The sequence below is a fragment of the Centroberyx affinis genome, unplaced genomic scaffold (assembly GCF_046629955.1).
Source record: "Centroberyx affinis isolate AG114_WGS23_722 - 3 ecotype Tasmania unplaced genomic scaffold, CSIRO-AGI_Caff_v1 ptg000773l_1, whole genome shotgun sequence".
Classification (NCBI taxonomy): domain Eukaryota; kingdom Metazoa; phylum Chordata; class Actinopteri; order Beryciformes; family Berycidae; genus Centroberyx; species Centroberyx affinis.
Window position 1 is genome coordinate 260,453 of NW_027279381.1, and position 72,089 is coordinate 332,541.

A 72,089-nucleotide genomic window follows, 5' to 3' on the forward strand; every position below is an offset into this window, starting at 1 on the left:
TGAGTGTCTGAGAAACTATCTCATATTGCTCATTTACATCCCAAAATTGGAAAAAAAAATGTAGCATCGCATTAGTTTGGGCAGAACACTGAAGTCGTGCACGCCATCAGCTGATTGGCTATCACCTGAGAATGACAGCAACCAGATGGGCAGATGTGTGTTGTTGCTGCTTTTTCCTGCATCACTTCCTCATAGATAAGAATGGCGTGATGTTTCAAACAGGCCACGCCCACAAAGTGCAGTACAAGTGATCTGCCCCGCTCTATCCCTGATAATTTATGTGAAATGTATATGGTGTAAATAATTTGTCGTTACCTTTTCAGTTATCAAAGACCTGCATTATTATTAAAAAAAAATTCTGGAAGTCACAAAATGCTAACGTATGGAGCCCCTCTGGGGTCACATGGTAGAAAAAAAAACGGTGTAAAACCATGCGAATGGATTTGTACTGTGAATCCGAGGGCACGGTTTTGAAATCCGTTCGCAGTTTACAAATCTGTTTGCACAGATTTACACTGTTTTTTTTTCTACCATGTGACCCCAGAGGGGCTCCGTACTAACGAGCTACATCACATCAATTATTAGAAAAAACAACCACAGAAAATGTCTATTTATGCTTTTGCTCATAGAAACTGAATAGGGTTTCGCACTTGTACTGCACTTTGCAGGCGTGGCCTTTTTGCCGCGTCATCGCCATTCTTATCTGTGTTACGAAATCAAAAAATCAAAATCTTTTTATATCGTGAACAAACACACAACTTGTGAAGCCAGGACTGAACATGTGGTTTTTTTTATTTGCGATAAAAAATAGGTAGAAGATCTCCCTTTACAAATATACAAGGGAAATAATCCCTGTAATCCCCAGTCTGTACGGAGAGCAAGTGACTGCAGAGGAGTTACAAACATGGAGGACAGATACACAGAGAGAAAGAGAAGAGGGTGAAACGTTCATTAAATAAAACATTAAAAAGGCCTCCGAGTTACATTGATATACAGATAAATCACCCAAGTTGAGATTTCACCATACACATACACTTAAGGGCATAGCAGAGAGAAAGAAAACCCGAAAAACTAAATTAAAAAAAAACACAATCAACCCTAAACCTAAGTCTCTATCTTTCCCAGAGATATGCTACAATAGGACAGACAGATCCAGATCAAATTCATCTGGGAGGATGCATTTTTAAAATATATATGTATATTCCTAAACGCAACTACAAATTTGTCTTGAGATACCGTGACACATTTGAAATTTAAATCTCCCCTCAAATCAAGTGGAGCATGTAGTTGCAGTTGATTTCAGACTTTTGTTGCAGTTGATTTTACACTTTAGTTGCAGTTGATTTTAGACTATAGTGTGTTAGTGAGGGTATAACCACCATCCCAACTTAATGCCAATGCTCTCACGGTGACCGTCGCTTTCTACAGGACAAACTGAGGTACATGACACCCACCACTGGGTGAGACGATAGATAGAAAGCTCCGGGGTTTTGGCTCAGTCAGGTAGATTGAGAGAGAAGCAGCTGTTTGCGGGCGCACATACTGGAATCTGACCTTCTGTACACCTTGTAAAACGGATTTTGTAACAGTAGTACGAAAAAAAAAAACATCCACATACTACAGCCAAACCAATACATTCAGTCTTGTGTGTTTCTCAGTCATACATAGTGTTCTTGGTTTTTTTTTGCTTCATATTTTGGTAGGTGAGTGTTTTGATTCTTGAAGTGTGCGATGTGAGAACGGTTTTGTCACATTGTTGTGGATGTGGCGTGCCACACGGCTCTCTTGCGGGCCCACTTCTTTTCAGCTCATTGGAAATACTGCTTTGTTTATGTAAGAGAACTTCACTCCTTTAAGATTTGATTCTGTCCTGCTCTCGCTCCTGTCGGTTCACAGTTTTTTGTTCCTTCACAACATGCTTCATTGGACTCAGATGAACGACTCAAAACTGACCTAGATGAAAATGTAACAGCTAGGCCTGACTGCTTTACCTCGGCCCTCAGTAGAGAGCCAGAGGTGAGAGGTCACTCGGTTGGGAGAAATGTATCGTAGCTTAAACTACTCCAGTGAAAGGACACGGACGGGTGGGCGGCTAGACCAACGGACAGACAGACATCACAGAAACCGGAAACGTCCCCATGCCAGCACTTCAGGTCCCGTCTGAATATTTCTACAGCTTAGAAACTGGGATGTGTTTTCAAAAAGGCAAAGCTCTCGGCCGAGCTGCTGCTGAATGACGGAAGAATGAGTTTGTGACTCTCTGAATTAACTGCTTCACCCCTCCATCCCCCGCCCCCCTCCCAGCGGCCGGGCAATCAACGCGGCCTCTTGCGCGTGACGAAGATCAGGACCCTGCGGATGGCGATGAGCCGGTCCTTCAGGGAGGTCATGGACAGGATGGTGAGCTGGGCTCGGTTTTCCAGTGGCAGAACGGCGAGCAGCCACCAGCTCCAGGCTGGGCCGCTGGGACTGGCCTGCAGGAGAGAACACACACAAACACTGAATGAGTGAAGTTTCAGCGCTATCGTCAAAGAGCCATGGGCAACGACAGGCAAATTCAAGACATTTCATTCATCTAAACCAGTGATTCTCAACCTTTTTCAAAGCAAGGACCCTAATTTAGTCCAAATTAGAGACACAGACCCCCATTTGATGAGATTTTGTCTCTCGAACCCAAATCTGACAGTATATTTATTGTCAGGTATGATTTTGTCCAGAATCCCATGACTATCTGTATTGTAGGTAGAGAGATAACAGTGAAACTATGATCAGAACAGTCATTCTTCTACATTCTCTAATTGTGTTAACTTCTTGTAAATGAAATAACGGTGAAGTTTAACAATTCATCAGTTTGCTGGGGACACCCTGGAACCCCCTCAAGGACCCCTGGTGGTCCCCGGACCCCACGTTGAGAACCACTGGTACCTGTGCATTTTAAAACATTGTACAGCACTTCATTTCAAAATCATTTTCTACAAATCATGTCTATTCTTTATTATCTAATTAATAAAAGGAAGTAAAAGTTGTTTAACCATAACTGCATTTAAATTAATTTTCACATCTTAGTTGCAAATTTGCATACCGTAAAACTTCAATTAAACGGCGAGTCCCTTTTACTGGTCAGGTGTGGCGACACGTTTTGACAAATAAAGGCTGGTCTCAATTAGCAGCCGGTTGCCATTGACACTGCAAAGCATCTCTCTCTGTCTCTCTCTCTCTCTCTTATGCGCTGTTTCTCGGAGCGAGATCAAATAAATGATTCGTAATTGATAAGTTATTCGATAGCCTAATTTTTATACAAGTAAAATTCATACTGGTTTAAATAAACAATTTGATAGTATTTCCCATCTTTGCGGAGCAGTTCAGTGTTTGAAGCAAATAAAAGCTCGGGCTATTAATTGAAGTTTTACGGTAGTCAGCATTTTCCTCCATTTCAAGAAGGCAATGGTGAGCTGGTAACTTGTTTCCACATACAGTACATTTTCCTTAAATGTGCAGTGAATGGTGGAGAAACCAGTGACTAGGGCTGCAACTAACGATTATTTTCATTGTCGATTAATCTGTTGATTATTTTCTCAATTAATCGATTAGTTGTTTGGTCTACAAAATGTGGATCAGTGTTTCCCAAAGCCCAAGATGACGTCCTCAAATGTCTTGTTTTGTCCACAACCCAAAGATATTCAGTTTACTGTCATAGAGGAGGAAAGAAACTAAAATATTCACATTTAAGAAGCTGGAATCAGAGAATTTTGACGTATTTTTCTTAAAAAATTACTCAAACCGATTCATCGATTATCAAAATAGTTGGCGATTAATAGTTGACAACTAATCTATTAATCGTTGCAGCTCTACCAGTGACACTGTGTGCTGGAAGGGTTTCCCTGTGTCTCTGTCCCACCTGCGGGTCGGGGTCTTTGCTGGGAAGGTGTCCGAAGTGGCTCAGGATCTGGCTCTTCATGTTGTCCTTCAGGGAGGTGAACCAGCTGTTGGCCTGTTCGTACACAGAGTCGTGCACCTTCAGCAGCTCTGCCAGCTCCTCCCCCTCCACCTGACGGGACACACACACACACACACCGCTCTCTTGTTGCTGTCTTCTATCACTTTCCTAGGGCTTTCTTTATAAACTGTTTTCTTTTTTTTTTATTTTAATGAGACTTTAATGGAAAGCACTTTGTTAGCTAATATTACATGCCATAATTATACACCTATTTAACAATAAGTGCCAATTCTCCACATCCTCCAACACACACAGAAACACACAGAAACACACACACACCTTCCGGTCCTCCAGGTACTCTATCTTGGCAGTGTTGTATCCGTCTCTCTGGCCGTGGCTCAGCACCTTGAAGCGCGACACGCCGATGGTGTCGACCACCGAGCGGCCGTCAGGGAAGAACTTCACGTCGCGCACCTGGAAGAGGATTCAGCTCGTATTTATATTCACGGACTCTCTGCTTTATTTGACCGTGCACAGCGGGGAGGTTACGGGTTAAGAGTTAACACGGCGACACGCGCTCACCTCCAGCATGCAGCCGTAGTCGGCAAAGCCTTTGAGCTCGTCGGCGATGCACATGCCGAACTGCTTGGTGCCGGTCTCCATGGAGCGGCGGATCATGAGGCGGTAGCGCGGCTCGAAGACGTGCAGCGGGCAGGGGATGGTGGGGAAGGCCATGGTGCAGATGAAGATCGGCACTTCCTGGTTCAAGCTGCAGCAGAGGAACAGAGACGCTGTGTGTGTGTGTGTGTGTGTGTGTGTGTGTGTGTATTCATCTGCTGGTTTCAGCATGCTGGATTTAAGGATTTCCTTCTTAATACTACCTGGAACTGAATTTAAATTTCTGGTTTCTGACTGAACACAGATAATCAAAGTTCAGAAACTATAAAATGGGCAGAGTAAAAAAGAAAGGACACCAAGAACTCAACTGTTAGGGGGCGATAAGTCCAACTGTGTTTAGTGAAGCGGATAGGATGCATACTTAAATTGTTAATATTATTATTTGTGCAAAGAAACCTGTCATTGCATGGTGAAAAAATAAGACCTTAAATACCTGTACTTTAGACATTTTAAAGCCTTATATTTAGTTTATTTATTTCAAGACTTTTTCAGATTGCCAGGCATCTTTGGTGTTGTATGTAGCTGATGTTTGTATAGGTGAAGTGTTACTGACTAATTACTATTTATGATCCTGTGATTTTTGTGTTTAAACAGACACAAATAACCATTCAAGTGTCTGTGAGTCTGTGTGTGTGGGGGGGGGGGACTGACTTGGACAGCTCCTTCATCTCTTCCTCGTGGATCTTCTTTCTCTCGGCCAGCTCGTCTCCGAGGTAACGCTGCAGCACTTCTTCCATCAGCAGGGTCTTGTTGAAGCCCCTGGTGGCCAAGTACTGCAATGACAACACACACACACACAGACACACACCCGTTACACACAACTAGGCTGTAACTATAACGGTACTGTAGGGTTATTAGATAATTGGCCTCCTCTACCTCACTCCAGCAGTATTGTTACTTCTAGTGTTCCTCCATATCAAGACCACATTTCCCATAAGCCCCGCTGCCTATTGTTCAAGCTCCTAACAATGTTACTCCCTCAGCATTTGCGTGTGTGTGTGTGTGTGTGTGTGTGTGTGTGCGCGTATGTGTGTGTGTGCGCGTATGTGTGTGTGTGTGTGTACCTCGGAGAGATTCTCCTTGCAGAGGGGGCAGTTGGGGTTGTGGTCCAGGCAGCGCTCCAGACATTTGAGGCAGAAGGTGTGTCCGCAGGGCGTGGCCACCGGCTCGTAGAAAAGCCTGGGGGACGACCGCCAAAAAAACCAAACAAACACACAGAGGTTAACATCATTAACGCACTGGACCGCCTGACACTGGCTGGCTCACATTAACATGATACACGCACTACAGTTTGAGGCCCTGGAAATGATCGGCAAAAAGTTGCATTCAAAATTGAGTACAAGATACGAAGGATATGTGCAGGGTTCCCACACTCGCTTGGACACCTAATTTGAGGACTTTTCAATGACTTTCTAGGTTTTTTTTTTGGGGGGGGGGGGGGGTTGTTTTGGGGAATTCAAGGATGTAATGGCCATGTTTTGGGGTAAGACATGACATCGGTCAGAATTAGACATCATAGAGGCCTCATGTTTTACTCCTGATGTTGTCAAGTCAAGAAATCCTGGTGAAATCCTTCATTTTAAACAAATCTCCATCAGTTTTCCTCAGGATGCTGATCCTAGGAGGGACAGAGGGAGGTCCAGAGAGCTGAGGAATATTGATGAATGCATTTTTAATAGAATCAAGCACTTTTTAAAGGCCATCCATCCATTTTCAAAAACTTTTAACGACTAATTTTTCCTCCAATCCAAACTTTCAAGGATTTTCCAGGCCTGTGGGAACCCTGAATGAGGGATAAACTTAATCCAACAAATACCGTTGGTCATAACTGTATGTGCGTATGGTGCGTATACATGCATTTAGTGTGTTTGTGTTTGTGTGTGTGTGTGTGTGTGTGTGTGCATGCCGTCACCTCATGCAGAGGGAACACTCCATGTCTCCACTGTCCAGCAGCTGAGCGGGAACCGTCCTCCCTCCACACACCGCAGCCTTCTGGGAGCAGCTCGCCTCGTCTGCACAACACATCACAACATCGAAAAATGTTATCACCGTGACAACTGCGATAACTGCGACTCATCTGCCATCAGTGATGTTTTATTTTCCACAAAAGGAGAATTCCTCTAATAGATGGTTCTATTCATGTTGCTGACTGAGTTAAAGTGGATGCAGACCAGTAGCTCTTCATTTGAGACGCGTTTGACTTCATGTCAAACTTGAATTTTTATTTGCGTTGTTTAAAAATCTCCTTACAGTTTCTAAAAGCTAAACCAGCATTTTATCATTCTATTTTTTAGTTCAAATTCAAATATTTTACATAAATATTTTACGTCAGGCATCATTGCATTAGAGTAGGTGTAACAATGTTATTTCAGCAGTGAATAATATAAATTAGCTAAATTAAATTTTAACTCAATGCTCTGTATAAGTTGCATTCCTACTTTCTATTTTTTATTTTACTTATCTGTTTATCTTGAATTTGAATTAATTAATTACTTATACCTGAATTTTATCTTTTATCTCTTGTGTGTGTAATATATGTGTATATAAAGTCTATATAAAGTCTGGTGTGCTGGATTTTTGTTGCTGGAGTGCCAAAGACAAATTTCCATTACATGTAATGTCGTGGGCAATAAAGATTTATCTATCTTTAATGTTATTTTGGAATGAAAGTCTTCCCACCTGGTCTGGGAAGTTTGGAGGGGGGGCTGAAGCCCGCCGGGGCCCCGTCCCCGCTGTGCTTCCTCTTCAGGCCACCGGGGGGCGCCGGCAGCGCTGCCAGGACGCCGGCCAGGCTCTTACTGCTGCCGCCCTCCCCCACCGCCGGGTCAGGAGACAGAGGAGCGAGTCTGGAGGACGAGTCGGACGAGTCGACCGGCGCGCTCTTAGTCACACTGAACTCTGAGTCCTGGACAGAGAGAGGGGGAGGGGGGGTGGGGGGGTGAATTATCCTGCAGCGATTATCCTGATCACTCTGACTCTGTGATCATGATCATTAGCCTTGATGTGGGGAACAGAATTATTTTATTGCAGTTTTTGTATGTTGCCACATCTTGATCATTTTCAGCTAAGACTGGGCATTCTCAAAGAAATGTAATGTCTTTGTTGCCTTATTCAGCTTTTATTGATTATGGGAAATAAAACTGCATTTACAATTAGACACTAGTGTGTGTGCATGCGTTGGGAGTAGGGATACAAACTATTAATTTGATATGCATTTGCTCACATAAAAGCTGCACTAGGTAAGTGTAATTTGTATGTAAAAATACACCAGCATGTAAACATAAATCACACACTGGGGCTGCAGCAGAGAAGGGTCCCACTAAGAGGCTTCAGGTCCGCTCTGTTTGCCCAAATTAAACATGAGCTGCTGTCAGCAGTCTGAACAGTTTTCAAACAGTTTCCTCTTGCTGCTGCCAACATGTGAAGTTCCCTAGTGCAGCTTTGATGTTCATTAAAATACAATATATCTGTTGTGCACAGTGTGTGTCTGTGTGTGTGTGTGTGTGTATTAACCTGTGCGGAGCAGCCAGATCTCTGTGTGAGCGGCCTGAGGGAGCTGAGCAGGGCGGTGGGTTTGATGAGGCGGGTGGCCGCTCCGCCCTGCAGGGGGTGCAGCGGCGTCGGCAGGTCCTCCCTCTCAAACACCGAGGAGAACAGCTCGCTCAGCACCTGGGACACAACACACACACAACACAACCATGGCTCACTGCTTTACACTTAGCTTAAACTTAACTGAGGGACAGTAAGCAGGTAAACTGAAATCTGAAGCTAGAGATGAACAATTAATCCAAAAAACAAAAATCTAAATCGCAATATGAACTTCTACAATTTCCAAATCTCAGAGGCTGCAGTTAATTTCTTCAGAGAGAGTTTGGTCCAAACTGGATTTGTGAACAAAGAGTTTTAGAGCTGCAGGTGATCTTTGGTCCCTGAATCAAAACCTTTCATCTGACTCAAACTTTTCTTTTGTTTGTGTCTTTGATAGATAAATCAATAAGGGTCACCACCACAATGGACAATAGATTTTAGAGATGATAACATGTGAAAGCAATTAAGTTATATCCACTCTTCAGTCTTTGCCTATTCTCACTCTTTCACCCTGCTGACTACTGAATATTTTTTCTGACCGTGAGCCAATCAAATCAAAGCAAAACAACGGCTCCGTGTCAAACAGGCTCCTGATTGGCTGCCCGTTACGCTGCTCTAAACAAAGCCTTAGTGTCTTTACTTCTGTTTCTCCACTGTCTGAACAGTTAAGTAGCCTGATGTTAGTAGAAACCTAACATTATTATTCCCATGTGGCGACACAAAGCAGGTGTGAGGCCAACGAAAAGAGAAAATGAAGACAGAGACCAAAGGCTTCACCTGTCACAAGATCCTGAAATAACACGTGACATACTGTATTCCTGGGAAAATTATCTAGGCAGGTGATCTTGTTTTTGTGTACCAGCCCTTGGCAAATGAGCCATAAAGTTAAGTTTGCTGGTTTTGTGTGTGGGAACAAACATTTTCATCACAAACACCAGAGGAGAGCCTTCACTTGAAACTTCAGCACTGTGCCCATGCCTTTCTTTCCCCCATGATAATCAAAAGTTAGGTGTAGCGTGCCAGCTTGGCCCCGAATTTCAGTACAGTTTAATTCTGTGATTACAGGGATGAGGGGGATGCTCCTGGTACAGAGCATGCCCTGCAGCGGGCCGGCCGTCTGTAACAGTTATCAGTGCGTGTAATGCTGACTCCTCCAGGCTGCTGACTTCCTGCGGGACGGGGCATCTGGGACGGGACAGCAGTGCGTCATCAGCTAGCTAACGGCTGGGGAAGAGAAGAGGGGGGCTGACTGGAGATTTAGCATCATAGCTAATCCTGTCTGATCTAGCCTGGAGAGGGATAAACACACTGTGAGCGCTATATACACTATACACTCGCCTGCTGACGTAGCTGTATGTCGTGACATAGTAAGCCGGGCAGGAAATTATTTTTTTCTATCCACTGGCCAAAAAGTGTCTCAGGCTTCTGAAGGTTCATCAGCTGCTTTAAAGGGCGACTGTATGCTTACAACAAAGACAAACACGTCACCGCATACATAATTTGTGTAGACTAGCAGAGGCTTTGTATTGTTGGTTTATTTATACTCCGCAGCAGTGGGGACACATGAAGACAAAAACTCCAGAACAACAACAAAGACTGTGATGTAAGAGCGACAAAAGGCGGCTGAGGGAACCTGAGGGTTTAAAAAGCGTTTGATCGGTTAGAAAGGTGCAGATTTCCTCTAATAAAGCACACTGTTCATTTTGAAGAGTCGACCACAAATTGTTAGCAGGAGATGGAAACAAAGGCAATGAACCAGAAAAGAAAATGGAGACACTTTTCCACAAGGCAACCAGTCATGTGACATTTTAGACCAACTGCAGATGATTACTACATCCTGGCGCCTGGTGTGTGAAACTCAAGTAGTTCGGCCAGCAAGTCCGAAGCACAATGTGGTGCTTTGTTTTTTTTTCAAAGTGTGTCGTTTTGTTCGTATGAACCAGCCAAAATTTGTTTTCGCAGCAAGTACACTGTGGCCTTAACTGTTTGACCCACCAATTTGATATTCAGGACAGAAAATAACCTCCAAATGAAGGCTGGTTACTTGCATTAGTGGCTGGTGGAGCAGACAAACACAGCACCGAGAGCAAATGTGACATGTGGCATTTGGCTGACAACTAACACAAAGTGCTTGTGTGGTAAATAAGCTCATTTCCAAGAAACCCACTGTCCCTCCGAGGCCGACCATCTTATAATAATACATTCTAAATATAGGTGTAATAAAGGAGTCGCATGTCTACCACAGCTGAACGGCTGTGGAGCAATTACTTTTCATTAGCATCCGATTCCTTGAGATAAAAAACGTCGGAGTCAGTGTTTCAAACGCGTTTGAATATCATCGCCTAGGAACTGCATGTTCAAGTGTTGGTACGTTTATAGACCCTGTACTTTCAGCTCATGTATAACAATGATTTGGACTGACTGTACAACGGCAAACAGACATTTCTTTCTTTAAAACAAAAATCAGGAAGAAGTGTAAGAAAGAATAAAATGTCTTTTATGACTTATTTTTACAGTCAGACAAGCTTAAGAAATAACTGGGCGGCCTCTAAACAGTGAATGACCATTTACACATAATAGATATGACTGAAATTGCTGCTTGTGCTTGCATAGGGTGAAGGATATAATCTAGAATGTAATGTATCTTCTTTTTTGTAATCTTTTCTTTCAACCACTGCTGCAATTAACTGTATAGTGTAGAAGAAATCACCGCGCTCACCCTTGCTTTATTTGTTGCGTAAAAAACAATAAAATATCTTCAGTAGAAAACAGATGGTTCAGACTCAAAAAGAGGGTTTTCCAAACTCATTACGCTCTCATTATGCTCATTTTTTTTATTTTTATAAATACAGAAGGAACATTTCTGCTGGTGCCTTCTTCAGGATATAATATAGGATGTAATGTGCTGTCTGTCCTCTTTTATAATCTGTTTTTTCGGCCCTTGCAGTAATTCACTGTAACCACTAGAGGCTGCTGGGGAGGCGGCCTGGGGACTGAAAGGCAGGATGGATCAGGGACTTCGGTTTGTTTTTCACCTGCCAAAATGCCTAATAAGTGTTTTTTTGTTTTTTTTTATAAGTTCCTCTTACCTTCTGAGCCTCCAGCTTGACTTTGGTCCAGTCAGGCTTGAGCGCCACACACAGGAAGTATTCCTGCAAGGCCTCGTCGTTGCGTCCCGCTTTACTCAGCGCCGTGGCTTTCAGGTAGTGAGCCTGGACACACAGAGGAGGAGAGAAAAACAAAAAACATGAAACACTGCAGGCTGCTGGGACCCAAATCACAAATCAAGTAGATCAGGAGCACATATTAAAACTGAGATAATAACACAGGTAGGGGCAGGAGAGCAGCAAATACGAATATATGAATTTTGACATACTGTTAATACCGTAATACAGCATCTTCTTAGATTTTAGGATGCATTTCTACATCTCACCTTTGCCCAGACATACAGTGCTTTGTAAAAGTATTCACCTCCCCTTGACCTTTTGAACATTTTGTTCAAAAGTTAACTATGAAGTTATTTCAAAATACATTTATTCAGGATTTTTTTGTCTTCTTCTATGCAAAGCAATCTGTTCCATCAAAGTGAAAACTTTTCTTAATAGGCTTTCTTAATATGTTTGCATGTGCAATGTCTTGTAACTGTAAATAATTTGTTTTGAATTTGTTTTGTTTTTTTACATATATATTTTTGAATATTTATGTACTGTATATACACAGGTCTCAGTCTCAATGGGACTTATCTGTTTAAATAAAGGATTCAATCAAAACTGAAAACAAATGTGTTGAAGTTTAAGTTAAAGCATAAAAATTAGAAAAACAGAGACATTTTGCACGCGTATTCACCCCGTTTGCTTCATTTGGGCTGTTTTCCAGTCCAGTTTTTGAAGTTGCATAGAACTTAGACAAAAAGTCCTGAATAAATGCATTTTGAAATAACCTCATAGCACAACAAAATGTGCAAAAAGTCAAGGGGGATGATTACTTTTGCAAGGCACTGTGGGTATATTTGATGTTGCCCTCCTGACTGGTTCCTGTCTGTCTCTCACCTTTGGCCAGAGAGGTTTGACCCTGCAGAGGCTGCTGGCGTCCTGCACAGCCTGGCTGAAGCTCCTCATCTCCATGTGCAACTCTGCCCGCTGGCTCAGCAGCCGGCCTGTAGAGGGCGCTGTGGACCGCAGGGAGAAACACACACACACACTCCATCAGGTCAGTGGATATGGCTCTAGGGGAAGAGCGGGTTTTTCTAGGTCTAGCAGAAGTAGGCCAGCGACGTAACACACGTGGCATGAGACCTACTTCATATGTAAACGTGCTACATAACTGTTATGTAGAGGGAATAACTCCAACACTAGTCACATTATCTAACATATAAACTGTATATAGGTTTCTATATACAATAGTCACTGCAGTGTAACAGCTTGGCCTGTATTTGGAAGCACTGGTCACATAATCAAACATTTTATAACGTGTGTTACATGCACAGGTTAGTGAAGCGTTTTATTCTTCTCATACTAGACAGACAGGTAGAAATGAATTTTGATCAGTTTCCTCCCCTGAATTTCATCATTCTATATTTTTAAGACTTCGAGGATCCAGACTAGGAAGTGAGCATTTTGTCAACCAAGGATTTTAATTACTTACTATAGATTAAAAAGTAACAATCTGTTCTAATTTTGTGCTGTTGATCATTTTGTAAGACTAAATGTCGTTTTATCAAATGTTGATGATGACATCTCATTTTGGAACCAATCTCTTCTTCATGTGTATTTGCATGGGGGAATTGAACCAATCTAAATGAACCGACAGCTAACTTGTAATAAAACATCTCTTCTGTAAAGGGAATTCTGTAGCAAAACAGTTACATCCCAACACAAACAAGCCAACAAGCGGTTCAAGCCCGGGAGTATGTGGGGACAATCTGGGCATGGAAACTGAATAAGAACCGCTTTCCTCAGGAATGTGGCACGTGTTATTAAAATAAGCAGAATCATAATATAAATAACCTACCATGCAACTTATTTTTACAGCACATTTCTTAAAAGACCACAAAGTGCTGTGCAATAAGATAACATCATGTTCACAAAACAGCTTTCAGATGTTAACAAGTTAAGAGCAAGTAAATAAACAGAGCTTTCAGTTGTGTCTTAAAATAAAATAGTTTGATAACTGTACTTTACTACTGTAATTTCTAGACTAGCCTGGAGCCATTCCTATGATCAGGCTCCATCAAACCATGGTAAACTGCATTAGCTACCAGTGGTGGAAAAAGTCCTCAAACCCTACTTAACTTACACAAAGTAGCAATGCCATAATGGAAAAATACTTTTCCACTTTAGTTCAGTAAAAGTAAAGTATAAGTATTAGCAGTAAAATGTACTGAAGTATGAAAAGTAAAAGTCCTCATTCTGTCAGAGAGTTAAATTATTGAAGCATTAACCTGTCAGAAGTATTTTAATGTTGTCGGTCTAACTGCTCCATATACTGTTGGGGAGTTTAAACTCTAACAATGCAGCATATTTATGAGCTCATCGTATGTTTTGCATGTAAAACCTTATTCTGCAAAGTAACTCCAGCCGGCAGATAAATGTAGTGGAGGAAAAAGAACAAGATTTCCCTCTGAAATGTAGTGGAGGAAAAGTAGAAAGTCTCACAAAATGGAAATACTAAAGAGCCACTACCTCAAAATTGTACTTAAGTTCAGTACTTGAGTAAATGTACTACTTTCTACTACTACTACTTTGTAGTTACTTTCCACCTCTGTAAGCTACAATCTAACAAAAGACACACTGTCCAGCACATTACGGATGACTAACTTAATTGTGTGTTCTGTGTACTTGTAGTGCTCGATGTTGTACATGGGCCAGGTCGCAGACGTCAGATTATAACAGCAGGGTCATGTTGCATTGGGGTTTTTTTGGCTGCGGTGTCGTTTTAGAGCCAAGATCGGCCCCGAAGGCAACATTTTGATATTGTTGTATCGTAGAGTCAACGAATCACTAACAAAGCACCTGATTTTGTCAACACGTGATGCAAAACATTACACCACAGCACTAAGGAAACTCTATAGCCGTTTGTGTTTCACAACAGGGACATTAATCAAGGAAGAGTGGAAAATGCTGTAAAATTCTGACAATGGCTGCTAAGTTTGCCTTTTCTATCAAACCCCAGTGTCTAAAATTAAGTTTCTGCTCACCTGCCAAGGGCTGGTAAACAACACAATAAAAATAAATGCCTGATAAGAGTATTTTTTACCAGTTCAACCAATTCATATACATTTTTCCTACAAATATGTTACCCAACCCCTTTTCAATGCTTATTCGTGTGTAGAATCAGGTCATTTAAAAGTTGCTTATACAATGGATCAAGTTTGTAATTCATCATGAAGTGCAACAGCATTCATAATGACAACCGGCAGCAGAGAAACACGTGGAAAAGTTTGCAGTTCAGATGCTACCAATTAGGGCTGGGCAATATATCAGTATTATATCAATATCGTGATATGAGACTAGATATCGTCTTAGATTTTGGATATTGTAATATCGTGATATGGCATAAGTGTTGTCTTTTCCTGGTTTTAAAGGCTGCATTACAGTAAAGTGATGTCATTTTCTGAACTTACCAGACTGTTCTAGCTGTTCTATTATTTGCCTTTACCCACTTAGTCATTATATTCACATTACTGATGATTATTTATCAAAAATCTCATTGTGTAAATATTTTGTGAAAGCACCAATAGTCATCCCTACAATACTGTCACAATATCGATATCAAGGTAGGCTATTTGGTAAAAATATTGTGATATTTGATTTTGTCCATATCGCCCAGCCCTACTACCAATCCAATTCCCAATTACCAATCAGGAGTCTGTTTGATACAGAGCCAGTGTTTTGTTTTGATTTGATTGGCTGACAGTCAGATTGTGTACGGTGGCCAGCAGGGACAAAGTTTGAGAACAGGCAAAGAGCAAAGACTGAGTCTTTCACATGTTATCGTCTTAAAAAGTTCCCGGCCAGTGTGGCGGCGACCCTTAGTGATTTGTCAGCCAAAGACAAATTTTACTGCCATTTGGCGCTTGACGGGTGGGAATTTCGGATCCTGGACCCGTTAAGCGAGTTTCTTAAGAAACCTTTTTTCAAAGGCTGGATCTGCCATCTTCCCACAGAAGGAACAGAAGGAACAGAAGGCAGAGAAGCGGCCCGGCCTGAGCTGAGTCAGCTGAGAACGCAGCGTCAACACCGACAGCAGGACCATTGCAGAATATTTATCCACAAATCCAAAATATTGTGCTAAGATCAAACACCCGCAATATGGTGCTACTGATGATTTATGACAAAGTTATGTACGTGGCCACTCCTGACGCTCTGATGCAAAACAAAAATATGGTTATTGATTAACTGTAGACCAGTGAGCTGAAATGTGCAGTTTGGGGCCAAGCCATAGGAAGAGCAAACAACACAACTGCACTCTGGTCCAGAAAGCTTTGTGTGATGCTATACTACATGTAATTAAATACGGAAACAGTAAGAAATAAAAGCTGTAAAAACAGGAATTTCAAAATGCATGGCAGTTTTAAGTCAAAAGAAGCAGATAATAAGAATCTAGCATAAGAATATAATCAGGGTATATGCAGGAATCATGAAGTTAAATTCAATACCTTTTAAGACCTTTTTTAAGACATTTTCAATATATTTTAAGACCTCAATGCCACTTCGAGCTGTAACCGGTTACATCAGCGACACCTTTAATTTACATTTACTATACATTGATTTCGAGATTGCAAAGCTAAACAGTCTTAGTTTGCGATAACTTCTATGGACCACTGTATCAATACAACAGAATTCAGATAGGCTGGGAGGGAACAAAGCTCAAGAGAATAAATTGAGTGACTAACCCACAGACAAGGTTTATTAAAAGTAATAACAGTAACACGCTCACACACACGCACGCACACAACACGGTCATTAACAAAAATCTCTGTGCTCTTTGCATGCTTTGCTCTCTTTCCCATTCACTTTCCATAGTACTTTCCACTTAGTGACAGCCGACACAGAAGAATCCCAAATTCTCCTGGTGCACAAGAGAGCGTCTCTTAATTTCCGGGTTATGCATTACTGTTTCCTGTTGTAGTTTGTTGTAGTAGTTGTGAGGAGCAAAATAAATAAATTCACGCAAACTTTTAGCATGCAAACTCTTTGGACAAAATAGGCTATTCACATTGAAAAAATAGCTACAAAATTTTATTCCTCATAAAATGGCGATTAAGACTATAATACTTTTTAAGGGTCTTAATTTTCGCTAAATTGATTTATTAACTTTTAATAGTTTTTAAGACCCCACGGACACCCTGATAATACTACTGGCTATTGATTTTCATCAACCTTCAATAACAGCTTCACTAACTGGTTAAATCATTAACCCTCAACTTAAAGCTTTGTCTTTGGCCTGACTTTACGCTGAACCCTCTATACAGTTAGGCTAACGATCAGTGAAAACTGAGGCTTTGACTCTCAGGGAGATAAACAAAATGTAGGATTTCATGCAGATTCCTTGAACTATAGTTTCTTGGAGGAAAACCTAAGAAACATACCGACACGTGGGCTGCCCTGCTGTATACCATGCAGAATTCTTGCACTAATTATACATCAAGTCAACATCCAGACTTTGACTGTGGTGATCTCAAAGAAAACCTGAGAGGAATACGTGGGTTGGGCTGAAGTGCATGCCATAAAAATAATAAGAAAAATACATGTGACTAAGTAAATATGGGAATTTTCAAGCCCCATCTTCTCACGTTGAGTGGAACAACTCAATTAGCTGTCCATCAATCAACATCTTTGTGTTTTTCCCACTCTTTAGTGCCGAGGCTCTCTAATCAGCCCCAAAGGGAACAAGCTGTGGGTGGATGAGAAGGAAGGACTAAGGATGATGTTGATGATTAATGACTATTTTGGGCCTCTTTCCCGCGGGACGTCCACACAGCCCAACCTCTCTGGGTAACACAGGTGCATAATGACAACACAACTGGGTCAGCGGCTGACGCTGGACAGGATGATGACAGAGGTCCAGACAATAATAATCAAAGTTATTACTAATATTCAGAATATAATAAATTCTAATTAGGAAAAGTGAGCAATATCTGCTGCAGTTTGCGGTTGATGTGAAATTCATAGATAAAAATGACTTTGGATGTTAAATAAAGTTGTAGCAACGAGATGTCATTCCCATTTCCTGCTTCTTCCAGTATGATGTGAACTCTACATCTTAACGGCAAAATGTTGATGATGTCTCACTTCCTAAAAAAGTTAGCTAGGTGGTCAACTTCACAGCTGTAAGCAAATCTGTCACCACAGCAACAAATCACCTATTGTGGATAAATGTCGCAGTGGTGATCATGGGTGAAAACTAGGGCTGAACGATTTTGAAAAAATATCTAATTATTTTGACTGATGATTATTCTCATTTTCATTGAAAAACGTATTAAAATTATTATGGTGTGATTTTTGCGGGGATTCTGTACCAAACAAAGATGTTTTCTTAAGTCTGTAGAATAAGATGTGTAGGCCAGGACATCTCTGCAGCACAAAAATATTAAATTTAAAATGGTATTTTGACACACATTTTGCGTTTAACAAATATTGCACCTCCTGTGATTTGAAAATTGCAGTAGACCATATTGCGATTTCGATAAAATTTTGATTAATTGTTCAGCCCTAGTGAAAATATTGTAGCATTTTTTCCAGCTTCGCTTCACATGCGCGTCAATTTGACTGAAGCTCAGACTTGAGCCTGTCACTCCACTTTCAAACAACAAGATCAATAAGTCACTGGAAGTCCATTTATTTCCTACAGAGATGGAAAAAATGGAGGATAACAGCCATTCAAAGCTTCCCATTTCTCTATGACTTTTATGTGAAAGATTACATCATCTCAAAAACAAAGCTTGGAGAACATCTTTCATTGCGGTCGATGGGAAGCTCTGATGTCATTTTATTTAGTTTTCTCCCAGTTTGTTTTCAATTAATGCTACTTAATTAGCGCTTGCTAGCTAGCTATGTTAACTCATCAAAACAATATAGCCTAACGTTTGACAGGCAATACCAGAACAGCACAAATACACAATTTACCAGTTCAAAACTTCGAGGCAGCAGCAGAGCACTACACTTGAACAAGATGTAACCAAAGTCTCTGGCTCCGCCCATTGTTGGTCAGAATAGAGTGACACACTGACCAAGTCCGTCGCAGTTTGATCGCGGGGTTAGTCGACTGTCAGAAGTTTCTAAAACTTTCAAAGCACTCTCTGGGCAGAGCAAAGAGTTTGTTCACAGCAGGGAGGGAGTCCTGAAATAAAGCTAGGGTCGTTATAAAATAGGAAACTGAAGTCTGTTTAGAATTTGTATTTGCGTGGGTATCTTACGATTTTTCATGTTTGACTTTTGAGATACGATCACATCAGCAGTTATCATTTTATTCTTTAATTTGGCCCCAGAACTCTGTCTGATTCTGAATGTAGATTCTGAATAGAAAGCAGGATCAGCTTGGCCTGGTCCTAACCAGACTCTTTGTCTCTTTGATCCAAACAGTCTGGGGACTTTGTGTGATGTTTCCTACAGCGATAGCATCGCCGTTGACGAGGTGGGTGTTGTGATTGGAGCATTTTCTCTCTGATTCATCTCATTGTCCAGAGAGAGGAAATGTCGACAGGTGCGAACCTTACAGCTGATTCAATACGTTAAAGTTTGGGCAGACTGTGTGGGCAGAACGTGGAAATAAAAATGGGACTTTAAAGGATGTAAAAAATCTCTTTCAAAGTCATGTAGTCGAGGAAGCAATTGTGTTTAGTATGTCAACAATTCTACGATATTGAGGGAAACTTAAAGGGTAACACTAGGGCTGAACGATTTTGAAAAAATATCTAATTGCAATTATTTTGACTGATATTGCAATTGCGATATGATTTGCGATATTAGAGGGAATGAAAATTTTTACATTATTCTCATTTTCATTGAAAAATGTATTAAAATGATTATGGTGTGATTTTTGCGGGGATCTGTACCAAACAAAGATGTTTTCTTAAGTCTGTAGAATATGATGTGTAGGCCAGGACATCTCTACAGCACGACAATATTTAATTTAAAATGGTATTTTGACACACATTTCGCCTTTAACAAATATTGCGCCTCCTGCGATTTCAAAATTGCAGTAGGCCATATTGCGATTTCGATAAAATTTCGATTAATTGTTCAGCCCTAGGTAACACTGGTGTAATTTTAGTTTTATCATATCGTCATTAACGCCCATGAAAAGTCTGAACCCACTGATGTATTTCCACAGTCAGAAGCTCCTACTGTCTGTTCTGCTGCAGGTTGGAAATTACAGGCTCCCATTGTTTTCAAAAATACATTAAAAACAGCTCAGAGAGAAACCGCTGCCTCGACTAACCTAATCCATTATCTTAAATAACACGTTTATTGTATTTTTTCTTAACCTGACTTTATAAAGCCACAGTCATAGCAAATGTAATTCCATGCTGCCAGTATTTAATGTGAAGAGATCATGGTGCGTATTTGTCTCCCACTCTGCCACAAGTTTCATTTTGTCTCTTCGCTGCCGCCAGAAGTTTGAGTGCACAGAAATGGAAAAAGTTAAAAAACAATCCCCATTTAACATGATAATTAGCTGCGTGATAAAGACATGTTAGGACACCTTGCAATACACGTGCCGTTCAACATGATGTACTGCGTGAGTCAAGGCAGCAGTGTGTCTCTGAGCAGATTTTAATGGATTTTTGATAACAGCGGATTAATATTAGGTTTAGAAATTTCATGGGCAGTAATTCCAATAGGAAAAAAGGTAAAATTACACCATTGTTCTCCTTTAACGCTCAAAGGTTCAGCGTATTGTTCAGGTCCGTCTCAGGTTTCTAGACTGTCTCCTTCCAGCTACAGTTGGACGGGACGTCCCGGCTGGTGTACTGGATCAGAATAAACCAGGCCAGGTATTCTCATTCAAATTGATGCTCCTGAATAGCCTGTCTGTTGGAGGCGTCCGCTCTACTCATTCTGATTCTGGGGCTGGCTGTGACAGAACAGAAGATCCAGTTCTTCAAGCTGGATGCGGTACAAATGAGAAGGGGCTGACCTAAATGCTAATGGCTTCTCACAATAGAAAACATATGCAGGAAATTAAAAAGGAAGTAGACGGAAAGAAAAAGCTGGAAGCTTGAGAAAAGCATCATCAGGCAGCACAAGTGGATATCGCACATATAATGTACCTAACAAAATGCGTAGCAAAAGTATGCATCTTAATGTAGTGTTTTCCATCATGTTATGTTACATTCTCATTCAGATTCTTTCATCCACTTCAGCTTTGCCTTTGCTTGTCATTTATCATTTTGTTTTGATTTTCCTCGAGGTGAGACGTCCTTATCAGCCCTGCAGGATTTGTTTTATCTGCCTTGCACAGATAAGCCATTTGTTTCTCTTTGTGTGTTTATTATTTTATCACTGTGTTATCATTTCATTTCTACGTGTTATCACTGTAAATAAACTAAAATGAAAACATAACCAGCTTATTTCATCACACGAAACGAAGCTGTGGCTTGTGCTGTGCAGCCAAGTAAAACATACTCTTACTCACAGATAGGCTACATCTCTCTCTCTGACTGACACACACACACACACACACACACACACACAGTATATCATTTTCATGGTGTACATACAGTGCACAAGCCACATGACACTGATAAGTGAAAAGAGGCCAAGCAGCACAGGTTGAGTAACAGCTGTATAGCTGCTGACATCACGGCCCCCTAACGCTCTGTACTGGTCTGCGTCACGGATGCCAGAAGGCCTCCTGCCGGGTTTGTTGGGAAAACACTGGCTGGCAGCGACAGAGCTGCGAAGGCACTCTGTCCACTCAGCGGCCCGATTCCTTTACCAGACAGAAGGCGTGAATCAATATTGATCTGCAGACGAGTCGGCAGAGAAACGTCTGAAAAGAGCCCGTTTGTACACTCAGAGAATCTGACGTGTTTTTTTTTCCCATTTGGCTGACACTTTTATCCAAAGCATCTTACACTAACACTTCAGTCTGGGAGGCCCTGGTGGGAATAGAACCCCCAACCCTGGCAGTGTTAGTGCCTTGCTTTACCTGCCGAGCTGCAAAAGGACCAGAGAAACCAGCTTGATATTTTGATTCTGATATGTAGGCCGAAGGTGTGAAGGTTGCTCAACTTCCTCTGAGGATTCAAACTGAGCAAATTGAGTGACGCCCTGACCCAGGATTAATGAAACACACGGGTATTCTCCATGTGACAAGCCATCGGAACATTTTGGGTCTTGGCCGATAGTTTCGGGAAAACGGCAGCTTATAAATAAAATAGGCTACTTCTTTATTACCATAGCTATGTAATAAGAACTATTCGTAAAGCATTCCTCTCTCTAAGTGCTAAAGTAAGTAGGTTTGAAGTTAAAGCAGCATTGCAGCAGTTATATCACTCCCTTAAACAGCACAGCCTCTATGGCCTCAATGTATGGTTACCCAACCTATCATAAACTGCCAGCTTAACCCCAGAGGAGGAGGGGGGAGGAGTCAATCCAACCCAACCCATCACAAATGAGGAGTGTGTTAATGCTATATGTAAGTATTATATAAATGAATAACTCAAAGTCTGGGATAATTCAGGGGGGGCTGATATGTCCTGAAAGCCTGAAATATCTAAAAAATAAAAATAAAACTAACACACATCCCAGCCCTGTAGCTGCTGGATGTAAAAACTACAGGTTATAAATATAAAATAGGGTATGGATATGTGTGACTTAAGCCATCATAGGAAAATAGGGTACATGGATAAGTGTGCTCAGATAATGAGGGATGGAGTGTCATGTAACGTCTGACCTCAGTAGGGTTTAGACAGGTGAGAGGGGCGCCACCTATGGGTGACACCGGGACGTGAGAGAGAGAAAAGTAGGTCACCTGGACAAAACGCTTCAGGTTTCACAAACATGAGTGGCATAAAACAAACATGATATGATTGGAAAAAATAAACAACACATTTCTAGTTGTATCTACGGATGCAGTGCTCTCTTACCTAGCTCTACTGCCATGTTGTACTTCTCCAAAGCATCCTTGTGGTTCTGTTTTTTCCACAACACCTCTCCGTCTATCCAGTGTTTCCTGGCTTTGCTTTCAGTCGCGAAACATTTATCCAGCAGGCCGCTGAGAACAACATTTAGTCTCAGGCCGATGGGCAGCACCTGTCCATCTTTTTTGTTCAGCTTATGTTTGCAGTGTCCACAGTCTTTCACAGAGTCGTCCTCCAAGCAGCGTTTGCAGAAAGTGTGGCCGCACTCCAGAGTCGTGGGTTCATGGAGCAGGCACCTGCAGAGGAGGCAGGAAAACAAGTCCAGGGCCTCGTCCTCCACAGGCTCTCCATCTGTGTCAAACCCATCTTCCCCGTTACTGTGCGTGCCGTTTTTAACATGCCCGTTTGTCCCCGCGATGTTCAGCTCTTTCTCGCGAAGGGTACGAGCGATGGTTTCCACCAGGAGGCGAAGCTCGTCCGGCCGCAGCTTGCCCAGGCTGGCCGAGGTGCAGTACGAGTCGAGCGCCTCGGATATGCGGCCGGCACGGGCCAGAGAGTCGGCTTTACGCAGGCACAGGCCCCGGTCCGGCTGCTGGAGGTCGGCGAGCTGGGAGCTGTAGATCTCCACAGCCAGGTTAAAGTCTCCAGCCCGGTTGGCCTCTTCTGCCACCTCCAGCATTTCGGGGCATATCCCCATAGCTCCGGGGTTGGAGAGCGGATGGACGAACAGCTCGCCCTGGTGAGGCTGGATCCCCGTCTCCATCTTCAGCAGCGGAGGAAAATCCGATATATTGACGGTGACAAAGTTCACTGAGAGTCTGGCAAAAGCAGGCCAAACTCCTCACGCTGCTTAGAAATCATATCCCGACATAAGGCTAACTCACATTCAATGTTTTGCTCTCGAACGAAAGACCCGATTGATCCCGACTCTTACCGCTGTTGCTGGCTACTGGAAGTAGGTTAGGCCTCATTCCGAGTAATACGAACTCACATCAAATAAAATAGGACGTCTGTCTAACACCGTTGGTCCATGTCACGGTCCCACAAAGAGCTGACTATGTGTTCTCCATCCCAAAAGCCAATAGAGGATGCAGTTTCCTTGTCAACAGCACTCATGTACCGGCTTCCCCTTCACGGAGCAGCGGGTTGTGTTATTTACCAAGCTCTCCGCTCGTCAGCTCTCTTTCGCCTCCCCTTTACATAAAGTAGGCGGTCTAATGTTACTCGGCGTCAAATGAAAACTTGTATTCTTGTGTTCTGTGCTTTTTAACACTGACGGCAACTCTGAAACACGATTCTTCAATATATTTGGGGTTGTTTGGTCGCGAGACGGTGGGTCAAATCCTGGCTCATCCGTTAGCGAGGAGCAATAATACGCTTCATTTCCATTTATCTATCGCGCTAGCTTGCCGTTAAGATACTTAGCACTACATCGACAGTAAACAGTTGAGGTTTTAAAATACTTCACGGTAAACAAAGAGTGAAAAAAATATGAGGTTTGTTACGAAAACACGGGATAGTGTTCCTTTGCTTCAATGAAGCGCAGCAGTCCGGGTGCAGCTGAGCGTCACTTGTTTTTATATAAGAGCCCCGGGAGCGTGAGCCACAGCGGGTTAGCTTACACCGATTGTCCCCTCGACGGTAGTAAAACTGAACAAACGATCTCTTTCCAAGCTGATATCCCAAAAGTCGTTAATTTTACCGAACTCACAGGGACTCACGGACGTCATTTCTTCCTTCTTTAACCGTGAAAACGCCGATAAAGGCAAAAAATAGTGTCTTCGGGATACTCCATCTTGGTTGCTAGCCAGCTAGCTTCACCAGCTAGCCGTTGCTACTTGGATTTCAGAGATAATTTACCGAAGCAGGCGCATGCAGTCACGTGACGCCTGGGGATGATTCCTATTGGTCCGCTATATTGCTCACTTACATAACGCAATGATATTGTATAACCTTTCACCGTCAGCAGTGAATAGCAGGGTGCTGTGTTTCACCAAACTGCACCACAATAATGATGTTTGTAACAAGTTTTCACACGTGATATCACGCTGAGATGCCTGGAGGACGAAGTGAAATCCTCATTTCGTGTATTTCGTGTCTGGTTTACTGTCGGGACTTGAAATATTTGTCTCCATCCCCGGTTATATCACTGTTCCAGGAGGGGAATTGATGTATTGTTTTATGTAATGCTTTATATAAGCAGCCAAAGTATTGCCCCACTCTTGTTTTTGAGCTACAGTGTTGAATACATAATGTCATTATGTACTTACACCTAAAACACATGCTCATAATTTTGAGTCATATAATAAAAAAAGAAAACATTAAAGCATTTCCACTCAGGTAATAATCTGTGTTTTTTATCATGGGATATGATGTGAAAACAAATGGTGTCTAGTTTCAAATATTAACTTGAATCTGCTGCCACTGAAAACACATGGACCTCGGCCCTGCTTGTGATAAAATCATCTGTGCTCTAACAGAAGACAAGGCACAGACAAGGCACCCATCAGCCATTCAGTTATCTCTGCTGCCACCGACACGTGGCTGCTGCTACAAAGACCGTGTTGGAAACGTCACTGTAGAGCCAGTGACTTTAACGTGCCACCCTGGATGATTTCAGTGTGCTTTTTAGGATACTCTTGCCTATTCAATCAAATTGAAGTCACATAAATCCAGACAAACCAATCTGACACATTAGGGGCAGCAGGGGCCTTTGTCACCAAACTGTCACCCTGCTGAAATCTGTGGCTGACCTCTGACCAGCCGCGTCATGCCCATTCAAGCTGGGGGGGCACGTGCCCCACCAGATTTTTGATATTTTTATTTTATTTTATTACTATTTTTTTATAATATGTAGTTATGATCATTTTATATTATGAGTCAAACGTATTCTTCTAATTATGTCATAGATCATACCTCAAAAAGTCACACACCCCTTTCCCTGTATTGGTTTCTTCCAAAAGTTGCAGGATGAACTCGGTTCATGCTTCGCACGCACACAGCACTCTGCTGCCCATCAATGCTGGAGGAGATGTAGGCTATAGCTTAACGGTGTGTTGCTGAAGTGGTTAGCAGAGCATCAATCCCCTTTTCAAACGAGAAAATGAAATGCAATTAGTTATACACACTTAATTGCATTTGAGAAATATAGGCATAGTTTGCATAGCAAGATAGTTGGCTAGTACCAGCTAAAGTTAGTAGCCATCCCTCAATCCGGTTGTTTAGCCCAGTGGTTCTCAAAGTGGGGTCCAGGGACCCCCAGGGGTCTGTGGCACTCTGCCAGGGGGTCCGTGAAAAGAAGTGTACAGAAGAGGACATGTCTTCTGATATCAAGTCACAACTCCTGGAAAGATTGAGAGTGTCTAAATTTGCGGTTCAATTGGATGAGTCCAATTGCAATGCAAGCATGTGTTCAGTTTGTTATAGCCTGCATTTATTTTATGATTAGACTTTTATCAATCATTACGTATGAACTAAGAGTGAAACACTTTATCTTGATGTGTGTGTGTGTGTGTGTGTGTGTTTGTGTACTGAAATGTACTTTGAATTAGCACTTTTCTCTTGATTTGCCTTTGATATTTTGTTTAGGTACAGTGTTACTTGCAGCTAATTGATTGATTGTTTTATGGGTATTCTGTGTTGAGATGGTGCAAATATTTTTAATACATATCTAATATCTTTCTAATACACTTCTCTTGTGTTGTTCTTTCACATAACTAAGACTATAGAAGTGTAAAAAATAGGCTACGTCAGATTATTCCAAGGGACATACATGTCAAGTCAAGTCAATTTTTATTTATATAGCCCAAAATCACAAATCAGAATGCAGGGGTCCCCGGTATATTCTCTATCTTGTAAGGGGTCCTTGGCTGAAAAACAATTGAGAACCTCTGGTTTAGCCTTCTGGCTTGCTAGCTAGTCGTGACTTATGATAGTATAGCATCCTATTTACGAGAAGATGATAGTTTTTACCACCACTATCACAGGTTATAGTTAACAAAACACTGAATTCCATTTGATATCTCCAGGTCAAGATGCAGAGGAAAATCTCGTCGTTTCAAAAAAAACGTCAGAAAGCCCCAGCCCTGTCCTCAGTCAGGAGGTTGATAGTGCAAGAGGTAGCTAGGTTATCTTAGGTGAGATTTATAGTGATAAGCTATTTTTCCTTCATGGAAATGTATGCAGATTTCATTGAAAGATTTGTTCCCTCTTTCATATGACCATTTCAGACCAATCAAGGGATGATGATGATGATCAGGTAGTTAAAGTTGCTGAGCAGTGGCAGCAGTGTAGAAGCTAGTGTAGAAGTGAGTGAATAAATGAGTGTCATTTTCAATAACCATAACAGCACAAATTAATTGACATGAAAATTTCTAAATAAATATACAGTATTTACACTAATATAAAGTGGGAGATTACTGAGCTACAAAAACTGATTTAGTGAAGTTTTAAAATAATCCCCCCAAAAGTCTTTGAATATATATGTCAAATTGCAGAAAATTGCGTCATTATTTTCTTTTTTTTTTCTGGGGAAGGACCCCCATGTCCCCCGCTCTAACTGTGCCCCCCCCCAGAATCTTGGCTTGCCTCTGACCTCCCTGTGGAGGGGGGCAAGTGGAGAGAGAATTTACCTATTGGGATCAATAAGTATCACATTACTATTTTGTATCGTTAAAGGTGCTATGTATGGTATTATTTGCCTTCACGTTTGTTGGTATTTTTCAGTCCAAAACACTTTTGAGATCAAAACATAGATGGCATATGGGATAAATGAATGGGGTTTCGGGAGGGCAACCTCTCAGAACTGAACAGGCTGAAAAGGGAAGTGAAATTTGAAATAAGGAGAGCAAAGCAGCGTTACAAAGAAAAGATAGAGAGGGAGATTGGGAACAACAATTTAGGTTCTGCCTGGGACGGTATGAAAACTATTGTTGGCACAAGGAGCAAAAAGAATAAGGTTGTGCTGGAGGGTTTCACATGTGACAAACAGCTTGCACAAGAGTTCAATAAGTTTTACCTGAGGTTTGACACCTCCAATTTCAGGAATGTCATTCTAGAGCAGAAAACTAACCTATCTGACAGTGGTCCCACCCCCTTTTGATGTATGTGCTGTGGCGATACGTTTAACCACTCTAGAGCTAGGAAAAGCCCCGGGCCTGACCATGTAGGCAGCCGCCTGCTCATCCTGTGCAGAGCAACTAGGTTCCATTTTTCATTACATTTTCCAGCTGTCCCTCAATCAGCAGAGAGTGCCGAAAATTTGGAAACAGTCTACAGTTATCCCAGTGGCCAAACACAATCACCCCAAAGTACTAAATGACTTCAGGCCAGTTGCCCTGACCTCTTTAGTCATGAAGTGTTTTGAAAAACTGCTGAAAAAAGAGCTCCTTACAAAAACAGAGAATCTTCTTGACCCGCTGCAGTTTGCTTATAGGGCTAAGCGAGGGGTAGAAGACACTACTGCCACTGTGCTAAACCTGTTATTCACACACCTTGAAGGTAGTAAAACACATGCTAGGATTTTATTTGTTGACTTTCCATCCGCTTTTAATACAATTCAACCCCACATTTTAGTAGACAAGCTCTTAGAAAACTTTGACCTTGATTTTAACATAGTGGGCTGGATTCTTGACTTTTTAACTGACAAAACTCAGAGAGTAAGGGTGAATGGTTGTTTGTCTGAGGAGATGTCATCATCCACGGGGTGTGTTTTCACCACTCCTCTACATTCTTTATACTGACGATTGCCAGCATGACAACAGACACATTTTAAAATCTGCAGATGACTCTGCTATTATCAGTCTCCTCCACGACGATGAAAACGACCATGGTCCTGTTGTAGATGATTTTGTACAATGGCGTGATAGGGCATTCCTGCAACTAAATGTGGCAAAGACGAAGGACATGCCCATTGATTTTAGCCCTCTGCTCCTCAGAGCACTACCATCAAGAGGCAGGTGGTAGAAGTTGTAGAAACATACAAGTACCTCGGCAGCTTGATTGACAATAAGTTGAATTTTAACTCCAACACAGAGATGCTTTGCAAAAAGAGCCAGCAACAACTGTCTGCCCTCGTAAACTGTCAAAGTTCCATGTTGATAAGACCCTCATGACCCTTTTTTACAAATCCTGCATTGAGTCTGTATTAACATTTTCTGTAATCTGCTGGTATGGCAATCTCAGCGTAAAGATCAAAACTGCTCTTTCCAAAATAATGAAAGTCAGCAGTAAAATCCTAGGTGTCCAGCAAAGTAACTGACCTGTATAACAGACAGGTAGTGCGGAAGGCTAAATCAGTCCTATCAGTCAGCGCCCAGCCCCTTCACTCAGAGTTTCAGATCCTACCTTCTGGCTCCCGGTTGTTTCACGTTTCATGTTTCACGATGTTGCCGACCTTGGCTATGTCGATTTTATTTTGTTTATGATGACATTGTCGGTTATGTTGTTTACATAAGGCTGTTGTATTGTATTTATATATTCATGTTGTATTTATATTGGTGACATGTTGATCTTGTAACTGATGTCCTGGAATTCAGCAATTTATTCCTGTTTTATTTGGCACTTTATTTTTGTATGTAATTCTTTGATTGGGAAGGTCAGCTTGGGACCACTGTTGTTCTCCCCAAGTCCGCAACATTCAGTAAAATTTATATAATATACCTTTTATATTTATTTATATAAGGAAGCAACGGGGCTTATGGGAAATGTAGTCTTAATGTGGAGAAACACTAGAACTAACAATACCACTGCTGTGAGATAGAGGAGAACAATCGTCTCCACCAGGCTCTTATTTGTTTATGGTAACTAAGGTATCATTACTGACAGTGATTTATTGATGTTTAAAAAGGCGACACATGGCCACTTTAAACTATGAATCCCCAGTAATGAATTGCGTAACAATCAGAACATTTTTCCATACGGCAGCTCTCTTACCAACTTACTATTTCACAACTTACTATTTGCGTAATTGGAAAGTTGTATAAGGATGACATGAATCTCTGTGACTCATCTCCCCCTAAGTCCCAGATTCCACTGCTGTCCTGTCTGCTCAGCTCACCCCACAGGGAGTGTGTGTGTGTGTGTGTGTGTGTGTGTGTGTGTGTGTGTGTGTGTGTGTGTATAGGGAGAGGCAGCTCAAACATAGAGCAGGCCAAGGTGGTTCTCTTCTCTCTCTTCTACAAAAATTTCTGCATTAGATAACGTATCATGAGGTGATATAACATGCATGCCCCCCCCCCCCCCACCACCACCACACACACACACACACAAGCCTTGTGGGAGAGCTAAAAGTGACCGTTATGACACACTCCATCCTTCACACTGGCATAAGAGACTTGCAGAGATTTCTATCGCCGCTCATTACCTTATGAAACAAGCATGAGTGACCCAAATTTTCAACATTTATGCTTGGTGATTTATTATGTGTTGACATGTATCACATATTAGAAACAGAGATACAGGTGTGGTTTGTGCCAAAGTCTGTGAGCAAACTGTGTTAGTATATAAATGTTCTGGCATAAGATGAAGACACTGAATCCTCTCTTCCATGTCACAGCTTGACATGAATTTACGCCCACACATTTTCAGTTGAATTAGACCCAGGCCCTCCGGTGATCGTTCAGAAGATGGTGATGGCAAATGCAATCCTATGTTGTAGTGGTTTTTTCTCAGTTCACATACTGTATATAGGCTACCTTAAACATTTGGCAGGGACAGTAACACCCACTACACCGCAGCACTGCAAAGGAAAATACAAGGTAAAGACGACTGTCACTGGAAAATGAACTCTACTGTATCTTAAATTCACCTATAGGTCTGAATGTTTATATTATAGTCAATTGTAATTTTTTTTTATAGTTTGTTGCTCTCGTTCTGAATTATGTGTTCTTCTATTGCCATTTTAACTCATCTGTTTGATGTCAACGGTTTATTTTTAACCCAGTGGACAATAAAGTTGAATCTTGTATCGTTAACCAATACATACAGCAAGATGTGATGGGCGGAGCCAAAGAACCACCATTTTGCGGAGCTCAAAATGGTCTAAATATAAACAAAAAATATGAATAGCAATGACTACTTTTTCATGACCATGGCTAACCTAGATAGCTATAGTTCTCTCAAATGTCGTCATTTTGGGGCTTTCAGATTTTTGGATCCTTTTTTTTTTTTCACCTATGGCAAAAGTAAATGGGATCTTTGGATCCCCTTTGCCAGTCATTCTGTTCTTAAAATGAGTGAAATGGAATGGGAGAAAACATATGATGAAACATGACATATGATAAAGTTATGACATATTTTAACATGTTGAATTTAAAAAAAAATATATATATATATTTTGCTAACAACCATGGTGGGGATGCTGCGTTATCCTCGCTTCACAGAGCCTTGAAATACTTAGTTTTTAATTTTTTTCATTGCAGCAATCAGAATCACCTGAACTAATAACGAAATGAAGAACAGAGGAACCCCTGGCAGCAAAAATAGTCACGTGGTTAAAGGCATTAACATCATTTTACACCCCTATTCATTTTCTCATTAGACTGAAAGAGGGCGGGGCCAGAATCCCTTAAGCTATGAGGGGCGGGGCTTAATTGATAAGATGAATGACTATCACCCACCTCCCTCTTATGTCCCAGTTAGCACAAGGGATAATTACATCACATCCTGTAGAAACCGTTCTCTAACAATCTGTGGCTGAGGTTTGGTGCGGGTGTCGCCATGATAGACATTCCATTTCATTCCTTGTTTACCTGCAGGGTGTCATGCCTTAAACAAACCAACATTATCCACCACTATTATATCGGAAGATACTGTGTCAGGTTCCTTAGCTGTAATCCAAGGGATAACCTGAGTGTAATCCATGGGATTCCCCCCTCTGAGAGGCTGCAGTCTGCAGCAGTGTGGGCGCTGCCTGACTCACCTGTTATTCCAGGAGCCAAAGCAGCCAGCGTGCCGCGCTGATACATCCGCTGACCGGCGAAATGCCTCGCAGCATGTGAGCGTGACACAGGATTACTGCAGGCATGAGCGGGGTGTGCTGCTTCACAACCGTCAGTTTCCTAACATATCATGAATTTCCACTTCTAAGAGAGTTTGTCTCGACTTGCTAAACATTATATTATTACATCCTGAAAGCAGCATGAAGTGAAGCAGCAGCATCAGTCTGGAGAGTCGATCAGATACTGAACATTTCTAAAAGAGTTTCCTGGAAAGAACAAAACTATAAACTATTTACTGGAAAAATCAGGTCAATTATCAGAAGTCATTATTCAAATAATTGTTGAATTCTTAATTAATTTTAGTTCATTTCTAATTTTCTATATATCTGTCTTGGAAACAACAGAAGAAATTGGAGGAAGTTACCAACTACCATTCAACTCTTTCTCTATTTTCCCTGTAATTAGAACAAATTAACAGTTCTTTTCTAGGAAATTATTAGGAAATTGCGGACCTGGAAAATAAAGTGTTACATCAAACGCATTCAGTCATATGGATTACCATTACATGTTCTGCATCAAATACCAGCTGAAAGGTTCCTTTAACATTTTAAGATATTCAGTATTGATAATATATAACAGTATGTGGAATCTCATATATGTGGTGAGAAAAAAAAACAAAAATATAGAATTTAACAGAATTTCAGTTAATTAAATTCAACCACCTGAAATTCCAATTAATTTCCAATTTTGTTTCTTGTAGGTTTTAGGTTATAGGTGAAATAATTCCAATTCCTCAGTTGAATTGGAGTTGATGAGTTCATTCATGAACTTGACCCCAAACCTGCAACATATAGAGTGTGATAAAGCCACTGTGGCTGTTACTGAGTGACAGCATGCTTTGCTGATCTGACTGCATGACCTGGTTCCTTTAGCTGTGAGTCAAAGGTATGGATGGAGCGGTGGGAAAACCACCTCAACTCAGGTCACCCTCCTTTTTAAAACTCTATGACTTAAACTCATAGTATAAATGACAGTAAGTAGCATCAGACTGATATAATTTATATGAAGATTCTGTCTTTTTAGGGAAAATCAATGCTTTTCTGAAAATATAATAGATTTTTGTCTCTATTGGTGGTTGTTTGCCTTATGATGATCACTAACTGGAGGTCAGTTTACCCTCCTTTCCATTCACCGTTACGTCACAGGTCAAAGGTCATGGGTCTACTTCTAATGGGTCCCCCATGCAAAGAGTAGCAATATATTTTAATGAGGCCGTTTCCCAGAGGCGAGGCTCAGTCGACTGCAGATTAACCTCCGCTGTGCTCAGACTTCACAATCTGCAGCATTACCACGTTTTTTGGAGAAAAGGTGTTCTGCTAATTGAAGGTCTTTTCCAAAAGGTGATTTTATGTCAAGTCCTACTTTTCATGAAATAATTGGTGGCAAGCAAGTAAAGTATGCAGTAGGTAATAAAAAATTATGGGATGGGAGGTTTCCATTTTATTCCAGGTGCAAAGAGTGCAAGGTGTAGCGCAGCAGAAGCATCAGGAAGCATCTTTAGCACATGGCATGAAGGTGAAACACAAATGAAAACTATTGAGTTTATTAGCTAACGAGCCTTCTATGTACATTTTTTTTTTAAACATAATATTAGAGGGTCTAGTTGCCTGGGTTTTATAAATATCAAGCAAACATCAGGGGGCAATTTCCAAAATGGACATGAAGCGGAACAAAGACAAACAGAGAGAGTGATACAAAAATGTTGCAGAGTGTCAAAACGTTAAAAAACTCAAAGTAGATGCTGTAACGAAGGCGCACTTCGTTACTAATCCTTTGCACTATTTGCACATTTGTATTGTACACTTGATTTATTGAATGGTTTGCACAGCGCAATTTGCACAGTAACATTTGCACAGCATTAATAATTGCACACAGAGTCATGATTTAAGTATTTTATTACCTCCGCCAAGGAGGTCATGTTTTCGGTGCCGTTTGTTTGTCTGTTAGCAGGATTACAGAAAAACTACTGGCCCGATTTTCATGAAACTTGGTGGAAGGGTGTAGCATGGGCCAAGGAAGTACCCATTAAATTTTGGAGCGGATCCGGATCCGACTCACGAAAAAGCAATAGCAGCACGAACCTTGGAGGAGGTCTGCGCTCTCCGAGGGCCCTTCTAGTTGGATATATTTTACTAAACATTTTAAGTTTGTGTGAGTGATTTTATCTTGTCCTGCTGGATCAGCTACTCAGCATGGGCAACGATAAGCTCCACCTGTAGAAGCAAACAAATGTTCAGTATTTAACCTGACATGAAACAGGTTTTCACTGTTTGGTTGAATGTTATGATTTGGTATGGGCAAGTGCGATATTTCTAAGTGCAATACTTCCTTAGTGCAATATAACTTAAGTGCAATATATACTTCTAAGTGCAATACTACATTGGTGCAATGTAAGGGTTTTAATTGTTGGTTCAACTCAACTTTATTTATATAGCACCTTTCATACTAGCATGCAGCCCAAAGTGCTTCCCCTAGCAAAATTACAATAAAACGATAAAATGTAAAAAAAAAAATCAATAAAATAAAAATACAATAAAGTAAACACCATGCAATGATATTCAGTATTGATAATATGTAACACTATGTGTAACACTATATTGTTGGTTCAACTCCAACTCAACTTTATTTATATAGCACCTTTCATACAAGCATGCAGCCCAAATTTCTTTACATAGCAAAATTACAACAATAAAACAATAAAATGTTTAAAAAATCAATAAATAAGACTAAATAAAATAAAAATACAATAAAGTAAACACCATGCAATGAGTTACCTGTGTTGTCTTGTCTGTGTTCCAGGGTGTTCGGGCAAAAGAGTTCCCTGGGGTGTCCGAGCACCTATATATATAGTTCCGGGACGGACCATGTGATGGGATAGCAGAGGGGGGTGTTGTGTGTGTGTGTGGGTTTGAAATAAAATGTATATTGTTTATATGTTGCAGTATTTATTGTTTGAGCAACATCTATTTAACTGTATGTATTCGATAGATATGTAGATTGGTATTTTAAAGGTGAAGTATATTGAATTGTTGAATGTAATTAAGTACACCCTTGTAGTTGGTAGCATCCAGGTAATTATTAGAGTATATAAAGCTGCCAGTGTTTATCTGACTCTGCTGTTGGTATGACCCTGGACAGCTGCTCACAGCCATGCCTCTCATTTATGTCAAACTAGTTTTGTTTTTGTCTTGTTTGGAGTGTGTAACTGAACGAAACAGAAGTCCAAGGCTCTGTTCTTTGAAAAACTGTGTGCTGTTAGTGTTTTTAAAGCCCATGAAATAAAGAACAGTGCCTTGGACTTCTGTTTCATTCATGGATATGAAGTGGTTTCAAATCAAATCCTTTACTCAGTGATGCAGTGGTAAAAAAACAAATAGGTAAACTATGACCTGCAGTTGGTGATCATCATAAGAGAAAGAACCATCAATATGAACAAAAATCAAATGTGTTTTCAGAAAAATATGCAAATTTATGCCTGTATACTAATTTCTGTTTTCCTTAAAATTCTTTAAAATATTCTATTATTATTCTATTACCCGTTTTCTTTTCTTTTGTCTGTCTACGATACTGTTTTAATATTTTTATGGCTTTTTATTTATGTTTTAATTGGTTCTTGCCTATGCTGTATCCCTCATCTTGTATTGTAAAGCACTTTTTAACCTTGTTTCAAAAAGCGCTATACAAATAAAGTTTATTGCTATTATTATTAAAACACCCTATGTTCATACATCTTACACCAGTTTGATACTCTGTGTGTAACTATGAATTTACAGATTCACAAAGAAGATACAACAATTCACAAAGATTTGTGTCAGCCTCAAGACCAAAATGATGTTCCTGATTGTGACGGCTGCACCAAATCGCCGCACATAAAAGTGTTAGTAAAATCCAATCTCACTCCCTTACCTCACCTCTTTTCCTTTGTTCACATTTGGTTAGTTCGTGGCACGTTTACATTCATACACATACACAAACCACATAACGACACGACACATAGGTTTTGTTGTAACAACATGCTCAAACTTTATTAACATTATCGATATTACATGTTTCTAATTTGAGTGCACGCATTTTAGTTAAACATGTTTTTATCATTTTTCTTTTAATTATTTTGCATTTATATAACGTAACACTCTTCCACTTACTTGCATGTCCACCGGCACCCAAACCGCCAAGACGCACCTACCATTTGGACTGCACTATTATACCGGAAGAGGGGTGTCTGATCAAACCAAGTGCTCCGGAACAGGGGGGGGTGTCGCCTTTGTTTTAGTTGTGTAAATGTATTTATTTAGTAGTTAAAAACCTGATTGTTAATTAATTTAAATGCAAATGCCTTTATATTAAGTATGTTAATTACTTATGTTAAATTGATTTGAATATAGTTATTTTTTGGTTTATAAATTAATTAATTTATTCCCCTTTGTGTAAATGTACCTGGCCAGGTCTATATATACTCTTAGTTTGCCATTTATGAGAGAGCTCTTGTTTCTGTTCAGTTCCATTTTTCTGTTTAGTTACTTGCATTATATATTTTGAGCCCACAACAGTTATGTTTTCATTATTTCTTTTGCACTCTATTTTGCGTCCTCGTGCCTGCTTGCTCGGTCCATCACAGTTGGTGTCAGAAGTGGGATCAGCAAGCAGAGGGCACAGGTAGTTTTGCTACGTTTTACCCCCTGTTTCCCCTCTGGAAATGATGCGTGGAGGAAGAACAGGAAGAGGAAATAGAGTGGGTGCTGGCCATGAGCAACAGTCAGAAGTTCCGGCAGAGGATGCTGAGGATGGAGCAACGGGAGGTGCCATGGGGCCTGAAGGTGATGAAGCCAGGGAACCGACCCTTGCAGACCTTTCCAACATCCTCCGGGCCCATATGGGGCAGCAACAAGCCCGGGAGGCCCGAATGAATCAAGAGGCAGCACGGCAAGAGCAGAGGTTTAAGGCGCTACAGCACCAGTTCAGTCTCCTCCAGCTGGAGGTTCAAGCACGGACCTCCCCAGTCCCTTTACCACCCATTTCAGAGCTGAGTCCTCTAAGGGTGGGATCCACAGGCACAGACCCTGTATGTGACCCTTCACAAGCCGCTTGGGTACCTGGAGCCAGCCAGCAGGGTGTCAGCCCATCCGGTCAGTATCGGTTCACCCAAGAACCCAAACTTGAAAAATTGACTGATTCAGATGACATTGAACATTTTCTAATAACTTTTGAGCACATCGCAGTGGCATGTCGGTGGCAGAAAGCAGACTGGGCCTTTTGACTCATACCTTTGCTCACTGGTAAAGCCAGTAGCGCCTATGTACACATGGATGTTGATGACTCACTTGATTATGACAAAGTCAAAATGGCAATTCTTCAAAAGTTTGACATTAATCCCGAGACATACAGACAAAGGTTTCGATCGTTGGAGGTGCAATCCAATGAAACCCCAAAAGAGCTTTATGTAAGGCTTAAAGAGCTGTATGGAAAATGGGTCCAGCCTAAAGGCAAAACTGTAAGTGACATTGGAGAAATCATGATACTTGAACAATTCTTGAGAATGTTGTCCCCTGAGCTACAGGTATGGATCAGAGAACATGATCCTGCTACTGCTGCGGAGGCTGCTGCCCTTGCCGACGTCTTTGTGGCTGCCCATCGGAAAAACCAACCGTGGAGCCATGCTTCTTGGAAAGCGACCAAAGACACCCGGAGACCAACCTCCTCTCAGTATGCCACCCCCAGAACATCCATAGATGTGGGTAAGCCTCCTCAAAGGGAGAACCAACCAATGACTGTCATTAATCCAAAGCCGAGAGTGCCTGTGTGCTATCTGTGTGGACAGGAGGGGCATACCAAGCCCATGTGCCCTAAAAACCCTGTCAAACTGACCCAGATGTGCTATGTCCCACGATGCAGGACTGAGCCGGAGCTGAAGCATGAGCAGCCACTAAGGGAGACTACAGTTGAGATCAATGGCCAGGAGCTCAGGGCCCTGATCGACACTGGGAGCTCTCAAACCCTTGTCCACCAGCAATATGTACCACCCCATGTTGTGCGCACCACTGAAACAGTTCCCATATGCTGTGTGCACGGTGATGAGAAGCCTTACCCCACTGCTGATCTGTATATCAAAGTACAGGGACAAACTTACCTGCTCAGTGTTGGCGTTGCTAATAACCTGCCCTTTCCTGTTGTACTAGGACATGACTTACCAGTTCTGCTTGATTTGCTGCAGTCCCGTCAGACCTGCAATGCTATCTTCACCCGAGCCCAGGCTAAGCAGGCGAAGGAACCAGACCAGACACTTGCTGCCTTACCTTTCTATGATGCTGAGGTGGAGGCAGAGCCAGGTAAAAGACGCAAATCTCGCAAGCAAAGAAGAAGGGAGAAGTTTCAGCGTACAGCTGTTCATCCACAAGCTGAGCCGACACCAGAGCTCCCACTAGGTTTCAGACTTCCCACTAACCTCACTGAAATGCAGCAGGCAGACCCCAGCCTAGCTGATTGTTTGGAGAAAGCCAAAGGGAAAGGGGAAGATGAGGCTCAGTTTGAGAGTGGCCCTGAGGATTACTTTCTACAGCAAGGTATCCTTTATCGCCAGTATAAGTCCGCTAAGCAGATGGTGGTTCCAAAAGCAACCTGAGAAGTAATACTTACTTTGGGATATTCCATCCCCTGGGCTGGCCACCTAGGAAAGCACAGAACCACAGCTCGCATACAACGGCATTTTTTTCTGGCCTGGCATGCGTAAAGATGTAGCCGAATACTGTAGAAGTTGTCCTCAATGCCAGCTGACCTCAGGTAGAGGCTCCACCAGAGCTCCCCTTCAGCCATTACCTATTATAGGTACCCCATTTGAACGGCTTGGGATGGATGTTGTCGGTCCACTGGAAAAGAGCAAGTCGGGTAACCAGTTTATGTTGGTGATCACAGATTACGCCACAAAATATCCTGAAGTGTTCCCTCTCAAATCTGTCAAAGCAAAGTGTCGCATTCTGTCTGGTGCAGTTCTTCTCCAGGGTAGGCTTTCCCCGCGAGATACTCACCGACCAGGGCACCAATTTCATGTGAAATGGGCCATCGCTTCTATGAAGTACTACCTTCTCGGACGGGAGTTCACCCTCGAAACGGACCACAAGGCGCTGAAGTGGCTGGAGAGAATGAGAGACTCCAATGGAAGGATCACTCGCTGGTATCTCGACCTGCAGCCCTTTAGATTCAAGGTCCACCACATCCCGGGCAAAAAGAATGCAACGGCTGACTATCTGTCCCGCTGTTTCAGCGAGGTGCCAGAGGGGGAGTGTGTGACGGCTGCACCAAATCGCCGCACACTCCCTTACCTCACCTCTTTTCCTTTGTTCACATTTGGTTAGTTCGTGGCGTGTTTACATTCATAATACACATACACAAACCACACGACACGACACATAGGTTTTGTTTTAACAACATGCTCAAACTTTATTAGCATTATCGATATTACATGTTTCTAATTTGAGTGCACGCATTTTAGTTAAACATGTTTTTATCATTTTTCTGTTAATTATTTTGCATTTATATAACGTAACACTCTTCCACTTACTTGCATGTCCACCGGCATCCAAACTGCCAAGACGCACCTACCATTTGGACTGCACTATTATACCGGAAGAGGGGTGTCTGATCAAACCAAGTGCTCCGGAACAGGGGGGGTGTCGCCTTTGTTTTAGTTGTGTAAATGTATTTATTTAGTAGTTAAAAACCTGATTGTTAATTAATTTAAATGCAAATGCCTTTATATTAAGTATGTTAATTACTTATGTTAAATTGACTTGAATATAGTCATTTTTTGGTTTATTAATTAATTTATTCCCCTTTGTGTAAATGTACCTGGCCAGGTCTATATATACTCTTAGTTTGCCATTTATGAGAGAGCTCTTGTTTCATTACATTTTTCTGTTTAGTTACTTGCATTATATATTTTGAGCCCACAACAGTTATGTTTTCATTATTTCTTTTGTAATTCACAACTGGTTTTGTTACCCTTTGCCTTTTTTGGGGGGTAAATAAAACCTTAATTTTGCACTCTATTTTGTGTCCTCGTGCCTGCTTGCTCGGTCCATCACACTGATGTTTTAGGGATTAAACATCTTTTATGGTTCTATTTCTTGTTCATTGTCTTCATCATGTGGCTGTCATGGGAACCCTTGTCAATAATGATGATCTGCTTAATTGACAAAGCTGAGTGAGTAATGATCAGCTGTGTGACCGGCCTGGAACTGTGCTGTTTGTCAGTCTTGTGGACAGACTGCAGAAGGCAGTCAGCCCGAAAAGGTTTGTGTGTTTTTGTTCTCCTGTGCCAAAAAATAAATGCAAAAAAAAAAATAAGATAAAGAAGATAAGCATTGTTTATTGTTTTGAGTTCTACCTAGCTATATTCTTCACCAGTTACTGCAAATATTTATACTATCTGCTTTTACAGATAGCTACTAAATGGAATTTCATCGTACTTGTTGCAATGACAATAATCTACTCTAATCTAATTGCGCAAAGGATCTGCACTTAGTCAAAAGCTGAGTGTGAGGTTCAATATTTTTCAGTCAAGACCAAAATGAGAAAAATAAACTGAAAAAAAATCCCCCATCTTTTCCTACCTGCTCTTGACTTTTGGAGCCAAAGAGGTCGACTTAAATTTATCAATTTTTACTCACATAGAAGCAAATGCACCAAATAAACCTTAAGAGTTCTTGTATTATTTTCATTCAGTCTCCTCTATGTGAAGTAACGACACACTCCTCAGTTTCTCAGAGGATTTTGTAACTGTTTGAGAACGCTGCCTCTGTCTGGAAGCTAAATTGGAGCAGCTTCGAGTCTCCTACATTAAGAATCAGATTAAGATTCAGATGTGTGTCATTATGGAATCGCTCCTTGCCAGACTGAACGCTAAAAATAAGGAACGCTTCCCCCGGACAAACAGGCGGAGGCTGTTTGATCAGACAAGCGCTCGTCTGTTCAGGTCTGTGGGAGAGGCGATCAGCAGCCCGGTCGCTGCAGGACACACCCTGATGATAACTGCAGCTGTACTGATGTTGTTGGTTGTTTTGGAAAGTCTGGGAAGACTGTGCAAGTTTGCTCACTGCAAAAAAAAAGTCCATTTAGCCTTCAGATCTTATCTTTCTCACACCAAGACAAAACATGTAATCAATATCTTGAATTGCCGATTGGAAACGTGAAATTATCAAACCCTTTTTGCACTTTTCACTTATTTTCAGAAAATTACGATTTGATTGATTGACCGATTGATTGATTGATTGATTGATTGACTGATTGATTGATTGATTGATTGATTGATTGATTGATTGATTGAGTGAGTGAGTGAGTGATTGATTGATTGATTGATGAAAAACATTTTTGCAGTGTGGGAAAGCTGTGCAAGTTTGTTCACTGCAAAAAAAAAAAAGTAAATTTAGTCTCATATTCAGCCTTCAGATCTTATTAAACCAAGAGAAACATTCTGCAGTGAGGAGAGATAACTCCACTTGTTTCCAATGCAGCTTCACTTGTTTCAGACTAAATTCTTCAAACAAGTTGATTTGTACTGGAAACAAGTGAAATTATCAAATCTCACTGTCAGATATTTTCACTTGTTTTAAGAAAAATAAAATTTTACGACTCAGTAAGAGACTAAATGGCTTGGTAAGATGGAGATGTTTTGCAGTGTGTGTGTTTCTCTCTGGCCTTCAGATGAGCTGATTAGCCGGAGTTGGACTCGCCCGGGAACAGACACACGTGAGACTGAGATCTGCTGGCTTGGCCCGGAGCCAGGCTGCCATCACCTCCTCCAAGACCGGGACGAGTCTCAATACTCTGCGTCACATATCTTACAATGGAACTCAATGCATTCTTCTCATGCAGGCTGTTCCCAAGACACACAATACAGACAAAAAGGAGGAAAGAAGAAGAGCCGGGGTATGCGTGAGAGTATTAATCTGAGACGTTTTCATATAAATAAATGCCTGTTTTGCACTCAATGTATTGTTTTTAAGTTGTTGTTTTTTTTAAATAGCAAGGAGGGCAAAAATGTGTTGGTTTGATTCGGGGAAACTTGCAGTCTCTGACATTATTTTTTTTACATTTCTGAGGGTTTTTCTGCTATAAAAGTGCAGGAAAAATGTCGAAAAATACGATTGTGCTTGCAATTGTTGCACCAAACAGTTGAGTTCACAAAAAACATTTAAAGTAATTAAGTAATAATCGGCATTTCAAAGAGATTTCCATATAAATAACACTCTGTTCTGCTGCTCTCTGCCTGCAGTGATCCAACCTACAGTATATCCAGTTCATAAATCTTCTCCTCTGTCTGTTCTAACCAGCCGGTGTCTGGCAGCTCTTTCCTGGGAAAAATCCTCTGCCGCACAGGAAGTGATGTGTTTTACATTTCCGGTTTGTTTGGAATCAACAGAAGAAGAAGAAGAACTGGGTAGTTAGCATGAGCAGTGATAGCCACCATGGCTGAACAGACAGAGAGAAGAGAAACTCAAACTGCAGCAACAGAAAACCCAAGCTCCGCCCACACTGTTTGACTGACAGGTGATCTGTGGGAAGAGCAGTGCAGAAACACCACAGTGAGGCTGAGGGACAAAGATGGAGGCTGAATACAAACCACGAGGATCTTGGGAATGTCCATTTTATACCAACTGAATGAAAATGAATGAATGAATACAATTGAATAAAGCATAATCAAATTAAAATACTATGATGGGAGAACGCATCTTTTCTTCTTCTTTCAACACAGTAAAAAAAACAAAGTATTTTAGATCTCTCCCTCTCTCTCCCTCTCTCTCTCCCTCTCTCTCTCTCTCCCTCTCTCTCTCTCTCCTCTCCCTCTCTCTCTCTCTCCCTCTCTCTCAGACAGGAATAAAGTCTTATCCCTCGCTGCCTCATGTAATCTCTGCTGTTTGGTTGCATAATTTACTCAGCGAGCCGACCTGATTTATTTAGATTTGCAGTAAACAGATATCGTTGACATAGTTGTGGACAGGAATCTATTAATACTGCCGCCTGTAACTGACCATAAACCCTAATAATGATATGTTAATTTTTTTATATTTTTTAATTAATGTTAACATTACAGATGCATTCGCCCTTTGTATTATATCAACTTGAATATTCAAATTAATTCATTGATTTTCATTTCATTTTGTGCATTAGCATTAAATTGGTCTTCAGTCTCCATCTTTGTCCCTCAGCCTCACTGTGGTGTTTCTGCACTGCACTTCCCACAGATCACCTGTCAATCAAACAGTGTGGGCGGAGCTTGGATTCTCTGTTGCTGCAGTTTGAGTTTCTCTTCTCTCTGTGTGCTCAGCCATGGTGGCTATCACTGCTCATGCTAACTTTGTTTTGGAATTGTGCCTCAGCGGTTAGATATTACGTAAAACGCATCACGGAGGACACAAGAACGCGTATTGATAATCAGCTCGGCTGGTTAGAACAGACAGTGGAAAAGCTTATAGGTTGGATCACTGTTGAGTTAGAGAGTAGTAAAACAAGCATTTGAAAATGTCACAGATTATTAGTTTAAATATAATATACTGATATTTTCCCCAGAATTCCTTCTTTCAATTCCAGTTTGCCAGTTAGCTAACTTGAGCTCTGAAAAAGATTATTTGGTCTTCGCCCACTGAGGTTTAACTCAACCAATCAGATTATTTCTGCCTCTGAGAAATCAAGGATTTTGAGCGAAAAGAGTGTAAGTGGCCTTTTCCTAATTTTGTAGCAAAGCAAAAACAAAACTTTAAAAAATTATTGTATGTTTTTATGGGGCGTAACATTGGAACCATTCACAGTTTTACAGAGATGGAGATTCAGAAGATGGAGCAGTTCTGTCCAGAGCAGCTCTGCCTCCGAGGAACTAAAAGTACAGTCTGAGCTTTTCTTAGTCTCCTCCACATATGAGTCATTTGCATCTCTTCTTTCTGTTTGTTATCCGTGTTCATTTATCACTTCATCACCCATCTCTCCTGTCTGCAGCAGGCCCACACCAGCGGCAGCACGTGGCTCCATACCATTCAGAAAACACCAACGTCTACAAGGGCACACACACACACACACACACACACAAACACACACACTCACACACGCACACAGCACAACCTGTCCTGCAGGTACAGTGTGGATGAATGGAGCGGGAACACGTGAACGCTCCACAGAGGCAGCATCCTCCTGCCTGGCCTCGCACATGTAGCGGGAGGACAGGGGAGGGAGGGGTGTCGCTGTTGCCGTAGCGACCGTGCGTACGTTGATATCCCACCCCTCCTCATCTCCCCCCCAACCCCACCCATACCAAATGGTTGAGGTGATAAAAATACATTTCCTCCCTCACTGTTCTGTATACAGCCAATATCCTTGAACAATGACACAAAAGTGCCGCCATCTCAACAAATTGAATCCTATTTCCTCTTGCTTTGTGGCATTGAAAGGCGATTGTATTCACAATAATGGTGACACTTTCAGCCAATCAAAGCCATTTCGGCTTTGATTTCACTTTGATATACATTGGGGTGATTTATTTTAAAAATATATAGGAGCAGTTTTTTTGCATATTCACAGCAGATCGCTGTTGGAAAACAGCGATCTGCTTTCATGTGATCCGGCTTCTCCGGCTAGATTCGTCACAGAATTTTCTACAGTTCGCTGATTCGTTCCACCTCAGAATCAGCAAGGAAAGCTGCTGTAGATGTCATCAGAAACAAGCTGGGCTGCTGTGCAGGCGAGAGATACAACTCAGTGACTGTGTTCAGATTTTCTGCTTTGAATTTTCTTTGTCAGTTTTGCTTTAATTTGTGAATATTTGGTCACATTACAAAGAAAGAAAGAGCATTTATGAGAAAATCACTACAATCCACACTGTGATGAGCAATGTTACAACTGTCAATGTAACATACTTCCCATTAATGTAGTAAACCATTGATGTAATAACAATTTGCAGCAATCCAGATTTCCTACAAATGTAAAAAAAGTTACCTTCCATTAGCACGACTTTTTCCTGTTGTTTTGTTAACAGGAAGGTTTAAAATTTCAGTTTTCAAAACTGTAATAGTTGAATTGATAATATTGTAATATTCATCATCTATTCATCATCAGTTCAGATGATACATGTTTGAAAACTGAAAATTTCAACGCTCCCATTAATGTGATAAATCCCAATAATTAAAGGGAAAACAATATTACATTAATAGCAAGGAACCTTTATTATATTGTGATGGGGAATTTATTATCAGGAATGTGACAGTGTCAGCAGCAGACTGTCAGCTCCGGCACTAAGCAGCTGCAACATGCTGCTGTCCTCCACAAGGTGGCAGCCTGCACTCTGGAGACAGAGGGTGGTTGGACACACAGCAGCTACAAGTCACACACACACACACACACACACACACACAGACACAGACACAGACACAGACACACACACACACACACACACACACACACACACACACACACACACACACACATATCTTCCTCCTCTACTTGCTCTAATATCTTCTTTTCTTAAGGTAAAAAAAAAACTTTACAGAATCAACTTCCATCCTCTGCTCTTTCTTCCCTTTCTAAGCACTTCTCTGTCATACATGATTATTTCTCATCTCCTGTCTGTGGGCTGTGACCTCTGACCCTTGACCTCCTTGACTACCGGTTGTCTGGGATGGAGGCTCGACGGAGGCTTTTTTTTTATTATCATTTTTTTTTCCTTTATCTGACAGTTAAAAGTAAAGAGACAGGAAATTCTGGGGGAGAGAGAGGGGGAATCATCATTTCTGTGTCAACACAGCACTGTGTCACCATGTTGTAATAATAATAATAATAATTATAATGATAACCTTTATTTGTATAGCATCTTTCATACACATGCAGCTCAAAGTGCTTTACATCAATAGAAGGCAGATAAAAGCCAGATTCATAAAATTCATATAAAATAACAAGCAAAATTCACTGCATTAAAAGAATCAAATCAAGGAAAATAGAAAGATAAAAGAACACAACACATACTCCCACTTTTAGATGCACATTGTGAGTGAACCCATATGTTTTTCTGTAATTTTCTTTTCCCCTGTCCTTCCTGATTCTACTCTTGATCTGATATTTATGTCAGATTTCACTGCCCAAGGCAGACGAGAATCATAGATTCTCCTCTTGGTCAAAAACCTCACCATCCACAGATGGATGTAAACTATATTGCATAAGTTATTGATATGTTCCTGTTTCTATATCTCTAAGACAAATTCCTGAAAATGTATTGTATAACTTCCAGCTGCAGATACACCCTGACACGGCCCGTTATTGATCCACAGGGATGACTTTACAGAATCAATACATAACACTCACGCTTGCTTCTCGGAAAGCGTTGTTGCTCATTAGGCCATGAAGACAGACTTGGCTTCCTCTGTCCTGACTCACTGCCAGTTTGCATTAACAGAACGCAGTCAGGAGCGTGGCTGATACGAAATACTCCGTCATCTGGACATGTAAGATACGGTGTGGGCAGTGACGACGTCACTGTAGATGGCTGGAAACCCATACAAGGCAAGAATGGTAATGTTTAAAGTCATAATGAAATGAAAAATTACTTTTTTTTTTACCATGTTATTTTCTGTTAACATATAGGCTAGGCCAAGATCCTGTTCATGTGTGCTCCTATACTGACGTCATTATTACATTAACCTGTGATTGGTAAATGAGCATGTGCAAATAAAGAGAACTCTCTTCCGGTTTAAGCAACAGCCGATGATGAGCACGTGTGTTTATTCCTCTGTGAAATGTACTACCGGTATTCCTACCCTTACAATGGCAGCGGCAACAGGTTATGGGCCCAGGAGGGAAGTTGGAAGCCGATGGTACAGATTATTTTTCGACGGAGACGAAAAGAATTCCGAGTTATGGGAGACAAAGTTTTTGGCCCATCTGCGTTTACTAGGGCTAAAGGAGACCATGTTACATGAGCCAGCGGCAGGTGAGGAGGATGAGAACGAGGACGACGATGCAAAGAAAAATGAAGATGCCTACGCTGAATTGATACAGTTTTTGGATGACAAAAGTCTTTCCCTAATTATGAGAGAAGCAGCGGACGATGGAAGAAAAGCGTTGCAGATATTGAGGGACCATTACGCAGGTAAAGGGAAGCCATGCGTGATTAGCCTCTACACAGAGCTAACATCTCTCCAGAAAGCTGCCAATGAGAGCGTCACAGAATACATCATTCGTGCAGAAACGGCTATTGCAGCACTGAGAAATGCTGACGAGACTCTCAGCGATGGACTGTTAATTGCAATGGTTCTGAAAGGTTTGCCCGAAGCATTTAAGCCGTTTGCCATCCACATAACGCAGGGTGATGAAAAGATAACTTTTACTGAGTTCAAAACCAAGCTAAGACGTTTGTCGAAGTGGCTCAACCGCGAGAATGAGGGGGAGAGAGAAAGAAGAGAGCTCGGAGATAACCTGCTACAGCTGCGGCCAAAAGGGACACAAGGCCTGGGCATGTACTAGCGAGCGTCAAGCACAGAGACAGCGGTGCAGTTTTTGCAAGAGCTCCAATCACAACTTGCAGATGAAAAAGATCAATCAATCAATTAGTTCTGAAGATCACACATCTGCATTCAAAATTGATGACTGTCAGGTCAGAGAGATTCAAACCTGGCACGAAATTCTTGGTCACTGTAATTATGAGAATGTGTCAAAGTTGGAGAATGTAGCAGAGGGAATGAGAATCAAGGTAAAATTGATAGGTCTAACCTAAACTGTGAAGTCTGCACACAAGGGAAATTTGCTCAGAGTAGGAACAGAGAACCTGATGCAAGAGCAAAAGCAGCACTTGAGTTAGTACATACTGATTTGTGCGGCCCCATAGAGCAAGAGGCAAAAGATGGGTTCAGATATACTCTAGCATTTACTGATGACTACTCAGGTGTAGTATTTGTGTACTTCCTGAAAGCAAAGAGTGATACTGCCAAAGCCACTGAAAAGTTCATTGCTGACTCGGCCCCTTATGGGAAGATCAAGTGTATTAGGTCAGATAATGGTACAGAGCTTACAGGAAAGGACTTTCAGTCTTTGCTCAGTAAGAATACCATAAGACATGAGACTTCAGCACCTTACTCGCCCCATCAAAATGGGACTGCTGAGAGAAATTGGAGAACACTGTTAGAAATGGCAAGGTGCATGCTAATTGAGAGCAACTTACCTAAGAAGTTGTGGACATATGCTGTGATGACTGCTGCAGTAATCCGCAACAGGTGCTACAATCATTGGATCAGGTCAAATGTATGCATATTTGCGTTGTGCATACAAACAAGACAAGAAAAAGTTAGACTCACGGTGTGAAAAGGGAATTTTCATTGGATATGATAAGAATAGCCCGTCATACCTAGTCTACTACCCAGACACAGGGAGGGTCCTGAAACACAGGCTAGTCAAGTTTGTCACAAAGAGTGTAGTCGAACACCAAACTCAGACAAATCTAGAGTCCAAAAGAGACCCAGGAGCCTCAAGTTGGAACTCGGAGAGTAACAGTGACACTCAGACAGGACAGGAAGGAGATAGTCATAGTGCACGCTACCCCAAAAGAGACAAGAAAACTCCTCAGTACTTAAATGACTACGAATGTAAAGTCGAGTGTAAAGACCAGATATTAGCCAATGTTGACTACTGCTACAGAGTGGCCTGTAATGTACCAGAAACCTTCAAGGAAGCCATGAGTTCAACAAAATCAGAAATGTGGGCTAGTGCTACGAGGGAAGAAATGGATTCTCTCAGGGAAAATGATGCATTCATATTGACCACACTGCCAGAGGGTAAAAATGCAGTGGGGGGTTGATGGGTTTATGCAATCAAAGAGAATGCAGACAAGTCTGAAACATACAAGGCAAGATATGTTGCAAAGGGTTATAGTCAAGTAGCAGGAATAGATTACAAGGAGACTTTCTCTCTGCAAATATGACATCAGTACGTATCTTGATGCAAATGGCAGTTCAGGATGACTTAGTCCTCCACCAGATGGATGTTAAAACAGCTTACCTACATGCTCCAACTGACTGTGAGGTGTACATAGAGCAACCCGAAGGATTTGAAGTTAAGTCAGACACAGGTAAACAGTTAGTCTGCAAATTGAACAAGTCATTGTACGGTCTGAAACAGTCAGGAAGAAACTGGAACAGAGTATTGCATGATCACCTCAGTGAAAATGGTTTTGCAAAGAATCCAGCAGACCAATCAGTTCTCACAATTCAAATTCAGTTCTCGTAAGTCAAATTAAGTTCTTGCAATTGATGTGTGTCTCAGTAAACTGAATTTAAATTACGAGAAATGAATTTGAATTGTGAGAACTGAATACAGTTTCAGAGCAAATTAATTAAATTTCATAATATTACATTCAGTTTAAAGTTTATTGGAATTCAGTTTCAAACTAATAAATTCAATTTCAAATTATGCTATTCAGATTCAGTTTTTCAATGCAATTATTCAAGTTGAGCAATTCAAATTCAAATATAAATAATTCAATTTCAGTTTCTAGTGACACATACAGTATTTCTGCCCATACTGTTGCAGCCCTTTCTCTGTGGTTTAGGCTGATAAGACTAAAATCCTTCCTAGTTCAGCATTAAAAGCAACATATGGCTGTAGAGTTGAGTTGATTTGAGGTTTGATAAAGAACAGCATCCTGCTGCTCCCTGCCTGTAACACAACACACTGCAGTGTTTCCCCTCCCATCAGCCACTCTGCCTGACACAATTTAATTTGTATTGAATGGTTTGGTTCACAAGCCTTTCCACCCTGACCTGCGTTTTGTATTTCCGCCTCACACCTTATTTCCTAAAGGTGGAAGGAATCTGTTTGTATGGAAACTAAGCCGTGCAGTTTTATTAGTTTACCCTCAAATTATGACTCGAGACTTCCCACTTGATGAAAAGAAGATGGTGAAAATATGAGAAAATCCATGTGCCTCTGCCAAACCCCCTGCTTCTTTATTTAGTCCATTAAGTCAACAATTTGAACAAAACTGAAGACTCAAAATGTTAAACTAAAATTCTTATTACCGTCAAGTTGATCTAACTCCTCATGTGCACTTAGTCTCTGTTTCGCTATCTGTCTCTCTTCTCTCTCTCTCTGTCACACACACACACACACACACACACACACATGCACACACACATGCGCACACACACACACACACAGATCTGCTGTTCCTGTCAGAGGTCTTCGATGACACAAAAAAAACTCAACTGAAAATCACCTCACTTCATCTTATGACACATGTAGGAACCATGTAGAGCAGGAGCAGAATGTCCTCCTGTCTGTGTGTGTGTGTGTGTGTGTGTTAGCCGACAGAAATCCCATATCACCATGATGAAAACGTTGTATCTTGTGTTGTCTGCATTGTTTCTTAATCCTTTATCAATCAATTATCAATGGTCGACATTATGACAGCAGCATTTTATACAAACTGAAGATTTTTAATACTAGCATTAAGTAAACCGGAGAACAGGACATTGAAGTAATCAAGTCTTGATGATACAAATTCATTTATAAACGTTTCTGTGTCTGCTGTTATTAATATAGGTTGAATTTTAGCAAAATTGTGAAGATGTTGAAACGCAGATTTAGTAACGTCTGTGATATTTGACTGGAACGAGAGAGAAGGATCAAATGTAATGCCAAGGGATCTGATAGCAGGACTCTTCTTCCCAGTTCTCTACAACTTTTATCTGAAAGACCAGAGGAAGAGGAACAAACATTTCAGAAAAGGCGCTTGGAGAACGGCTGCTTGTTCAAAACAATATAACCTTTTATACAACAGTTAGTTCCGGTCGAGCAATTTGATTAGACAAGAGGCATTCCATGAGTGCTGATATACAGTATAACAGCACTGGGACGGTGTACTGTATGTATCACTCCGCTTCACAGCTCTTCTAATGTAACCTTGATCAGGCTGCGTTCACACAGTGTTTTTCTGTGTGGAGAAAGCTGCCTGGAGCTTCTTGTGAGGAGAAATAAAAAGCGGATCACGACAACCTCATCTGACGTTAGCTGAGTAGCTGCTAGCTAACCAGCTGGTTAGCACTTCTAGCAGACAACACAGTGTTGTGCAACAAACAAATGCTTACCAGATATTCCCAGTACACGTCCACACAAAACTCTAACTTAAGTCGCAACTAGCGACAACGCAAATACATTTGACCTTAATTATAACGGTCGGCCGAGGCGGAAGATTGGGAAGAAAGTAAGCTGAAATCGTCTGTGCTAAGATCAAAGTAGCTGCTAGCTTGCAGTCGGGAAACAGTTTACCTGTTGCTTGGCAACACTTGGTAGTGGAATCCTGAGGGAAATGTTTTTGTTGGTGGAGACAAATAACAGACAAAAATCATCTGTTGTCTCAAATTACCATTACTTGATGAATAGCTTTGTTTATACAACTGTTGTATAAAAGCAATATCACACACAAGGTCGTGCTGTTGTACTGTATATCAGCACGGCTGTGATTATCTAGGACCTAATCCCAGCCGTGCTGATATACAGTACAACAGCACGACCTTGAGTGTGATATTGCTTAAATGAAAGGCAATGCCAGAGCAGCGAAAGACACACTGCATGGCCAAAAGTATGTGGACACCTGACAGGCGATCAGGACGGTCCCAGGCTCCGTTCCCAACTGGTTTCCAGTATAAGTCAACTTGTTTCAAGAATTTTGTAGAATCAAGAGTTATCTCTCTTCACTGGCAGAATTTTTCTCTTCGTTTAAGAAAAATAAAAATCTGAAGGCTGAATATGAGACTAAATGACTTGTTAAGATGGACTTGTGCCGCGTTGAAAGTCACTGAGCTCTTCAGTCAGTCTACTGGCAGTGTTTGTCTATGGAGCTTGCAGGGCTGTGCACTTGATTTTATATTCCTGTCAGTAATGGGTGTGGCTGGGGTCCGGGGACCACCAGGGGTCCTTGAGAGGGTTCAGCGGGTCCCCAGCATATTGATGAATTGTTAAACTTTGTTAAACACCATTATTTCATTTACCTGATGTTAACCCAATTAGAGAATGTGGAAGAATGACTAGAATGTTATCTCTCTACCTACAAGACAGACAGTCATGGGATTCTGGACAAAATTATATCTAACAATAAAGATATATTCTCAGATTTGGGTCTGAGAGACAAAATCTCATCCAATGGAGGTCTGTGGCTCTAATGTGGACTGAATTAGGGGTCCATGATATGAAAAAGGGTGAGAATCACTGGTGTTCATGACCCATTGCCTGTTTAAACCTTTGTAGCTGCAGACTTCTACATAGATCCTGTGGAGTCGAGCCTCTCACACGCCCACAGCCGGTCAGAGGAGAGCGGCACATCAACCGAGTCGCTGGCGGTGTGAAGGTACGGCCTTCACACCGCCCTTACCAGAGTCTGGCCTCGGAGAACAGTGGAGGCTGATGAGGCACTGTACGGTCCAACGTGTGGCCAATCAACACTGCCTGTCCCTGCTGCCGACACTCTGCGCTCTTTCCCACATCTGCTCAGCGCCACGACGACAAGGAGTCAGATTTTCCGGAGAGTGAGATTAACTCAACGTGGAAACCTGAAGTTTAGAGTGGCAGCGTTTTCACAGGATGGAGGCTGGTCAGAAAACCAAGAAAAACTCAAATTAACAAGACGAGTTCAACGACGTCACCAGCTGCTGTGTCGTTGTCGTTTTTGTTCTGATGTCTTGAACTGAGACGTTTCCACAAGACCCGTGTTGTTGTTTTTTTTATCTCACCTGCACAAATTACATCTCATCTCGCTCTGATTTTCATCAGCATGTCGTCAGCATGTCGGGTGAAAAGCTCACATCTCAGCCCCTCGTCTGCAGCCTGGCCGCTGGGTGTGTCTGAGTTCATCCAGCAGGGTTTGAAAGGGTTTTAGTAGAATCTTCTCAACCAATAGAAGAACTAGTCTGAGGGTCAACTGAAGTGAAAACATGAAAACTGTTCAAACTGGAGTTACATAGTTTTCACATGACGGTATTTAATTTTTTTATTTTTTTTTCATTACTTTGTGTTTGTTTTATCACTGTACAGCTAAACTAAATTAAACTAAACTGGTAACACTTTACAATAAGGGTCACTAAGTTAAGGGTTAATAAGCGTTAGAGTTAATGCTTCATAAGCATTAACTAACCCTTAATTAACAGTTAACTAATGTGTAATTTACTAATGTGTTCATGTTAACTAAGATATTAATTTATACATTATTTAATAGTTCATAAAGATGACTATTAAATAATGTATAAATTAATACCTTAGTTAACATGACCACCATTAGTAAATGATTACCAGACACATTAGTTAACTGTTAATTAAGGGTTAGTTAATGCTTATTAAGCATTAACTAACCCTTAACTTAGTGACCCTTATTGTAAAGTGTTACAACTAAACTAAACTAAACTGCTGAAGTAAGGTACAGGGACTGGACAAAATAACACAAACATAACATAACATAACATAACATAACATAACATAACATAACATAACATAACATAACATAACATAACATAACATATAAACAGAAACATATAATTTTTTACATTTTTTAAATACTAGATGCCTATTGCCCATTTGTACATTTCTTGTGTCTGAATATTGTGCTGGATGCCACTTATTGTTTATTGTTTTGTTTTTGTCTCTGCTATTTGCACCGCACCAATTTCCCAAGTTAAATTCCTCATATGTGCATATGTTCTTGGCGACAATAAATCTGAATCTGAATCTGAAACACGTCACAATATAGTCAGTGTGTGTGTGTGTGTGTGTGTGTGAGCACAACACTCATTCCCCCTGCAATTACCCCCCTCCCCTCACCCCCCCCAACACCATGGCTGCAAATAAATGTGTTGTTGGTCAATTTACCACATTAAGGGTTAAAAAAAGATCTCCCTCCATATTGTTTTGAAGATTGTCCTCCACCGTTCATATTTTGTTTTTGTTTTGATTTAAGAGGCGGGAGAGCAGGTGACATCCGCAGTGAAACTGTTGTTATTAAAGTGTGAGTGAGGTGCTTCATCAGACGGTCAATAGTGTTTGTGTGTGTTGTTGAGTTTTACGGCTCGTCTCTCTGGACTCTGCAGATTTGTTTATCGACAGAGCAAATCACGGGACGAGTTAAATGGAGATTTCCACGACTATATACATTTAAAAGTCTTCCAAACCAAAACCAAACATCTCAGATTCAGATTCAGATTTTATTCACTCTAGACCACACATCGTGGTATGGAGTACAAATATAAAACAAAACAGCAGTACAATGGTAAACAACCAGAAGATATCTTTAGCACAAATTAAGTCATTTAAAGAGAGGCAGAACATTACTCAAAAATGCACCCAGTTTACATACTATCCTTGGTCTGCAATAATAATATACAGTAAGTTTCAACATAGACAGATGGTTTACAAAGTATTTTGGCAGGTACTTCTTTCTATTCTCAACAATGCTTGTGTGTTTACATTCAAACAAAACGTGATATTCATCCTCCAGACAGTTGTCATTAACATAAATTACAAAACCTTTTATTCCTTTCCAGACCTTTGTATCTTCCTGTTATTTTGGGAATTCTGCTATTAGAAACTCGGAAATTACAAATAGCCTGGCCATACCTCCTGTTTTCACAAAGTAGATACTTTTCAAACTTAAAGTCCTCTTTAAATTCACAATATAAATCACATGATGACATACTCTGAAGCTCATAACGCCACTTCTGCAGAAACTGATCTTTTAACCTCTGCTCAACTGCCAGCTTCAGCCATTTAGTATTAACACACCTCTGATCCAACCAGAGGTAGGAGAAACCACATTCATCTAATATTTGGTGAACAGATGCATGGTGATACATATGTTCCAGTGATATACAAGTTAAATAAACAATTATACATTGCCCGGCTGATCTTTGTTTCCTTCCCATTCAACAAACTCCCCCAGTAAGCAATAATTCTTTTTTTAATACCAATACATAGTACATCTCTCCTCTTGTCCCGGCTGAACGGCTGCTGGAACGGTTCCCCCTGAACATAATGCTGTTCAGCATCTGTTGTAAACACGTATGATTGTACTTTAATAAAATCATAATGTTTTCTTCCAAATGAGTTTTTGTCCAATTATTCCAGGAAGGACGTCGTTAGAGCAGAGAGGCTGTGGATCCAAATCTCTTATGTGGGAACCAATACCTAAGAGAAAATAATGAAAAATGCTCTGTGGACTTTACTGCCATTGCCTGTCGCGCACACACACACACACACACACACACACACATAAACACACAAACGGCATTTCATTGAGTTTGTGATGCACTTATTCTATCTCTTGTATTTATTATCCTCGTTTGTGTTTGTGTGCTTTGTTTTCTGTAAAGCGCTTTGCGTCAAACCTGTTTTGTTAAAATCACTTTTTAATAAACTCGACTCAACTTCATTTCTCTCCAAGCAAATAAATCCTGATGGAGGCATGAAGCTGAAACAGATTTGTGAGAAAATAAAAATATATATATATTCATGATGAGAGGACGGCATTTTTCAATAAATTTTAAAGTAGGTCCGCTCCATCAAAAGTTTATTATACAGACAACATTTCCAGCCGGATTGTTATGCAATCATTACCCACAATGCCATTTAAATTGTATCTCCATACATCATTGTCACACACTGAGATGGCGCCATCTATAAATAATTCATTCAGTTTGCAGAAATCATAATTTCTTACTGATCCAAGAATATTGTGCAAAAACCATAACCTTAATATAATATGCAGACATACCATAGAATTTTTTTTTATTTAACCTTTATTTAAAAAAAAAAAAAAAAAAACATTTCTACCATACCAATTTCTATACCATAGAAAAAAGAATAAAACATGTAATACACAATCTCTATTAAAAAAATTCAGTTTTTTTTACATAATGGGGAGAGAAGATCAGAGGTTTGGACTGAAATCACGACTTGGACTCGAGTCACAGTTTGACTGACTGACTGTTTACTCTGATGACTTGAAAAGGTTTCTGAAGTCTTGATTTGAGATCTTGTGTTTGTGTAAATGACTTTGATTGAAAGTGATGAGATTTGTTCCAGCAGAAGACTGAATTTAAATTCTGTTTTCTGAATTTGTATGGAATGATTGAATTTATTGAAGTTGAAACTGACTATAGAAATCAAACTCATGATGCTCTTACCAAGTTTTTATCCTATTAAAACCATATTGCATTAAAAAGTGCTAGATATTTAGTTTTCTTTAAGATATTAAATTGATACTGGACTCTTGATTTGTTCTGACTTGACTTGCTGTTCTACATTTAGACTTGAGACTTGACATTAATGACATGGACTTGAATTGGTAATCTACATTTAGACTTGAGATTTGACTTGAGACTCGAGCAAAGTTGACTTGGTCACACCTCTGGAGAACACCAAGGTACATTAGAGCATTAGCATTAGCATTGAGTCTGCATTGAAGACTGCATTTTTCATCAAGTCCCTTTAGTTCAATGGAGTGATAATTGTCACCTTTTCTTCTGCGCTCTTCTAGAGAATTCACCTGACCAACCAGCAGCCTGAACCTAAACCACCAGGCTGAGGCAGTGAATCCATTTGGTCACAGTTCTCTTGGGGATAATCAATAGGCTTTAGGGGGGATTATGGGGCATTGCACCCTCACTTTCTTATCACACCGTTCTGCCTGTTTATCCGCCTCGTATTAGTTGTGATGGAGGCAGTCACAGGGTGAAGGTGAGGGCCGGCCTGTGTGCAGAGTGGCAGCAAAACTACATTATAATGTTACTGCCTTTTCCTCTTAAACCTAGCCTGGTTCCAGACTCCTCAATTGTGTCCCTCCACTCTTCAGATTTGGTCGAGCGATTCAGAGTCTGGTGATGCTCTATTCAATGGAAAAACAATCGGGCCAATCAGAGCCTTTGTGAGTGGGACTAAAGTTTGAACCGTTCGTGCAACAGTTTTTCATTTCCGTTTTGGCAGAATAATATTTGTTGAAATCATTCCTTAACCAACATATTGTCTTTGCAAAGACGATAGGTTTGTCAAAACGACCAACATTCTTGGTAAAGTTAGTAAATACACCCAGCATCAGTGAGACTGAAAATACGTCAGAGCGGCCGGAAACACCCACACACAGAAAACGGCTAACATAGAGGCCATGTCAGACAGAATAATGGAGTGGGAACAGATGGCCGTTCGGTCTGAATGTCGTCATCATCATCTTAAACTTGGTATAAGCATACCAGGATCAAGCGATCTGAAGTTGATCATAATGTTGATTTTTTTGTTGATGTTGATGTTGTTTTTTTCCCTTTTTGTCCGGTTCCTCCCACAGTCCAAAGACATGCAGCTCAGGTGAACTGAAGACCCTAAATTTCCCATTGCCACGAGTGTGTTTGTGGGTATATGATGTATATAATCTAGTAAAATGATGTATATGATGTAGGTAATGATGTAGTACAGGATGTATATGATGTGTATATGTAGTATATATATATATATTTATATTTATATATATATGATGTAGTGTATGACTTGTACTGTATATCATGCTATGTAAAGCCCTTTGAGACACGCTTGTGACACACTTGTGCTTTATTTATTTTTTTAATAAATAAACATGACTAGATTAGACTCTCTTCCAACATGGCGGTGCATCTCTCCCATCCAGGAGAGGTGGAGGTTTAGTTGTAAGGTAACACTTTACTATAAGAGTACATTAATTAAGGGTTAATTAATGCTTATTAAGCACCCTGAATTAACAGTTAACTAATGTGTCTGGTAATAATTTACTAATGGTGTTCATGTTAACTAAGGTATTAATTTATACATTGTTTAATAGTTTATAAGGATGACTATTAAATTATGTATAAATTAATACCTTAGTTAACATGAACACCATAAATGATTACCAGACACATTAGTTAACTGTTAATTAAAGGTTATTTAATGCTTATTAAGCATTAAGTAACCCTTAATTAATGTACCCTTATTGTAAAGTGTTACCTTGGATTTTAAAAACTCTAAACACGCGTTTCTTCAGTTTCCTAAGCCCAAGCGCTCACAGAAGCTTCTCAACCCGTAGAGGCAACACAGTCTCACGGCAGTTCATGAAATAGTCACAAAAATTTAATCTATTTATTCGTGTACATGGACACGATTTTGCCATTTTTTTCGTGAAATGAACACTACCTAAAAAACGTGCCTCCACCACGACCTGAATTACGTTCCTCCACCACGAATTTGAAAATGTAAGTTTTGGCAAATAAAACAACTTGTGTTACGGTTATGGTTAGGCAACTAAGACAACTTGGTTAAGGTTAGAGAAATGGTTTGGTCATGGTTAAATAAGAAAAACGCTTGTTAAAAATTTAAATGTGGCTTATGGTTGAAATGTACTTTGATCACGCTGGGAATCGCCCTTACTGGCCACTGTTTTATTTCAATGTCACACTACTTCCTGAGTCCCGACTGACAGAAAAAAAAACGTGTTGCAGGCACGAAAGATACTTCCAATTGAAATACACTAGTTTGAAAGTCGTGCTGAGTGTCACGAAAAAAATTTAAAAATCGTGTCTATGAACACAAATCAATAGATTAAATTTCGTGACTCATGAGGTTTTCACCCGATTCATTGCAGCTGAACAGACTCACAGCTAACGCGTTGCCTTTGAGGGTGTTTTTTTCTTCGTCCTCCCTGTCCTCCGTCTCACGCTGATGGAGCGGCTTCAGTCTCTGTCTGTTAATGGAGAGCATCCGTCTGCTGCTGCCTGACACACACACACCGGCCCAGGAGACACACAATACATTCTCACAATACATTCTTTACATTCTCTCTTCATGTAATTTTAACACACACACACACACACACACCCAGACAGACAGAAAGGAGAATTACTAGTACTATGTTTTTATCAGGAACTAGCATAAAAAACATGCCATTTGGTTGACACTTTAATCCAAAATGCTGTACAGAACCATGAGTGTGTAAACTTCTAGCATAGCAGGTCCTGGTGGGAATTGAACCCTCAACCCTGGCAGTGTTAGTGCCTTAGTTAGTGCCTTTTTTGCTCAAAATTCACATTTTTGGTATATGTTCATGTGATATCATATCCTGCATTCATTCTTTCTCATTCTCAGTAAATTCTGCTGCTGTTTTCACTCCCTAATAATGCTGTAATCCATACTTTTCATTCATACATGGCACTGAACAAGTGGAACAAGACTAGGTCAAAACCTAGTATATGGCTGGACTGTGTATGAGATTGCCACGGCCGACCAATGGTGTAACTAACTCCGCTGTAGACTGCTAATACAGAATAATGCCGCTTTTCCACCGCATAATAGTCCATACATCCATACTGATCTCCGTTCCAGCGACATCCATACTGATCTCCGTTCCAGCGCGTCCCGTCTCCTCTCTCCGCCGCTGTCGTCTCCACCGCGCCCACGGCCCGCATCGATCCTCCCGATCCAAGCGCCAGGCGTTCTTGTACCCATCGGTGCCGAAAATGCTGTTGTCGGCCGGATCACCGGGAACAAATCGGCGCCCAGCTATCGGCACTGGCCGGAACCGTGGCCCCGGGAAACTTCGGGAAGGTCGGAAATAAGCCCTCGGCATGATGAAACCTCCATGCTTGTTTGTGTCTCTCTCTCCGCCGACAGAACAGAGGGCTGTCAGGTGGACTGAGCTCGCGCATATGCATCAAAATAAACAGTGATATGATATAATTGTATAGATTCTACTTTAGCTTCTGCTTACTGTGTGGGAGAAACGGGCTCCCGATCTCAGCGGAGATACAAGATGGCGGAGAAAACGAAACTTAAATTTCTGGCTCTGTGATCCTATGATGTGCCACGTGCCACGGCCGAGCAATGGTGTAACTTGATCACTCAGTCAGTCACTCAGTCAGTGACAGGCATTCGCGTTTGTAAGGCTGGCCCCGCTGTTGCGGTCCAGCCAAAAATCAGGCGAATATACGTCTTAATTAGTAGGGATGGGAAGCTCTTCTCTGTTGCAGCCCCAGTTTGTGATTTAGGCTGATAAGACGGCTGGATTTTTACATAAAAATCTGGCCTTGAGAAGCTTTAAACAAAAGTTTACACATTTATATCTCTTTCTGTGGTATTGCTGCCTGTTGATTGCAGTCTCACAGATTTTTTACCTGCCTAATCAATACGGACAAAACCAAGCTGTAGCCCTTTATTGGTAAAGGTGCTTTATCCCCTCTCTCCTCATCAAATCACAAGTAGCTGGAGAAAATAAATTTTAAATTCGGACAGTCAAGTCAGCCCAGTCCTCCAGCATAAACGTTCCAGTTCTAATTTTATCGTAAACTACAGCAGTCACCAGCTGGACACGGCCTGTGCAGCGTGGCAGTTTTAAAATTCCCTCAGCAGCACTTGTGGCATCGACCGTGAGAGATGCAACACCGCGGGTCACATTAAAGGAGGGCCGCCGGCAGCAGAGCAGATTTATGGGGTTAATAAGGCAGAGAGCAACAACACGCCGGTGTGATGTGGACTCGGTCATTAACCACCAGGCCTGATGAGGGCTGGTGAGCTGTGGCTCTGTCAGCCTCCTGAAAAAACACACCACAACAGAGAGAAGCTCATCTGCTAAAAGTCAAGTCTGGAGAAATTAAGCAAAGCTGGTCGACTTTCCGATTCCTTCCAGAGATTAATGTGCGTTTACGATGGCTTGGCTTTTCCCAGTGACATGAAACATTTTCTACGAATGGAGAGCGATGTGAGATGTCAGTTTAATGAAACAGATACGGCCAGTGTTTTTTCTCCCCGAATCACACGATGGAGGAGAACATTGTGTTCGTTCGCACAATCACATGCAATCAACACTGTGATGCTTCTAATATTGCCGGCACTTTAGGGGCGATGCAGCGGCAAATCATTCAAACACACACACAGACAGCGGCGCCAATCAGGGATTGTCCTCCGTCCAAATCACCCGACTGTAGAAACGGCAATTCAAACTCTCATACTTATCAGAAAACACCAGCGGAGCCGCACAGACGAACGCCACTGCTGCACAGCCTCATTTAGACAAAACCAATCAGTCCAAAAGATCGCACTGGAAACCACTACACTGCACGACGCTTTCCCATCATGCTCTATTGCTGACGAGTGCATCCCACTGGTAACAGCTGTGGAGAGGCGGCACATATGTCAGCCTATATATGACCGGAGGGAGAGAGCGTTAGGGAAGCTAAAGGCCCATTTTTTTGAGGAATTTGTCACTCCCCATAATTGTCCTGGGACTCCAACATCGACGCTGCTGACACACACACGTGATGTTAGGGGACGGGTCCGAGTGCAGCGGCACCAGCTGTGTTCACACTGCAGCTGGGACTGTCCCAAAGCTGATTCATCTCCCCTCACAGGTCTCAGATCTGGGGCCTCATGTATAAACGGTGCGCACATACAAAAAGGTAGCGTACACTGGTTTTTATGCACACGCGGGATGTATAAAAATGAACGTGACGTGAGAATGTGTGGGCCGTGCCGCAAACTCTTGTCTGGCTCTGTCATTTGGCGACGCCAAACTACAAAGTACTGAAACTCGCCAAATGTTTCAAAATAATGTTTCCACTCCAGCTACTGTGCTATGTCTATGCAGTAGTCTATGAAAAACCATAATTATGTCCGCTGATACACCATAATAGTTTGATCATTTATGTGGATAATGTTTAACATCAGAAAGGCCAAAACCCAACTGGCATCGTCATTTCCAATTTATAGTTCCCCAAACACTGGAGGAAAAGGCTATATTTCCCACCCTCCATAACTTTTCATAAATATGAGGGTGTCAAATGAATGAAAAAAGCCACTTAGGAAATAGATACAGGCACTCTCTCGCTGCTGTCATGATCTGCCCCTGTCTGCGTGTTCTGCCCCTGGTCCTGGTCTGTCTCTCCCTTCACTCCCCAGTCCTGCCAGCCTCCAGAGGTCCTCGGACTTCCCCTCTTCACCTGTTCCCCCCTCCTGCTTCCACCACACCTGTCTTCCATCAGCCCATTAGCCCTGTTACCTTGTTCCCCCTTCACCAGCCTGCTTTCCACCTCCCGGACTTTCCCCTGCCAGCCAGCTGTCCCTCATGTGTGTAATCAGTCTGTATGTATATCTTGTCTTGGTTCCCTGTAGTCTTTGTCAGTTTGTCTGTTTTGTTACCTGCTCTGTTCCTGTTGTGCTTCCCAGTGTAACCTGCCTTGTCATCCATTTTTCCTGTGGATATCTTGTTGCCAGCCAGGTTGGGTTTTTTGTCTTCCCTTGTTTGCCAGCCTGTTGCGTTTTTGCTTTTTGGTTTTCCTGATTTGTACTCGGCCTTAGTTCTTAATTAAAGTTTCAAGCTTCAGAAAAGCTTTCTGCATTTGCCTGTCTGCATTTGGGTCCTCACCAGACCTCCCCGCGACAGCCGCGTTGGTTTGTGTGAATGCGCGTCTCTCTCTCCTCCGGCTTGCTTCAAGTAGGTCTGATTTATTGAGTGCAATGAAAACCTAGTGAAACTAATTTCCCACAGATGACATCAGGCCTTACTCACAGTGCCAAAACTAAGATCGCCAGTAAACTGGACAGTTTTCTTTGTTTATGTGACATGGAGATGTTACTGTACAGTCGCCAAGGTGCATAGCTCCATCTCTCCTGGGAAGAAAACGCAGCGTCAGGCGGGCAGATGCGGGCAGATGCATTCGGATTAAGTCCTGGAACAACTGTGTGATGTCCAAATGTTTTGTGTGTAGTACCTGCTCACACAAACCACCGAAGTTGTGGGACTGAACGGTAAGAAAGGAAAGGCAACCCGTGCGTAGCACAAAAAAAAAAAATAGCGTAGAAAAAAATGCCACAAATGGAAAAGCACAAAATGCCACAAATGGAAAAGCACATTGCCATATTGCATGGAGTTGCAGTTTTTCAATTGTGCTACAAAATCAGACCTATAGGCAGTGCGGCTACATGTGACTTGCATTTGAAAGCTCAAGTCAGAATTTGTCAGCGTTGCCATGACGATAAGTAAATCTTACATCATTCACCTGAGACACCTTAAAAAAAAGTCCATCTTAACGAGTCATCTAGTCTCATATTCAGTCTTCAGATCTTATTTTTCTTAAACCAGGAGAAACATTCTGCAGTGAGGAGAGATAACTCCAATGCAGGTTCACTTTCAGGAATTTTCTAGAAATGAGTGTCAGTCTGTTGAAACCAGTCAGAATAAGGCAGATCACTGCACTGCTGTCAAGAAAATGACTCTTGATTCAACAAAATTCAGTTTGGAAACAACTTAGTGGAATTATCAAACCCCACTGGCAGATTCTCTCACTTATTTTAAGAAAAATACAAATTTAGGACTCAACAATAGACTGAATGACTTGTTAACATGCCAGGTTCAATTCCCAACTCATGACAACAAGTTTTCATTTATTGAACCGTGAGCAAAAAATTTTGAACCGTTCAGGAGTTTATTTTAGAGCAAAACGGAGTTTTAAAAAGCGATTCACCTGCCCATCATACCCCATTTTTAATTAGGGGTCCAAGCAATTTTTTTGTAAGGATTATTATTATTCCACCGTTTCCTCTTCTTCTTCTGCCCTAAAAGTATCTGGATCTCAGAAACCGTAAGAGCTAAAGTGACCAACCTTGGCAGATGGGTCCAAAGTCTCAGCTGCTATTTAGACAACGAAACTCATGTCAGTTGGCCTCATGGTGGCGCTAGCAACTTTATGTTTTGGCGTATAACTTCTGATCCATAGGTTGTAGAATCAAAATTCCTTTTCCACAGGATTCCTCGGGTCATTCCGCATCTATCCATATAGGCCCCACCAAAATCTAGGACTCGACAATAGACTGAATGACTTTGAAGATTGTTTTTTTTTGCAGTGTAATTTTGGCTCCACAGCAGCTTGGCTGAACAGCGTTAGCATGGAGGACAGCAAGATACAGCAATGGACAGAAAGACAAACAGCTGCCCTGACGCCTCGATTCAGTCAAAACACACACTGGAACCGAAATGTGTTGAAACAAAAACAGATGTGACGTCTCTTGTTATTGTTTCTCTGCTCACACGTCTTTTCTACATCGCTGTCACTTCATATTAGTATCAGATATGGGTTTCATCACAGAATAGATGTTAACATTCATCCAAAAAAATCAAACATGAGCAGCAATATTGTCAGAATTGAGCATGAAGGCCTGCAGTGTGAACGCAGCACTTTGACAGCAGGAAATGAGAGGCTGCATGGGACGAAATGAAAGACTGCTGCACACACACACACACACACACACACACTTATGACCACAGAAGCTTTGTGGGAATTGAACCTGGGAGCGTCAGATCACTGATCGGTCATCATGAGGCATCGCAGTAATAAACAGTATTATCATCCTGTGTGTGACTAATGACTAAACAGGTAAAACTGGACCTAGAGATCCGCACTCTTTAAGGCTGCGTTCACAGCCAGCATGTTCTGATCGGTTTATTCAGACTCTGCAGTGTTTCCTCCTTCAGTTCAGTCGGTTTGTCCAGGTGAGAACGATGACCTTGACCTCTGGTGGCACCAAATAACGGCACCGAGAGTCTCAGTCCTCTAACAAGAGAACTGCGGTGCAGTTCGTTAATCCAACCAACTACAGGAAACCACCATGAAATGCAAGGGATTATGGGTAGAAGGAGACAGAAAGCCTAGCAGAACAAAATGAAGTCTGGACTGATGCTCATATTCAGATATTTCTTCATGTGTTCTGAACTGGTGTGAACACCACAGAAGAAGAGACAGACAAGTCCATCATGTTAGATAAAGTCACAGGAGTTGGAGTCAGATCTGTTTTGACCAAAATCTCTCCAAAACCTGCAGCATGACAGGTGACCAAAAGCAGCTACTTACTTTACTACTTCTTGTGAGTCATGTGACTTGTTTACGAGCCCTGGTTCTCTTGTAATTGGTCAGTGTGAATCTAATACAAAAACACAACAAAGTCAACTTTTCCATTATGGTTAGGACCAAAGAAAGCAAACTGTAGGTGTGATCGCACCCTCAGAAACTTACTTATCAGGTACAAGACGGCCTAGAAAGAGGGAGAGAGAGCAGACAGAGAGAAGAGGTGAAACACGACGAAGAAGAGACAGTTGAAGGGAAATGAAACAAAAGGAGGAGAGTCTGTCATCGAGGACCCGGCCTGCAGCCTCGAGGGCCCTGAAATGCAACGTGTCCGTCTTTCAAAATGAGAATCTGAACCCGAACAGCTCTTCAGCCTCCTCTCCCTGCCTCAGTTATTCCCATTTCCTTTGTTTTTGCGCGGGCCAATCACACAGAACCGCCTGTGATTACCCGATCTTCATAAGCACGACACACTGCGCCAAAAACGACTTGAGAATCAACAGTGTATGATTTTATTTTTAAATCTCCGCCACTTGAGAGGGAAGCTCTCCCAATCACACTATCAGTCTGCTGAGGAGCTCCTTTTCCCCGTCAAAATATGGTTTACTTGAACGCATTGTTTCACGTGAACGGTCACATGAGGAGTAAACTGGGCTTTTGTTTTTTCACTGGTAAACATGCGACAACAAACGCGTGGAAGACAAACTTCAGCCGAAACATGAAATATATGCACAATGTTATAGATATTACATTTTTCCCAGTGATGGAATACATTCTTTTCTCATGAAAAAAATGGGGGGGGGGGGGGGGGTCAATTCCCAACTCATGACAACAAGGTTTCATTTACTGAACCGTGAGCAAAATGTATTGAACTGTTTAGGAGTTTATTTTAGAGCAAAACGGAGTTACAAAGTGATTCACCTGCCCATCATACCCCTTGTTTAATTAGGGGTCCAAGCAACCCTATTGTTTTTGTAAGGATTATTGGACAGATTGTTTTTGTACGGATTATTGGACAGATAATAAGGCACTTTAAAGGTATCTCCTATCACTGCTATGCTGATGATATTCAATTATATGTCTCATTTAAACCTCAAAACATAGCTAAATTGTGAGTTTTAAATAACTGCCTAAACGCTATAAAAAACTGGATGGCAGATAATTTCTTACAGCTAAATGCAGACAAAACAGAAATCCTTATTGCTGTCCCTCCTAGTCTTGTCACTAAGATAAGGGATGGTCTTGGGTCTCTTACCTTGTCAGTTAAACCCTCCATAAGAAATCTAGGTGTCACTATTGACCAGGCTCTGACTCTGGACCATGTCAAGCGTCTGATTCGCTCTTGTTTGCGAATTCGCTCAGGCCCATTGTGTCTCAAGCGGAGATGGAAATGTTAATTCATGCTTTTATATCGTCTCGTCTTGATTATTGTAACTCCCTTTTCACCTTCCTCAGCAAAACATCTCTGGATAGTTTACAAGTGGTCCAAAATGCTGCTGCTAAACTCTTGACCAGGTCCTCCAAAAGGTCTCATGTGACACCGATTCTGATTGCTCCTCACTGGCTCCCCATCAAATTCAGAATCCAATTCAAAGTTCTTGTGATCTCCTATAGAGCTCTGCAGGTCAGGCACCTGCCTACATTAGAGATCTACTGCAGCCCTATGTCACCAGCAGGTCTCTAATGTCCTCTGATCAGGGTTTGCTGGCTGTTCCTCGATCTAGGCTAAAAACTAAAGGAGACTGTGCTTTTGAGGTTGCGGCTCCTGAACTTTGGAACTCTCTCCCTCTGGACTTAAGATCTGTGGACACTGTGGACACCTTTTAAAAAGCAGCTCAAGACCCATTTGTTTAGACTTGCCTTTGTGTAATTTTCTATTTACTTTTTTTTTATTGTGGGTTTTTTTTTGTCTGTTTTTATTGTGGGTTTTTTTTTGTCTGTTTTTATTGTGTTTTATGTCTGCATGTATGTTTATGCTTTATTTCCTCTGTGATATAATATTTAAATATATGTAATATTTAAATGTTTTAACATTTGTTTAAACCTAACAAGACTAGGTTAAACCTAACAAGACTAAGTTAAAACCTAGTATATGGCTGGACCGTGTATGGGTGTGCCACGGCCGACCAATGGTGTAACTAACTCCACTGTAGTCTGCTAATACAGAATAGTCCATACATCCATACTGATCTCTGTTCTAGCGCGTCCCGTCTCCTCTCTCCGCTGTTGTCCTCTCTACCGCGCCCACGGCCCGCATCGATCCTCCCGATCCAAGCGGCAGTCGCTCTGGTACCCATCAGTGCCGAAAACGGTGTTCGCCAGACACCTGGTGATGCATCAGTGCCGAAATCTCAGCGCCCGGCTAGCGGCAGTGGCCGGAACCGTGCCCCTGGGAAACACTGGGAAGGTCAGCAGCAAGCCCTCGGCGCGCCGAAACCTCCATGCTTGTCTGTGTCTCTCTCTCCGCCGACAGAACAGAGGGCTTCAGGTGGACTGAGCTTGCACATATGCATCGAATTAAACGGCGATATGATATAATTGTATAGATTCTACTTTAGCTTCAGTTAGCTTCAGCTTACATGCATGATATCGGTCAGCCTGCTTACTGTGTGGGAGAAACGGGCTCCTGATCTCAGCGGAGAAACAAGATAGCGGAGAAAGCGAAACTTAAATTTCTGGCTCTGTGATCCTATGATGTGCCACAGCTGACCAATGGTGTAACTTCATCACTCAGTCAGTCAGTCAGTCAGTCAGTGAGTGACAGACATTCGCGTTTATAGGGCTGGCCCCACTGTTGCGGTCCAGCCAAAAATACTATGTAAATTTTAATCTGAAAGTATAGCGTGTTTGAATTTGCACATGCGCCTTTGGACAAGACAAGACACCTGCGATTTGTTGGGTTGGTTTCCGGTTGGATCAGAGTCAGAGACGGTTGGGATTGTCACGGAGGTGCTCCATGCCTGGGTTATATCGGGTGTAATGTTAGTTGCCTTTCTGTTTTAGATTTGTGATAATATATGGGTCCGTGTGTATTTTGATAGTTTGATTCTTGTTTGCTTGATGCAATATATGTTACTGTTCATAATTACCTTAACGTTAGTTTTAATCACATAAACTCAGGGTGATGTTACAACTGTTAGCTAGCTAATATTACCAGATTTGAAAAAAACAATCGCGTCCACACGTAGCGTTAACTATGCAGGAAAGCTCCACTATTTATTTCACTTCTATAAAACTAAAGGCATAAAAGTTGCCATAGAGAGGGGGTTTAGTCAAAAGCAGAGGAGAGGAAATGTAACGTTAGTTAACGTTAGCCGCGTCAACGTCGCTGCCATTATTGGACCGGGTAAGACTGGCCTGTAACAAATGCGGCATGGAGCTTAACCTTTCACAGTATAAAGCTTTCTAGTCTATATTGTTTTTTATTTTGCTGCTTTTTATCAGTATATTTAACTTAATTGAACATTTAACCAAGTGGAAAGTCTCTCATGCGAGTCCAGTCTTGTCAGTTAAGTCATTTCTATTACTCAAACAAGTGTATTTGTTAGTTAAAAAAACAAAGTCTTATAAACAACAGGAAGCAGAACAGTACAGCAGTGAGTTATGGTATCACATGTGAGTGATTGGTCTAACACTGCAACATTAGTCAGGCAAGTAGAAATCTATGTATGCATGATATAATATTGCTGTTGTTATTTTTCCCTATTCTTCACTGCATAGTGTAATATAAAATTGTGGCTAAATGTTTTAGATCATTGTTTTAATATCACAAATTGTGTCTGTTCATTTACAGGGTGAGCTTACTCTTAGGACAAGCCAATACAGTGGACCAGTGGTTCTCAACGTGGGGTCCGGGGACCATCAGCGGTCCTTGAGGGGGTACCTGGGGGTCACCAGCAAATTGATAAATTGTTAAACTTCACCATTTCTTGATTTACAAGAAGTTAAGAAGTTAACACAATTAGAGAATGTAGAAGAATTACTATTTTGATCTGTATTGTAGGTAGAGAGATGACAGTGAAACTATCACTGTCATCTCTCTACCTACAATACAGATTCTGGACAAAGTCATGTGTAATACAAATATTTGGCTCCGAGAGACAAAATCTCATCAGATGGGGGTCTGTGGCTCTAATGTGGACTAAATTAGGGGTCCTTGATATGAAAAAGGTTGAGAATCACTCAGTGGACAGTTCTAGGGAGCAGGACAGATTGACGGGTTTCAACGGTGTAATCAGGGAGAAACAGTAGGCTTCCTATGTTATGAGTTGGTCATGCAAAAATTGCATTTATTACTTAAATTAAACTTCATCTTCAATGTGCCTAGTAGATGTATAGATGAGATTGTAGAGGAGCTTCAATTTATTACTTGTTCAGCATCTGCACCCGTTATCAAAAACATTGTCCATAACATTAGAAAACCATAACTGCACTGTTGAACAACTGGTGATCACAGATTTGGTAAATAACATTTGTCAGTTAAATCCTCTTAGTGCAGCCTCTAGTGAAGAAGGTCCTCTTGGCACAGCATACAAGAGAAATAGGTACTTAAAAGAACATTTTTCTATTGTTGATACTTGATGCGAAAGAGGGAAAGACATTCCAATATGTACCAATTTTGCAATCCTTGTCACAAATTCTGAAAAATAGTGACATTCAGGAGAAGGTGTTGAAGAGTGCAACACATTGTGGTTCTTCATGTCAGTATACTAGTTTTCGTGATGGTTCCCACTTCAAGGAAAACACATTTCTATCTGGAGAGGAGTTAAGACTTTCACTTCTACTCTACTCTGATGATTTTGAAATATGTAATCCTTTAGGAACCTTTCGTATGAAGCACAAGGTAACAGGTGTCTACTGGGTGTTGGCTGATATTCCATCTGGATTAAGTTCTACATTATCATCAATTTACTTAGCTGTTTTGTGCAAGGCAGATGACGTTAAGAAATTTGGCTATCCTCGAGTGCTAGAGCCATTATTAAGTGATTTGAGAAGCTTTGAAGAGGGTGGTCTTTTTGTGCCCTGTTTGAGAATAATCATAAAGGGCACCGTATTTTCTGTGATTGCTGATAACCTTGGTGCCCACTCAGTCGGGGGGTTTGTTGGAAGTTTCAGTGGGTCATACATTTGCAGATTTTGTGTCGGAGAGCGGTCCCAGTTTCAGGAACTTGAAGTCAGGACAGGAGCGTTGGCAGAACAAAACAGCAACACCAGTTGGACGTTGAAGCAGCATTGGCTAGTAACACCCATAGCCACGGAGTTAAAAGGCATTGTGCAGTTACTCAAAGATTAAATCATTTTCATGTGACAACAGGTTACCCACCTGATGTACTGCATGATTTACTTGAGGGTATTGTACCTGTAGAATTGGCATTGTGTTTAGAAATCTTGATAAAGAAAAAATATTTCTCTCTTGAAGAGCTCAATAGAATCATCAAACAGTTCCCATATAAGTAGAAAGACAGGACACTATATACAATATACCACTAACCTTTGCCTCTCGTAGAACCATTGGTGGTAACGCACATGAAAATTGGTGCTTACTGAGGCTGCATCCACTTATGATTGGCTCCAAAGTACAGGAAGATGAACAGGCATGGCAGTTGTTGATGACACTCAAAGATGTTGTTGAGTTGTTTATGTCAACTACCCACAGATGAAAGCATTGGTTACCTAGATAGCCTGATCACTGAGCATAGACATAGATTTAGCAGTGTTTTTCCACAAGGGAAATTGATTCCAAAACACCATTTTGTAGAGCAGTGATTCTCAACCTTTTTCATATCAAGGACCCCTAAATTAGTACACATTAGGGCCATGGACGCCCATTTGTCTCTCGGACCCAAATCTGAGAATATTTTTATTGTTAGATATGATTTTGTCCAGAATTCTATGACTATCTGTGTTGTAGGCAAAGATAGCAGTGAAACTATGATAGTCATTCTGCTACATTCTGTAACTGTGTTAACTTCTTGTTAATGATATAATTTTGAAGTTTAACAATTCATCAATTTGCTGGGGACCCCCTGGAACCCCCTCAAGGACCCCTGGTGGTCCCCGGACCCCACATTGAGAACCACTGTTGCAGAGCATTACCCGCAGCTCATTAAAGTATTTGGCCCACTAGTGTCCTTATGGACGGTGAGGTTTGAAGCTAAGCACCGCTTCTTTAAGAAGATAGACAGATGAGACAGACTATCTGCTTCCATAACATTTTGAAGTCTATGGTAAAAAAAACATCAGTCCATGATCGCATACCATTTCCATGGTTCAAATGTCAAAAAATCTGCTGTCTCTGTATCAAAGATGTCAAGAGTTCCATTAGAGGTTGTAAATGAGAACATACAAGAATTTCTATCACAGAAATTTCCTTAAGAGACAGTTATTAATTTGACAAACCAGGTAGAATTTCAGGGCACCAGTTACGGTATTGGCATGATGTTGGTATACGGATCCACTGGTGGGTTGCCTGACTTTGCTGAAATACTACAAATCATCATAGTTCACGACATCTTAGTGTTTGTAGTGAAATTGCAAAGTGCATGGTACTGTCAATCGTTATCAAACTAAAGACAAATTATGTCTGGACTCTCAAGATCATATCTGCAAAGCCATGTTTAAATTGATTAATGTAGCACACTGATACAGTTAAAATACTCTCGCCTAATACTCTAGCCTAATGGTTAATCCATAGGTCTGCAGTGCAAAAGATTGTGGGTCCAAATCCCATGAGTAACACTGTGGCCTCAAACCACTAAGCACTAAGTGGAATGTCTAAAGTTTCTCATTTTTGGACAAATGACCATATTGTGCTTGGACCCTGTCCGTTGCCACTTGCGGCTATATTTATTTTTAAGATTTATTTTTTTGGGGTGTTTTGCTTTAATTAGACAGATGAAAGTGAAGAGAGACGAGGGAGATCAGGATGACGTGACAAAACTCCTGGTCCAGATTCAAACCCAAGAAGTCACAGTTACAGTAGGAGAGACTCTGTTCTGGTCTTAATCTGCTGTTTTATCTGACTTATTTGTTGGTTTTAATGTCTTTTATTTATGTGACATCTTTCCTGCATGTTTTATGTGTTCTTAGGGAGGATTTTAAACCAGGGCTGCAAACCAGATTTCCCTCGGGACAATAAAGTTGAAGCTGAAGTTTCAGTTTCAGTTTCCTCCCTGCTTTACATTTAACATTTACTCTTACTAAAGCTAAAGTTCTTCCTCTGAGGTGATTTATCTATTGTCACTGCTTAGTGTTAGGACATTTTACCTTTATTAGTCAAGTGACCCCACACTTCACTACCATAAAGGGCAATTGGTTCAATTATTGATTGAAATATTTTGAGCCAGATTCTAATTGGAATGTCTACAAAAATGTGTCGTTTTATGGCAGAAAGCCCTGCATGCTTTTTCTTTCAGTTCATTCACTGCAAGGTTAAAATTTTGTGTGTTTCTCTCTCTCTGTTTCTCTCTCTGTCTCTCTCTCTTCACTTTCACTCACAAATCAAGAATTTAGCAACTGGGACAAACGTCCAATTGAGACCCTGCATGCAGAGTTCTGTAAGAACCTCTTACATGTCCAGAGGAAAACAACAAACAATGCATGCAGGGCAGAATTAGACCAATATCCATTACTGATCACAATACAAAAAAAGGCAATCAAATTCTGGCAACATTTGAAAAACAGTGACCCCCACTCATACCATTACAAAGCCCTGCAGTACCAAGAGCTGAGCAAAACCAGAACCAGTCCGCTCACTCAACTGGTCCTGACGCTCAGTTCACTAACACACACTAACACTTCACAGCCTCAGGACCAGAACATCAGAATCTACCAAATTATAACTCAACAACAACAAAATTATATTACTTATATTGGGACACACAAACTAAAAACCAAAATAAAAT

At 41.2% G+C, this 72,089-nt stretch overlaps 1 protein-coding gene across 1 annotated transcript; it reads right to left on the reverse strand.

Annotated features, from left to right (window-relative positions):
- Nucleotides 1-787: 787 nt before the first annotated feature.
- Nucleotides 788-24,103, reverse strand: LOC139644696 (LON peptidase N-terminal domain and RING finger protein 2-like). Its single transcript, XM_071520153.1, has 12 exons — nt 22,299-24,103; nt 12,253-12,371; nt 11,293-11,415; nt 8,129-8,284; nt 7,295-7,520; nt 6,528-6,627; nt 5,680-5,794; nt 5,267-5,388; nt 4,520-4,706; nt 4,277-4,411; nt 3,899-4,048; nt 788-2,474 (listed from the first exon to the last, which is right to left on the reverse strand). The coding sequence occupies exons 1-12, from the start codon at nt 23,053-23,055 to the stop codon at nt 2,316-2,318; spliced, it is 2,349 nt and encodes a 782-aa protein (XP_071376254.1). The 5' UTR covers nt 23,056-24,103; the 3' UTR covers nt 788-2,315.
- Nucleotides 24,104-72,089: the final 47,986 nt, after the last annotated feature.

Coding starts and splice junctions, on each gene's coding strand:
- LOC139644696 (XM_071520153.1), bottom strand. CDS start 23,055: ATGGAGACGGGGATCCAGCCTCACCAGGGCGAGCTGTTCGTCCATCCG. Junction 8,285..11,292: donor TCAAGCTGGAGGCTCAGAAG/GTAAGAGGAACT, acceptor GTTGTGTCCCAG/GTGCTGAGCGAGCTGTTCTC. Junction 4,049..4,276: donor AGTACCTGGAGGACCGGAAG/GTGTGTGTGTGT, acceptor GTGTCCCGTCAG/GTGGAGGGGGAGGAGCTGGC.